This window comes from Pygocentrus nattereri, chromosome 3, assembly GCF_015220715.1.
Source record: "Pygocentrus nattereri isolate fPygNat1 chromosome 3, fPygNat1.pri, whole genome shotgun sequence".
NCBI lineage: Eukaryota > Metazoa > Chordata > Actinopteri > Characiformes > Serrasalmidae > Pygocentrus > Pygocentrus nattereri.
This window is the reverse complement of record NC_051213.1, coordinates 12,032,731-12,104,819: the sequence shown is the minus strand read 5'-3', so window position 1 is coordinate 12,104,819 and position 72,089 is coordinate 12,032,731. Positions and strand designations below refer to the sequence as shown.

Sequence of the window (72,089 nt, the reverse complement as noted above, 5' to 3'; positions counted from 1 at the left end):
GGTTTCTGGTGGTTCATTGTCTGCTCAGATCCTGATGGGAGAGGCCAGGTTTCAGGTGGGAGAAAGAGTCCAGATCACTCCCTTTTGTGTCGCCCTGCTCAGGGGCGCGGCAGCAAAGCCTGGCCCATTGACTCCTTCTTTCCCATGAGAGGCTGACAGTGTACCATTAACCCTAGTCGAGCACACCAGGTACGTCGTTACCTTTTTTTTTTTTTACCTGCCCCCACATAACCACAACCCAAATTTAGGCTTGAATACACACTCTACAAATAGCCCAGTCCTCACCCCGACCTCTACACCAGTGCTGGCTCCATCCCTGTACGGCACATTTATTTTGGAAACAGTACTAAGCATATCAGTGCCCACCATCTTTACGAATACTGATGTACCAACACAGAGGGGAGGGTTTCTCAGTCGACTGTCAAACTGACCTCTTGCTGTGGAGCATCTGCTATCCACAGGTTTCTCATAAGGACATGACTTGAAGCACATCATCCATTCAAACTGGTCTGAGTAGGATGTTGTTTCAGCTAAGCTGCGAGTGTGACTTGGGTGTGGCGTTCAGATAATAGTCATTCCCTGCCTATCACTCAACCACTGGCTTCATACTTGCGAGGTTAGACTGACACAATTTTAAGCAAGAGACACTGAACTGGAAATCCCAGTATCTGTTCAGTAGAGAACAAGAAGATTCTGCCTGCTTTGCAATTTCAACATTGCTACTTGGAACAAAAGTTTCTTTCCTTTTTTTTTTTTTTTTATTTTCTGTTTCCAGGGTGAAACAGAGTTTTAAAATGTGACCAGAAGCCTGTGACATGATGTTTCATCAGGAAATCTCATGTCCTACCTCTGGACAATGACACAGCACATTTGACTGTTCCTTGCCCCCTTGTACCATTGAGCAAGGCCTTTACTGAAACAGAAAAAAGTGCAACTAGAGTTTCAAAGCATCAAGTTTCTCAGACCTCTCCCCATTACTGTTCTTCAGTATCTTCTCTGAGCCTCCACTTCCATTCCAGGCTACCATACCCCCCTTCAACAACGGCAACGGTGCTGGGGATGCTCTGAGGTAAAAGCCATTAGTTTGCCTGAGAAGCTGCAAGAAGGTGTGTGGCTAACTTCTTTACAAGCCAAAGGAGCAGCCAGACTAGGGGCATGCGCTCCTGTCTCCATGGAGACAAGGTGTGTCCCATGTTTGCAGAACAAACAATGGTACCTTTTCAGCCCAGCATGAGGGGGAAGCAGGACGTTGTGTATGTGGGTGTGCATGGTGCACGTATGGCACAGTTTGGTTAAAAAGGCAACAAAAAATGGCTGCAACAAGACAACAGGGTCACCACAAGAGATCAACCCAAAGCCCATCCTTATAATTGCACGTTTTGCAGCCACAAACAGCCTAAAAATACATTTCAGCTAAGTTTGGAACATCTACTTCTAGATCTGTTCAAGGCGCTGTCAACATGTCACATCAGCTGAACAGCATCCCTGGATAACATCCCCTCCCAGCATGCAGCACGGTTCTCAGGTAGGGTGTCATTAGGGCAGCTCAAGCTCATCCTCCTGGGCTATATTTGTTGTCTGGTCTGAGTGACGGCACGGCAGCCGAAAGCTGACTGTCACAGGCGGCCTGCTGCCTCGCTTTCGATTAGCGGCCCGCCGCGCGAACTCCAGATTAGCACTGTTTACACAAAGGCACTCAGCAGCTCCTCTGCCTGTCCTCAAAAGTGGCAGATGTGGAAAATACAGCGCACCACCCGGGATAAACTGCAGGCAAATACGCAGCCCTGCCGGGGCTGGAGCAGCAGGAGGGTTTGCATTAGGTATGCTTTAAAATCCCTTCTTTGAAAGTTAGCCTGGAACAAAAGGCTCAAAACGTATGAAGAACTGACCCAAATAAGTTACCTCTGTATTGTACAGCATAACCACTTAACTTTGATTGTGGTTACAGCAATCTGGCTGTAAAAAGATACAGACACAGTTTAACTGAGCTGCATTTGCATTTCTCTCTCCCTCACTCTGGCAGAAACTGGTTGGACGATGCTGTTGCCTGCCACTTTTTTTTCCCCCCTCCTGCAGCCTCCCCTCTGTCTCTATTCCCCTCTTCTTCCCTCCCTCTTTCACTCTCCCTCCCTCGCTCGGTTCCACTGAGCAACAAGTGCTGCCTGGGAGTACCACCCCCACCCCTCCCCCTCCCCCCTCCTCCTCCTCCTCTCCCCCCTCCCTCTCCCGTTCTAACCTCCAGAAGCTATCGCAAATCCTCAGCCTGCACACAACTGCCAGCTGACAAAACTGTTTAGTCAGCAAGAAAGCCAGGCAGGGAGGGAGAGCTATGGGCTCAAGAGAAGAGAGAGGGAGCGAGGGAGTGCTGTGAGAGAGAACGAGAGAGAGAGGAGGCAGCAAAAGAGGCCGTCTTTATTGCAGTCTCCATTTAGCCCCTCTCTCTCGCTCCCATCAGTCTCCACGTTGTGTTAACCCTTTCCTACCCTCTAGTTCAAGGAACAAAGCATAAGAGAGGGATAAAGGGGGCAAAAACATTGTGATGAAATATTAGATCAGAAAAATTGCCACATAAGCAGCAGCAGGATAAGCCACAAGCTGTTGTCCGAGTTAACCAACTCTTGGAGAACAGTACAGGGCCAGTCGCTTTAACGCCATTGTTCTTACACTTCCTCCATCACTTCCCTGTCCACCTCGGAGAAGAGGCAGTTTCACTTCCTGCCAGCCCCCCTCTCGTCTCCTCCTTGGTTGTATTTTTCTTATTCTCTTTCTCTCTCTCTCTCTAGTGTTTTTGTTCTCTCCCTCTCTCTCCTTCAGTGTGGCATTCTTTCATATCGGTGATAGCCGTCGAGTTAGACTTTGAACTCACAGTAAATACGTGCTTTATTTGCCGGCTGAAGCTGACGGGGGTGGGGGGTTGATAGAGACGGGACTCAGGAACAGGGTGCCGGAGGTGAGCCTGACTGACACGTAGGCTTTTGTGACCAGGTCGACAAAAACCAAGCTGATGCGCTCATCCCAATGGCTCATCAGTCTGGTGACGGCTCAGCAGCAAATGATTAGGTCGCTGCAGTAATGAAAGGTTTTCTACATAACAAAACAAGATGTTTCATGCATCAAATCACTGCAGAGTTTAATGAAAGTGGGTAACAATGAACAACAATCAAAGACTGCAGTGACCTCTCTGAAACAAGTTCTACTAAAGGGAATAAAGCATAAAGCAAGTACTTGTTTTACTTTCAGAAAAGGTCCTGTGGCACAAACATGTTCAAACAGGCTAGTCCATTCGTTTTCAACATGTTTTCACTGTCAGTAGCCTATATTACACACGACAAATTGACTACTGACTTTGAGACTAGCATTCCATGGAGGACATCAGTCAGATTCTTCAAGTTGAATCACATATTCAAACACATCTAGATGACATGACCAAGACGACTAACTAAGCTAAAAGGCAGCCCAAACTCTTTCTACAGCATCTTTTTTTCCTTTTTCAATTGCAGCTCACATTCACACCAGTGTATCTACATTCACACAAGTCAGTCCACTATTAACATTTTCTGAAGGCACACTATGCAAAAACAATGTAATCCAAAGCTTTTTTCTGGGTTTATAGTGAAAGGGGTTCACAAGTTCAGTAGCATTGCTTTCTGAGTGACTTCTACAAATTTATTAGAGTTTCAAAACAGAATGCAAGGACTAAACGGATAGAATTTACCTATTTTACAGATTCAAATAATATTAAAATGGAGACAATCCAAACCAGGACAAGACTCATTAAGTGTGTGCGACTGGACAACATTTTAGGAAACAAGAGTCCTAGGAAGCTATAGAACAAAAAGCAGAAGCAGTGAACCACATTCTCAAGATTGAGTAGTGAGTCTAATTCTAAGTTATTCTCCCAATCCATCCTAAGTTTTCACTGTAGAGACAAGTTGAGTCCCTGCCTCCGCTCCACACCCTCTGTGAGATGGAACATAATCTTATCTAAAAAAGGCAAGATAAATATAGCCTGAGAGCCAAAGGGCCTGCCCATCAATACCCTGGGGGAACACAGGACCCCCTGCATCAGAAGGGCAGAACCTATATGCCCTTTAATTGGGCTATTCTTTCACACAATCAGCATAAAAGGAAGCTATATTTGGGAAATCTACGTTTTAGTTGAGAATTTTCCACAGGTGGGCTAGTTTTAAGCTAACTTTCTTTTCATAATCCAATAAAACAATCAAACTGTCTGTCTTCACCAAAGACGAAAACTGAACTGATGCAAAAAGAGGGGAAAAAAAATCAAGATAAATTACAAGATTTAAAAAATTTCCATGCAAATCTAACACTCAATGTAAAGCAATACCCTGCAATTATTTGGCTGTCTCAGAAGAGAACGGTCAGGTAACCTTGTTGATTGGATTAGATTAGATTTTAATGAATTAAAGAGGGCTAATGGCAGTTCCCTGGGCACTTTTGAAGCCCCAAGGGAGAAATGTGTTCTTAATAAGCTTGTCTAAGCCCAAAGGAGACATTTCCTTAAGACATCACATGCTATAACTTAAATAGCGCCTCACTGGCCTAACTAATGATTGTTATGAATATTTCTAAAACTTTTTTTATTCTAATAAACAGCCTCCAAAAATAACTCAAACATGAATTTTGGCTTTATAACTTGATATCTTACACACTGGCTCATTTACACAGGTATGCATAAAGCAAGATGTCAAGGTTATAGCATAGCTGTCATAGTGAGATGTATTAAGACAAAGATCAGCCAAGCAGCTAAGCGTTGTAAAACCACAAAACCCGATTCTGGCCCTAAAACCGTTCAGATGCAAATTAAATTGACAGTCGTAGCTTAGCTGAACAGGCTCATGTCTCATCTGCTCATGCTTGGGGGATAGAATGCGCATTTTTTAAAGCACATGTGCGGATTTTAGTGCGCTGACTTCTAGTCACAGCCTCCATATTTTGATCTCCACAGAAACCCGCGATTTGTATATTGTGTCAACAGTCCTCACAATAGAGAGTGGGCCACATCCAGCCCAGGCCTGCATACTGAAACACAGCTAACAATAAAAATAGAGAAACAGCAGCTCTGAGGAGAAAGGAAAAGCACTTTATTTGCCTTTTGTGAAATGAAAAACAACTCAACTTTAAGAACAACAAAAGCTGCTGTCTAGTCTATTTTAATAGTATATCGGAGGTCACAGGGACAACAAACAACTGCAATCATACACTGCTGGCCATCAAGGCTAGAGCCAGGGTATGGGTTTCAGTTTTTACATGCCTCTTCTAATCACAGAACCTCTTCTACCATACAGAAACTGCACAACATCCTCTTACACCAGTCACTTCAGTTCAAGCTGCATGCCCTCACTTGATCATAGCTGTAGGGCCTCAATACGGACATGTGCATGGTGCTTCTCTTTGAAATGGCCTTTGACATCATCTTAGCAGAAAATGGCACCACTTTGCATAAGAATGTGTCTTTGCATTGCTCTAAGCATACAATCCATCAGTACCAGTTAGATATCCTATTAGAGTCTTTACTTTCCTTCGCAGGGCCTTCTAAATGTTAATCCCTTGTGTCTGTGTGACCAAAAGGCAGACTTTTTTAGTTTTAGCATCCTGCACTAAGAGTACATTACGAGAGAGAAAAAACGAGAGAGAGAGAGAGAGAGAGAGAGAGAGAGAATGGTGCTTGCTGTCGTTGCGCAAACTCACTGTGTGTGTGTGTGTGTGTGTGTGTGTGCACGGCTGCAGGCCCTGCTCGTCTACAGTGTTGAATTTCGTAATGGAATGCGAACTGCTCATCCGGATCTCTCCTCCCTGCCTCCTCCTCCTCCCAAATGGCTGAAGAGGAGGCCGGTTGACCGTAGAGAACATCCCTATTTAAACCTGGACTCACATATGTTTGTTCCCTTGTACTGTTACCAGAAAGTCAGACTCAGCCAACAACAAACTCCAGAAATTACTTCAAAGGGCTGATATAATGGAAAACTTCATTTCCAAACTGTAGAGTTTCAAACACTGCTCATCCTTAGGTCATGCATGGAAACTACGCAGCAAACACAACCCATTTAAATTCACCAACACACTTACATATAGCCACAGTCTACAGCCCTGCCCATCACATGGTTATAAGCAGCAATTCAGCCCAAACTGCTTTTTGAATGAGGCAGCTAATCAGAACAGAGGTTATTTACATATCAGTCTTAAAGGCGCAGTAACCAAATTAGAATGTTTAAATCTAAAGAAGTAAAAAGAGACTGGAAAACTGTCACATAAAAAACGGAATAACTGGTACATAAAACCACTCGAACATCATGAATCAACCTTAGGTGCGGGACAACGAGAAATACAAGTAAATTGTGGGCTACAGGCCCTTTAAACCTTTCGAGATGCTGCTGCTGCTCCAACCAGCTAACCTAAGGTGCTCACTTAGAGCTGGGCAGCATGACCGTTAGTTATACTGTTAGTGTGATAATTTATGTCGCAATACATGCTTTTCTGAACATATTGTGCGCGTTATATCATCAATACTCACAGAACCCTCACCAACTGCCTGTTTTATTATGAAGAGAGCAAGATCAGTCCAATTTAACTGGATTTCGTGTATCCTAATAACCTTTATCAATCATTAAATGAAAATCACTGATTATACACACATACACAAATACATATAGCTCGACTGGTTCCATTTTCTCTGTTCCGACTGATGAGATGTCTGAAAAAATCAGATATCGTGACATACTGCGTGTCGTGAAAACTTCTTGAAACATCACGATCGCCCTCTAACTACAAACAAACAAACAAACAAAACTTGAGAAACTGGCTGTGAGCACGAGCGCAGGAAACGGCAGCAGAAAAATGCCTAGCAACCATTACGGAAGCAGCTAGGCTGCCGTTCCCCCCCCCTCCCTCCTCAAAAGCTCCATCAGTGGAGTTAATCTGAGTAAAGTTAGAAGGAGTTTAGCGACAATATCTTCATAAATGTGGTCGACGGATAAATACATTACGTTTATCAGACGTTGCTAAGAGCTGCACGTTCTCGGCGAAGCGAGATATGGAGCGTTTTAGCCGAGCATCAACTTTAACTCTCGCCAACAGCCTCGTGTTTTTAACCGTCAAACGAGCCAAACTGGAGCCCAAACGGTCGCCACACGATGGGAAGCAAAAAATGCATCAAAAACAAGCGAGTCGTCTGTAAAAGTCGAATGAAGTACGTTTGCGACAAAAAGTGAAGCCTTTTAACTTATTACTTATAAGGTTTTAATCACCGACGAGATGAAAAAATAACGTAGCTAGCTAGTAAAACGACTCAACGTCCACAAAGCTGCTCCGACCAAAGTGCAGAGGCAGACGAGGCTAAAGCTGGCTTCCTATTCGCCAACTTCTTGTTCGAAATTTCCCGTTCCACCTTAAATGGTGCAGCAGTTCCATTCTGGAACCTGTGGCGTCAAAGTGTAACTGCTGCACCTTTTAAGGTAGAACGGAAAAATTCGAACAAGAAGCTGGCGAGTGAGAAGCTGTGCGAGAAAGAGATATGGATGCTCAGTGTAGCGCAGCCAGAGAGCTAGCAACGGCGAGCTAGCACGTTTTAAAGTTCTTCTGAAGCGGCTCTCCACGCCATTCAACCTCACACAGGGTCTAAAAGTCCATGAAGAGATGCGAAACAAAACGTCGCGAGTGCTCGGTGTGTAAAACTAGCGCTGCGCCAGAAAGTAAGTCGAGTGAGGGATGATGTGGAGAGAGGGAGAAGCACATTCCGCAGGTTTGAGCATCAGGTCCTCAGAGCGAAACTAGGAAACGAACGAGAGCCGCGGCGGGGAAAAGCACTCCTGATCATCTCGAGCAAGTTTTCTGTGCCCACAACTGTTAGAAAAGTTACCCATCGGCGTCTCAGAGCCACCCCGCGTATCCTGATATACGGCGGATGAAGGCGAGGACCTGTAAAGTGGCGTAAATTGGAGAGGAGTTAAAAAACAAACTTACGTTTCACTTTGTTGGGGTTGGGCTGCTTTCGCCTCGACATGGTGATGGGAGTGATGGGCCGAGGAGGAAAAAAGAAACCAGCAGAAACAGCTAAAGTTGTTCCGGAGAGGAATCAAAATGGCGTTTCCTGAAGATGTGCAAAGTTCGTCAACTTGGGTGTTTTCTCTCCTCCTCTCGAGTGAATTCCTCCAGAGGAGAGGAGGATGATGAGATGTGTCAAGGAGGAGAGCAAAGCCCTTATTTTATCAGTTTTCTTCCTCTTGGTCTGTTCCTCAAAGCGTTGCTCACTCACACACTCTTTCTTTCTCTCTCTCTCTCCCTCCCTCCTCTCCTCGCTCTTGCTCTCTCTATCTATCTCTCTCTCTCTCTCTCCTCTTTCTCTCTCCTCTAACTGTGATCAGTAAGTCTGCGGCGCATCACGTGTGTTGCCTGCGTCTCTCTCTCTCTCTCTCTCTCTCTCTCTCCTGCTAGTCTCCAAGGGGACGTGAGTTCCTGAGGCTGTGGCCAACCACGGCAAGCATCTCAACCCCGCTGCACGGAAAGGAAGCACAAGTTTCTTTAAGGCTTCCTTGCTGCAAGTCCGACTCGGTGCTCATCGCAGTTGTTAGCCATAGTTTTCGGGCTTTCCTGGTCGAATCAGGACCACAGGGAAACGCTTGGGGAAAAGTAGGAAGCTCGCTCCAAGTGGAAAAAAAGTAGCGAGCATCAGGCGGCTGTTGCCAAACTCGTCGGTGGCAGCGAAACGCGCTGATGAGTTTCGCGCGAGACGGTGGAAACCGCAGAAACCAAAAACTTTTCACGACTTGTGTGACTTTCTGACGCTGTTGCTGGGTGCAACTGGCTCTCAAATTTCCGTGAGCCCAGTGATACTGCAGACCCCTCCCCAGCTGCTCATCAACCAGGCTGAGGCTGCCGGAGCCTGCCTCCCTCCCCCATCCTCCCACCCTCCCCTCCTCCCCCACCGCACTGGCCACTCTGGCTACCTGAGCCTGCAGGACCATCAGCAGGGCCATTAGCCTGCCAGACTGGCTCATGGGCTCCACAAGTTGCCATTTTGTCGATGGAGCCTGCTTGCATGAAAATGTGAAGCCAGTACTTCAGACTGCTTTCTGCTAGAAATGGCAGCGTTAGAGCTCCACAGGGAGACAAAACAGTAACGCACTTTTTTTGTGTTCTAATCTGTGTTTACACAATCTGTTCATCACTGATTGAATTAACTGAGTTGGATTTGTGAAGTGGGCGACTGGATTGTTTTGTGGGCTACAGAGAGCTTATTGTATTTGTCTGTTATCCAAATGTTACTGTGTTTGCCTGCAGTTCATCACTGTCCTAACAAAAAAACAAGTACCTTTAAAATGACAGTTTTACAGGTGAAGGCAAGCATGTCATTTACTCGTAATTTAGTCTAAGCAGCTCTGGAGCATTTTTATTTCTCCATTATGAAAATTTCACAAGGTAGCTGTGCTCAAATGACGCGGAACAATAAACATACTTTTTTTGGACCCCTTTTATTTATTTACTGAGAAAAATATATTATTTTTAATGAATAGATTATTAGGTTTATTTCCCATTGTATAATAAGTCTTCTAGTCAAAACATACATGAATATAATTCAATTATATCACACATTTCCTTTCAGTCACAATGTATGAAGTCAACATAAACTGGCTTTGCTAGCATAGAATTCACTTGTTGATTCAGAGCAATTCCTTTGGTCTTCTTTGGAATTAAATTGTGTTTGGATGAAAACAAATTGAATTGAATGTACTTGTTTCTGTCTTGTCTGTTTCATGTAAAATAGTTACTTAAACACAGTTTATTTGTTTAATATAGTTTTTCATTTTTTCTTATTTTTCTAGTGATGTATAACTGTGCAGCGAAATTTACTGCTCTAACCTAACCTTACCAACTCGACTCATTTGTGTATCAGCCAGCTTCTAGCCATGTAACAGTTTCCAAACTTCTTCTGCAAGCGTACCCACAAGTTTCAGCAGACTGTGGAAATTCCTGTATGGTTACATTACATACAATAAGCCTGTGTGTTTATATGTTATGTAGCAGTTTTCACTTTCAGTGAAGTTCCACCACGTCTCACAAGCGTGGGCCTAACTTCATGGTCATCTGTTTTCTTGTGGATTTGTTACTTTGCACACTGGGCCATATCTTATGGCTCAAGACATAAGATATTAAATACACGACTGAAAAGAGATTCTATAAGCTACAAGCTTTGCTAAATAAGGTTTAGAAATTGATCCAAAGAGTCCAGTGATGTCATACTCAACATGCTTTTTCTTGGGGGAGGGAAGTCATTTATGTTTTTACTTTTAAATCTATTGTAAGCTTATGTGAATGTACATGTAGACTGCACATGCCGTCTTGCTATTTGCATTACTAAATAAATATCTGTAAAACAGGTATTTAACATTTTGGTAAACAACTTCACAATAACCTCACGGTATAATATATAACCAAACCATCAATACTGAGGTAGACAAGTAGTTGTAAATGCCCCTGGTAATTGTATGTTTCCAAAAAAAATCCCATAAAGTAAGAGAAGATGTGCTGAAACCCGACTGTCCGAACTGCAGGGAAACTTGAGAGTGATGTTATTTACTGACCGTTGCCAGGGCATCCAAATGCAAGCCTGTTGCTAAGGAACAACCCTGCACAGCAACAAAAGGTTTCCTTTATCCTCCATGAACGGGCCTGAAAGAGTACCTCACAGCAACTTTAGAGCATCAAGCACTAGACCAAGGCTGGAAGATGGCTGTGGACGGCGTGGAGCAACAGTTTATGTGGAATACTTACTATACATATTTATAACCGTCAGACTTAAACATAACTTTTAGCTGTTTAGGCCTCAAAGCTACAAACAAGAAGTTGAGGCATGAAATATACAGCTGCTGGATGGACAGGGTTATAGAGTAAAAGCCTAGTAATGGGACGGTATAAAAATGATCACGGTGTTCAATATTATTGTCAAAATATTCTAAAAATGTTTAAAAATGCAGTAACATATATTGAAATTATTTTACCATAGACATTACATTGATATATTTTTTATTGAACCTATTTCTTCATAACACTAAACAGTAAATATAATGTAAACAGGTTTGCAATTAATGTAAACTTATGTAAACAAGTTTGCACCAGCGCTACTACAGTTTACATGCAATTATGTCATGGTGCATGTTTTGCATGGCTATTTATTTCCACCAAGACTTTCCAATGATACTTTACAATGATAATTGTACACAGTTATCAGGATTGTTTATAATGATAAGTTTAAAATATAAAAATTATCATCATTTATGTACTAAAAACAGTCATAATTCATTTTTAAATGAACATATTCAACCACTCTTTATCTCTTAGGGTTAAACTGCTACTTTTCATTACTTGTTACTGTGCTTTTAAGACCCATAAATGTAAATGAGTTCTGTTCTGATTGGCTGTTCTATGATATGTTTAGTTAAAAAGCAATCCTGTCTGAAACACTCCTCATAACTTCAAAATGAATGGATGGGGTTAAACTGCTGTAGGTTTGATAGGCAGATATATGTAATGCTCCAGTTTTTGTGACATCACAAAAAAGACGGACGCTGTTTTTTTACAGCTTAGCTTCCACATGAGGACGAGTGAGCGGGTGTAAAGTTAGAACACTGAACTTTAACAATGTTTACATTATTTACAAACTCTGTACGTTTCAAAAATCAGAAAAAAATGGATAAAAAATAAGATTTCTTTGGTGTGTGCCCTTTAATATAGTCTGAACGCAGCAGCATGCAGTATGTTTTTTTAGTGCACGCCGTTTGAGCTCAGGCTCAGAAGGCCCAGCAAAGATAAGAGAAGAGGGAGTGGTGCGAAAAAACCGGTTTGCATTTGGGACTGGTGACTTGTTTGCCTTGCAGCCTTCAGGCTGTAGCTCAGCCGCGACTCAGCATGGAAGGTTTTGGTCCTTGGCTGCCGCATGCGATCAAATTAGCCACCGTTATCAGTGCAAATAATGCACAAACTCTGAACTCTTTGCATCTACCTAAGCTTGGCCCTTTCAGCATGTGGACCTTTCCTTCATACAGTGCATGAAAGGATTTTTCGCTTGGCTTGAGACAGCATTCCTGTGGCAATTCAAAGCAGAGCAGAAGACTGTGTTTTTTTTTACTGCAATTCAGACTACAGGGATGTTCTTTTATGCTCCACAAACATAAACAAGCTTCTGCTGACTTGCCAGCATAGTTAATGGATACATGCATATCTAAAGCTCAGGTAGTTCATGACTAAACCAAACTGCTCTCGTCTCCTGCATCTTTTAACTTGCCACACTTGCTTAGAATTTCCTGATTAAACAACTCCAGCCGTGTCCATCACTCTCAAGTATTTCAGATGGCCTTGTGTTACAGACAAGAGGCTGAGAAATTAAGTGTGATATGAGCTGCAAAACAGGTATACTTTCATACCTGTTTCAAACCTCGAACCGTTTTGAAAAATGTTATGAAGAGTATTAGTAATCGGGGAAATTCAATTTTTTTACAAAACAAAAGTAACTCCTTAGTGATCACTTTACATTCTTACAGTTATTTCCTGATCTTATTTCTATACTTCTAGTTCTATTTCTGTTTCCTTTTCTGTTTCTATGTTTTTGACACTACATTTTCTATTTGTATTTAAAAAAAAAGGTGGTTTGCTAAATACGTGTTGAAGTTTAAGTTTATTGAGACTTCCATGCCATTAGAACGGGAATTCCACTGATTTTTCAAAACATGTTGCATAGTTGTAAACAGTGTACAAGTAAGATGTAAACAAAGTCATTCAGAGTAGTTTAAGGTGAAGTGCTCCATTCTAGAGAAACTTACTCAGTTCAAAATGTGCACGGTGGTGGTGACAGAAACCAGAGCGCCCTCACAGAAAGTTATGATATAAACCAGTCATGAATTTGCTGCTTTATGTATGAAGTATTCTTTTACAATAGATTGGTGTTAAGGTTTTAAAACGTATTTCTTGGATTTGTCACTGTTTTACCTTTATTAACACTGCATATGTGTTCACTGCTCATTCTGGATAGAAAGTATTGCCAAATTGTTGTTGACATTGTAAGGACTGGTCCATCACCACTGGAAAAAAGTAGAATCAGCAAATTTCAACACAAACCGCTCGGACTGACTTGATTTACTTGCCAGCAAGTATGTCAAAATTCTGCAAGACTGGTGGAGTTCCCCTTTAAGGCAGCCTGGTAGCTAACCTTCTAAAGCTTTTGTAGTATAAAATGTTACATGTACAGTCGTAAATGTATCGTTTACAATATGGTTAAAAGGTTTATAGTACTGTACTACTGAGCTGTAATAGCACCTGTTTCTCAGGGAGTAGGTGATCTGTATTACACCATTATTGACAGACCTGATTGCTCATTTCAGCTGTTCCATAATTCCATAATATTACACTTTCTGCCTGCTTTTACCCTTAAACATTTTTTTGCATTTTTCACCCACTCAAGTTACTTTGTTACATCGTTTAAAAGATGATTCTGAAAGTTATTCACAGTGCTATGCTACTGAAGCATAGTAGTGTTACATCTACAGTTTCATGAATTGAAATATTGCCCCTTTAATGCTGTGAATACAGCTACTCTAAGGTGCACAGTTTCCATGGAAAAGCATTGTCGATAGAATGGGATGCTCTGGAGCAGATGCACATGAGCCTGAGGTCACCATGCTGAATGCCAGGTGTCAGCTAGAGGGGTTTAAAACTCCCAGCATTCAGCTGAGGAGCAACAGAACTGCATTCTCTGGAGTGACGAAGCTCCATCTAGTACCTCTTTTGATGGCAATAACATCACACTTATTAGACATATGGATTCCAGACATCAGGCACGATTTGATCAATCATCAAACATAATTCACAGTTCTTGTGTGATTTTGTGAATGCATGTTGTTGTCTGTCACCTAGAAAAGTGAAGTGCTGCAAAAAAGGCAACAGGAATCATCACCATGTTGTCACAAACACACACACAACCTTCGGCTGAAAATGACAGCCGCCACAATCATCACACTGGAAGAGCAAACCTCCACCTAATGGCTTTAGTGGAGCAGCACTGGGCTGTAATTTCAGGAAGATGCACTGAAAGAGTGATGCAGTTAGTACAGTATGTTATAACCATTATTATGGTGCTTCCATAAGGGTGGCTCAGCATGATTGAGCTGGTAAGGACGGGTCATGTGTAAATAACACAGTGAAGAATCAACAGATGAGAAATGTCTGAAACAGACTTAGAAAGTAAGCACATTGTGAATTTTCCCGCTGTGGGACTAATAAAGGATGATCTTATCTTATCTTATCTTAATCACTACACTTGTTTAAAGCTGCATGTTAATGTACTATAAGTAACATTAGTTATGTTGATCCATCACAGCAGGCCTGTGTCTGAATGGGTGGGAGAAAAGTGAACTGAAGAGACGGAGACAGGACACAGAAAGGAATATTTTAGGGTTTAAGGGCGCCATCTTTTGGTAAAAAATAATATTGCTATGGCTAAAGATATCAGCAATAACTGCACTGTTTAAAACTCAAAAAGCAGGAGTGCCCAGACTTTTTGTCTTGAGGTGCCAAACATACAGTTTGTGTTGGGCTGAGGGACAATAATACGTCTAATAATAGTAATAGACAAATAAAGAAGCTTAGTAGTTCAACTTCCAAAGTCAACTTCCTTTTTGGGAAGCCCTGCTCTTAAGTTTGTGGTTGATTTTCTACACTCAAGCCTTCATGTGTTATTATTGTGAAAATAGCCTTTATTATAGACTTTGGTAGAAGTCATTGTATAATATTCTGTATACTACTGGAAAAGTTCAAACACGCTCTGGTCATATTATATGTTTTGTCAATTTTCGAAGTAAAAATGTACACATTCTCAACACGCTTCTGCACATTATAATGACATTGTATTGCACAATTACTGTTTATTTGCTATATATAACATGTTGGAAAAAAAAGTACACACGTGTAAAAAGTAATGGCACATTTTAATTCTAGGTTTTTTTTGTTTAGTATGTAAAACTCAACAAATAAATAGAAGTTGTGCAGTAAAATGAGCAGAAATTGTCCTATATAAGTGTTTTCTCTGTAAAGGGTATGTTAACTTATTCTCACTTAGAAAATCTACAGTACATGTAATATGACCGGTCGGATGATCAAACGTTTGATTATGACTGTGTGTTCCTAATTCGAGAAGCGTCATTTAGACAATAATTTCAGAGTTGTGAATCACATCACACTGAAAGCACACATACTGATACATTCACAGCAACATCCTAAACAGCAGGAGTTTCACAAATAGCATCCTTTACACACCCAATACAGATCAATTCCTTTACTGGCATTATTCTGTGTGGTTTTAAAGCATTCTCTATTTTTCTCTAGATATTCTGATCAGTGAAACTCAAGAGTGGCATTCACACAAGCAATTTGGAAGCCATCTTGGTTTATTCCGTATACCATCAAATTGTAAATACCCTATGGGGGAGAGAGAGAGAGAGAGAGAGAGAGAGAGAGGTGGGGGTTAGACTCTGATAAATATGAATTACAGAGATTCTGTGCCATTGATAACAGATCAAACAGACCTTCAGGGGGATCTTCAGTGTAGACAGAGACGTCACCACCCTGATCATTTCTGAGAAAGACACATTGATCAGGGCCAGAACAGAGCTCATTTACTGCTGTAGCATCACACACGGCGCTTTTACCTCCAGTCAGAAATTTACACACACTTATAACACATGTTTAATAATCTTGAAGACTTCTATATATGTATGTACTCAGGCTTACATGCTTACAAACTTGTTACCTAAACAAACATAAGCACTGCTGACCAGATCTAGCTAGATTCTAGAGAAGTTCTAAAAAAAAGAAATACATTTTAAATCACTGCACAAATCCATGTGTTACAATATTTCTTCTTCATCATCTTCTTCTTCTTCTTCTTCTTCTTGATTGTCTTGATCTTCATTGTTTTCATCATCTTTTCCTTCTTACTTTTAGTCTTTATCTTCTGTTTATTTACTTCTTCCTCTTCTCTATCTATCTATCTATCTATCTATCTATCTATCTATCTATCTATCTATCTATCTATCTATCTTTTTCTTATCTGCTTTTTTTATTGTCTTCATCTTCATTGTCTTCATCATCTTTTTCTTCTTATTTTTATTCTTCTTCCTATCTTCTGTTTATTCATCATCATCTGTTTCTTCATGATGACCTTTTCCTTCATCACTTTCTTCTTCTTTATCTTCATCTTCTTCATCATCGTTTTCTTCTTCTTCTTCTTCAGCATTTTCTTTTTCTTGATTGCCTTCATCTTCATCCTTTTTTTCTTCTATTTTACTCTTCTTATCTTCGGTTTATTCATCATCTTCTTTTTCTGCATGTTTTTCTCCTTCATCACCATCTTCTTCATCTATCTATCTATCTAGTCATCTATCTGTTTTTGTATTATATGTTCATTCAGCGCCTGTGATGGTTTCTTTAAAAGCATGATAGCACGTTCATCACTGACTGTGATGAGGTCTATCACTGCGACCTGGCTGAGGAAGGATCATTTAGAGCAGTCCTTCATACAATGCTAATGTTTTTGAGGAATGAGGCTGTGTGCTGCAAAAGGTTTCTTGGTTTTCAGAAGGGCGAGAAGGCCTCTAATGCACTTCTTCCTCATTCTTACCTCCTTTCTTGCTGCCGCAGAAGGTGAAGCGAGGAAAGTTGGGCAGGCAGAGCGACTCGTCATAATGGAAGATGAAGTCTCCAAGAAACGTTAAATCAACGGCGATGTAAAACTCATCAATGGATTTCCCTAGAGGTCACACAGAGTTAATTTACATATCCATGCCTTCATGTGCTGTCATTACAAAACAGTCTTTATTTTGATCAACTGGTGTAAAATGACATCATTAACAATTTGAATGAAAAGTAGAAAGCTGGAAACGTCTACACAAATTTATGAATTAAAACATTTCTTAGTATTTGGTATGTCCCCCTTTTGCTGTAATGACAGCATAGGCTCAATCTGTACCCCACAAGTTTGTGTCGAAGCCTCTGATACATAAAGCATATTTACTTGAGAATTGTGTCAGCTTTAATTTTAAAAAATTAAAATTAAATAAATAAATAAAATCTGAGCTTTTTGTGCAAAGGTCTTAACATGATCAATGTCACAAATCTGCTTACAGTTGAAAAGTAACTTGGAAATAGTGCAGAATCTTCAATAACTCTTATTCCTTGTCAAGACTTTTCCTTGTGTAACATTTTTTCAAAATTCAAAAATTCTTGTTGATTATTTCCAACTTTATTTGGAAAATCACAGACATTTAATGTGGTTTCAGACTTTTGCATCCCACTGTAGGCAGATGCTGTCACTGATGCTGTGTGAAGGAATGAAAAACAGAGCACTTACTCAGAGGGAGAGTCAGTTTAATTGTAATTGCCTTTGTCCATATCTGAGAACAAGAGCTCAGGAGGGTGAAGCCTATATCCTGTAGAGGATCTGGAAGGACAACATCAGAATATTGGTGTAGTTGTACATGTACCTGAAGGCCAGCACCGGAAACTGGATTAAAGCCATCAAAGACATTATGTATGTATATATACACACAACCCCAATTCCAGTGAAGTTGGGACATTGTGTAAAACATAAATAATAACAGAATACCAGGATTTGTAAATCCATTATTCACTTTATTCAACCTATATTCAATTCAATACACTACAAAGACAAGATATTTAATGTTCAAATGGATAAACTTCATTGTTTTTTGCAAATATTCACTCATTTTGAATTTGTTGCCTGCAACTCATTCCATGTAGAATACATGTAGTGTATTCAATTGAATATAGGTTGAAAAGGATTTGCAAATCATTGTATTCTGTTTTTATTTATGTTTTACACAACGTCCAAACTTCATTGGAATTGGGTTTGTATGTATATATACATACATGCTTACTGGACTGCCGACACTGTAGGTGGTGCCAAGATATTGCTGTTAAGCTATACCAGGTGGTTGCCAAAGTGTTACTAGGCCATCGCTATGGTATCTCAGGTGGTTCCTAAGCCATTGCTAGGCAGTTGCTATGGTATCCCAGGTGGTTGTTGATACATGTGTATGTATAAATGAGTGTCCTAGCATGTGAGTTTGTATGTAATGTATATGAGTGTCAGTGACCTTTGTGACATCATTTGTGACCATGAGATTTGAATTTTCATAACATTCTGCTGTTCATTTTCTCTGTAAAATAGTATTAAAATGAATACTTTACTAAAACTGTACAACTGTACATGTGATCAGTCCAGAAAGCACAAGTGAGCTATTTTAGTAGAGGCTCTACAATCCTCTACAATCCAAAGTTTCATAATTCTAGCTTGAAAACTTCAGCTCAAGAAAATGGTACAAAAACATTATATAATAAAATTTCAAAAGTTGGCTATATCAAGTCAATTTAACAATTACATTTTTTAAAAGTGGTGATTATTTTAGGATAGTGTTGATATACATACTATAATAACTCATAACATTCTGATCATTCTGTAGTTCGGGGTGAAAACCTGTTGTTCCTATTTGTAGTTGTATCAGTAACTGAGTGGTATTAGGCAAAGTTTCTAAACTTTTTATGTAAAAGTAAAAATATATATATATACATGAAAAAAGATTATATAAAATAGCACCAAATAAATAATCAAAGGAAAAAAAATCAGAAAAAGATGAACTTGTTTTTTGATAGTCGGCTGTTTTTTGCCAAAAAAAAACTAATAAAAAAATGGATGAGGAAATTGGGCCTTTGTATGTAATGGACAAGAAGCATAGTGGTTAATGATACCATATTATATTAGCTATTAAGTTGAATAATTTTGGTAGTACACACTACCATTAAAATGTTTGCATGTAATATGATGCTGTTATTTTATCCTGTAATAACTCATACAGTTTAGATTGAAATGCTTTAAGCTAGACACCAGAAGGTGCCTTAAGATGCTTAATTCAATATTTCAAGTTACTAAACAATCATTAATATACCATAATTATTCATTTGTAGTAACATCTTGATATGTTACCTGCCTGAGCTTTGATCACCAGTACATTGCATTTACACAGGAAGAATTCGGAATGTTAATTAATGTTAGTTCATTCCAAATGTTGTCATTTAAGGAAACATCTACAGCTACAATGTACAACATCTACAATTTTGGACACATTTCTTCATCTTAACAGTTTCCTACAAATCAGTAGAAATCTATTGTTAAGCTATATTATATTTATATCTATAGTCAAGATATAGAGCCGTATCATCGTCAAACCAGTAAATACATTTATGTGCAACCTTTCTGTCATTTTTATTTAAATTAAATCTCAAAATTTTGAAAGGTGGTGTATAAAGTATAATAGCCTAATATCCTCTGATATAATCCTAATATCCTCAGCAGCTGCTTATAAATAGTTGATGATTGGTACAATGATCAACTCTTTCTGGAAGGGAACAGCACAGCTTCAATAAGTACCATGAATTATAAAAGGGATTTGGAATATTTAGCCGTGGCATCGCTGCACTTACTTTTACTCAGTTCAAGATGAAATGCAAATATAGCAACTTTGAATAACTCCTCTTGAAGATGAAAGTTTAGTTCAAGAAACTGTTATACCCCTGCCCCCCCAACCCCCAACCCCCCAACACATGCCCACAAACAAACATTAAACATTTACTCATTGAATCTCACCACAGCTCCTGTATTTGATGCTGATCTTATTTGAGTTGCACACAGTGTGGACAGGCCAGTGGCCATCCTGAGTGTCCGCCACATGTAGAATCACCATGCCCAGGATTACAGCAGCACCATGTACCTTCATTTTAACAAACTGGCTCCTTTACACTCTTTGTAGAGCAGTTCCAACCCAGATTCTTCCAGACTTCTCTTTAATTGGAACAGAAAATGGTAGAAGCTGAACAAGGATGCAAAACTTCCCATTTTGGTTCAGCTTATATGATCATGTAAAGCATGAGACTGTTTCACTTCCTCCTGTACACTAAAAACACTATTCTGACTGGTCACAATGACCCCTTATTGTTGTCCATCAGGTCGAAGACTAATCATGGACTTTTCGTGGTGCTTCCGGAACAATTCCATTTTAAATGGAAATGTAGAAGCACTAAACCCTCTCTAAATTCAACAGAATTGACTGTTGTGCCCTCTTTAGCTCTCAGATATTCTTGTGCAGCCCAGAATTTGGTGAATAACTTTGAATGTTTCCCTAAATGGAGACATGATGAATACATATCACCTTAACCAGTACCTAAACCTAAACTGTAACATCAGAGTGAAACTAACCAAATCAGACTTTGTTCTGGTGTTCTGATGTTCTTGAAAGCCTTGAATAGTAGCTCAAATGAGTTTGATTAAAGGGGAATTCCAGTGTATTTTCAGTGGTTGAGACGTAAGCAAAGGTATTCAGAAGGTTTGATGAGAACTAGCGCTTTATGTCGAAACTTCCCAGCTTGGATTTCCCTACAGTGATGTTGATAGGAACCAGAGGGTTCAATGCGTACAATGCAAACATAGCTATTTTATTTATCTAAAAAGACCAAAAACTGAATCTGATAAAATAAGGTTTCTTTGGGGACTATTTTACTTTACAACATCCTACATATACCTCTCCACTATGAATGCATTTAAAAATATCTTATAGTCCAAAACATTCTCAAAACTATTGTAAAACAAAGTCTCAGACATCTGGCAATGTAATTGTGACTATTATATGTAATAACTTTCAGTGGAGAAGCTTTTAGAGGCATTAAATGTCTGGTCAGACGTCTAGCTCCTATAACCACCACTGTGAACAATTCCATCAACACATCAAAATACTCTAAAACCATTCTGAGTGACAGTGGAAGCCCCTCAGAATGATTGTTTGCATCTTAACCATTCATTTATGCAGACATTTAGGGGAAAAATAGTGGAATTCAACTATATAGGTCTGGTTCTCAGAATGACTTATTTATAATGAAAAGAAATTGGTGGAATTCTCCTATAATGTTGTGACAAAAATCAAAATAGAACAGATGTCAAATTGTATGAATGAAGAATAACTAGATATTGTGGTACATAGCAAAGGAGAAACAACACCACGTGTCTGTTTCTGATGCACAATTGTTACTTGACTATTATGTGCAGCCTTTTATACTCACTTCCCCACGGCGACTCATAGTGGGCGAGTGGAAGACTGCAACAGACTTCTGAATTCTTTCTCCTGAAAGAGAAAAAGGAGAACGTGCATGTTAAATCATAAGAAGTTCTGGAAAGAAATGAAACTTTAAACAGAATAAAACTGAAGTCCTGATATTTGGACCCAGTGATGCCTGTGACGACCTGTTTTCTGGAACCATGTATAAAAAATTGGGTGTGATAATGCACAGTGGTTTTTAAATGGACACACAGATAATGCCTGCTTTTTCCAAGTGATGCTCTTATCAAAAATCAAAATAAAATCATGCTTTATTTCATCCTTAATTAATTTATTTAATTAATTTAATTACTTAATTAATTTAAGGCCTTTAATTATGGTGTTAGCCAGGCTTCTTGTGGTTACAGTTGGTCCAGAATGCTGCAGTTTGTCTTTTAACAGGAATATGCAAGCAAGAGCACATTTCCTCAATACTGGCCTGCTTTCACTGACTTTCTATACATTTTAGGACTAATTGATCACCTACAAACTTTAAATGGGGTAGTACCAACCTATCTCTCTGACCTTTAACAATCACATGTCACATCAAGGTCACTGAAGTCCACTGACCAGCTCCTTCTGCTTGTCTGGTTGAAGCACAGGGGAGATCATGCCTTTGCAGTTTGATCAACTTTGATCAACCGCTGTTGTTTTTAAATATGTTTTATTAATAAATTTTACTTTAACTCATATGGCTACTTACCCCATTTTACACTTTTCATCAGTGAAGCATTAGCCTACATTAGGTCAACTTGGTTGAGACTTGTTTGCAAACTACACTGTCTTCTTTTATTTATTTAAGTTTCATACAGAGGTTCCATTCATTTTTTAATTAATTAATTTATTCGTTTTTTAATTCATTCATTCATTCATGCATTCATTTTTTTTGCATTAGGGCCTATAATATCCAAGTTACCCTACTGAATAGAACTAATTGTACCATGTCCTTTGAATCCTGTATTTGTAATGCTTTAAAAATGCATTTATAAGTCATTATATGGCACACATACATAAGCTTGTGGACACCTGCTCTTCCTGCGTGTCCTCCAAAATCACACATATTAATAACGCGTTCTGCTGCACTAACAGCCTCTACTCTTCTGGGAAGGCTTTACTGTAAATATTAGGACATTACTATGAGGATTTGACTGCATTCAGCCACAAGAGCATCAGTGAGATCAGGTCCTGATCTTGGATCAGTAATTCTGGATTACAAACGCCACTCCAGCTCATCCTTAAGGTATTCAGATTAGGATAGATTATTGTAGAACTGAGATATAAATCAAACTTAGTGGGGGAAAGCACTGGTCTCATGAAAGTTGCTAAATGTCTCGAATTAGTAACCATTGGGGGTTGAGATCATGTAGAAGGCCCTCTGGTGACCAAAACAGGAAACTACATAACACTTCACAAAAACCACTGAGTGCAGCTGGGGGAAAACTGGGTAAGCCTCCTGGAATGGAGTAGACTTTGCTCTGAACACTCATTCCTTATGAAGGGCTATTTAATCCTAGAATCACATAAACTGTATCAGTGAAACGTTACTTACCAAAACCTATACTGTGCTATTTGTTCCCACTGTCTCTTTATTGTATTTTCTAATTTATCTTTTAAATAACTAAATGATCCACTTAATGGCTGCTGCTGCTGCTGACTAAATTAGTTTGTTCTGGTAGCATCACGAAAACTGGCTGTTTTTGCAGCTTAGTTTCCCTAGATGGATTGTACGGGCTCAGGTAGGGAGCCCTGCTGGTGACATCCTGTGTAAATAAAAATTATGCGTGGCCATGGCTTATTAATGTGTGGGAACGAGATCCTAATGCGTGGCCATGACTTAGTAAGGCGTGGGAATGAGATGACTAGGTCATGGCCACGACTTAATTATCTCGTTAATAAGGCATGGCTGCAAATGAATTCTACCCACCCAGAGAGCATGAGGACACCCTCTGATGTAGCCGGGGATCCCCAGGGATCAAACTTGTGATCTCCTGATGACAGGGCCAATGCAACACTTAGACAGTTGATCCACTTAGGAGCTTAATTAAATAATAATAAAAGATAAACAAAAAAAACCCTAATTTAAAAAATGCTGTGTCTTTTTCTCACGTCATGCAGAGTAGGAAGTAAGACTGCATCCCTGTCCTTTATGGCCATATGGACACATCTCATGTGTCCTAAAATAAATGTATCCTAAAGTCTAAAAATCAGTGTGTAACATTAAGACCCACATTTTCAGCAAATAAAGTAAACTTTTTTATTTCATAAAATAGTGTGACTTTATGTTTGTACAATTGTTCAGTGCTGCAAAATGCAAGATGGAATGTTCAGCCATTTATTTTAATAAAATAACATATTTAAGGGATACGGTCACTCAGAGCTAAATGTTTTTAGTCCAAGTCCAAGTCAGTTAAAAGCTTGAAATGTTGAACATTGACTTTGGACCAGTTCTGTAGAATGATCCATATAATACACACTTTTCATGGTCATAACTATATCTTGTAACTTTGTAGGAGAAGGAAAGACACTCTTAACTTTGATGTACATTAATGGAAAGATTCTACTGAAGGTAACTTTAGACCACTATTATTGGCCTATTTGTCATGAAGTGTTTTCACAATGTACAAGACAACTGGGGTTTTCAAGTGCTCTTAAAATTAGACAAGAGTTTAATACGACATCTGTAATGTTCTAGCAAATTGAGGTTTTAGCAGTGCTCATCAAAAAGAAGGTCAACAACTTCTCAAAAATGACAAAAAATGTCACAGTGACCTGCCCTCGCAGTTATTTTGAGCTGACCGCTTTACTTCTTTTCCTCAGAATTTCGATTCTGCATGAGTCGTGCATTTTCTAAAGTGGGAAGGGTTTAATTCAGACACTATATAACAGGGTGAATGGGTCCGCTTGGGTACCGCTGCCTGCAGCATCTCTAACACAGCATCCTACTGTTCAACAAATAGGGTGAGTTACCTTTACTGTAATTCTCAGCGTCAAGAGTCTTAAAGTTACAAGTTTTATAGTTTTATGTTCAATCTTCATTTATAACTGCTAAATAGATTGATCTCTCTTAATCTTAATCTTGCAGGATAAAAAGTTTCTTTTTATTATGAAATACTTCTTAAGATTGATGGAGAATGTGTTTTATATGGTTGCATATAGAACCTTTGTGAAAATGGCACTATATAGCACCAAAAAGGGTTCTTTTATCATGATGATATCAAGCTTGTAACAGTAGAAGAACCTTTTTTGGTGCTACACAGAAAGCATTTTCAAAAAGGTTCTATATAGAACCATATATAACACATTATCCACCAATCTGAAGAACCATTTCCCAATACAAAGAATCATTTGATCATGCAAAAGGGTTCTTTGAGTGTTCATGGTTCTATAGAAAACCATTGTCTTTACTAAAGAACCCTTGAAGAACCATCTTTTTTAAAGAGTGTACCTAGACTACATGGCACTACTGTTACTGTTTACCTCTGTTGAAATTGAACACATTCATGCAGTGCATTTCCAATGGAGTGCAGTAAGGAGTCAGGAACCAAACCTGTGTTCGTCTAACTGTTATTCATGAATACATATTGAATATGTTTTGGTGTATTTCTGTTCATTTGGGATCGATTTGTGAACATTTGATCTTAAACTGCGATTGCATGATTAATGCATTTGTATTTGAAGGCCCGGTCTTACCTGAGTCTCTAAATGCGCCTCCATCTAATCGCTAAGAAGCATTTTGTTCAGTGCCAAGTTCACTTTTCCAAAAACTCTTCACAGTCCTCTCTGTAGAAACAGGCATTTCATGTTTTCACAGCACAACATTTCACGTTGTTCTCAAAATGCTCCAGAGCTGCAAAAAGACTAAAGAACTATTTCAGAAATACATTCAGTGCATCAAAACATCAACACTAGTGCTCTTACAAAGAGAATCCTCTATGAATCACTGCAGGGTCACCTCAGAAACACTGCCACCTGTTGGCATTAATGTAGATTCACTATTTTATGTAAATCCATTAGGCAGTAAAGAGATGCAAATAAAGAGGCTGATGACACTTCATAACAGTGTAAAATGTGAAGAAGTTCTAAAGGAGGACATAAGTTGATTTGAAGTGGTTGGTGGCTTAAATGTATGTAAAATTTTGATTTTATTGATATAAACTCAAATTTTGCTTTGCACTATTTCCTTTAAAGCATTCATTTGAATAAAGCCAGTTAAACTGTTTGTTACCTTATGAAATATTCTATTAGGTTGAGCTGACAAATTACATCTGAAAACATTTCAATACTTCACATCATCTAGCAAAGATGTAAATCTATGTAAATACTTACTCCATTTAACCACATCACACCTCATGTCCTCTACTGCTTGTACACATGTGAATAAGTACTTGCTAATTATGTTGTGAGCCCATAAGGGTCTGTCCATTGGAAACAAAACATTTCTAGTTCCCTTTTTATAGATGCTCAGCGCCTCATTAGGACTAAGGCTTGAATATGAATCAGTCATGATTGGTCTGTTTACATACATTCAGTGAGCAGTTTGTCTCTGTAACCATTATCATTGTAGGGCTTTGATTGTTGGGGAATACAGTATTTATGACTAATACAAGTTGATTTTCATGTAAGTTTATGGATTGTAACAGTTTTGTAACAATGTACACAAACATTTGGAAGTTGAGCTACAGAAATACACAGTTTTGTTCAAGTCTGAGACTGAATGAGACCTGAATGAAAGAGTTTTGTGGTCATTGAATGCATTCTGTATTCGAGCCTGGAAAAAAAAATAATTGTTCATGGTTTGGTCCAAACAGAGTGTGGTCACATTCACTAAGTGACAAGTTTGGACACAAAAAGTTTAAAAAGTGTTTAGCATAGTCTGATTTAAAAAATTTTTGAAACGTCTTCAATTTGTTGGACAAATCTCATTGTTAAGCTGTTTCTTTACACACTATTTGTGAATAATAATTATTATTTTGCAAAGTAAAAAAGTAAATATTATCTCTCAGGTTTCCTCTTCATAACAGTTAAACATGTAAATTTATCACCTCGTTAGGATTGAAACAGTTCAACTGCAGATTTGGTGGTTCTAGATTAGTAGCTAAGAATCTGAAGAACAATAATACATCACTAAAACATATCATTCAGCAAAGATACGGGAAAGTGATGTGATGCATGTAGTGACAACTTAATAGGCCAATTTTTATGTGAAAATTTTCTTTTAATAATAAAAGTGGCCACCAATCATGTTGTTATGCGGTGAAATTATGTCAGGCTTACAGTCAAGCAAAATTTTGATATTCAACACCTGAATGTGCATCAAGCAGAAGATGGGTGAAAAAATATTATGTTGTATTGTATAGACATAATTACTTCAATTACACAGTGATTAACCACTCTAACCAAACATAAGCCATGACTATTTTTACATTATCTCAAAGACTTTTTTAGAACTTGCTGTTAAACACTGCTGAAATCTGAGTTTGCTACAGCCCCCTAAGCACCCCAACTTTCCATGTCCCTGTCAATCAGAGCCTTCTAATGAGACCCCACTGATAAAGCTTTCTGAATAACTCACAAGTTCTTTTTCCATCTACCCAATGTGCCTCTGTTCTCCTCAGGGTGAAGTGAAGTCTCCGTGTGTACAGACATCATGCCTCATTATGATCCATGTAATCGAGGGCAAGGCCGGAGAAATATCCTTGTGCCCTGCTCCAACATAAATGACATCGACGTGGCCGTGGTTGAATTTTTAAAACCCGTGCCTAGAGGTCCAGGACCCACTGATGGTAAGCTGTGTCTTATGAGTGACTTCAACTAGCAAATATTTACAACTGATGAGCTTGAACAACTGTAGGGGCAGATATTGATACAAATGCTCTAAATACACAGACAGTACTATAGGATATACTCTACTGCAGCAGTCTGTCAGTGTATGCACACGAGCACACATATGCTCATCATGTCCATTTGATCTGGTCAAAAATGAATTTGCTCCTTTGTCCAAAATGAACAGACAACAAGATAAAATTTTAACTGTAAACTTTCATTTGGATTTGCAGTGAAATATGTACAGGGTTTTTGGCAGGCTTGAGGCTGAAGCTTTAGTATAGACTCCCAAAGGTAGTACATTTTAACATGTAAAACCTTTTCTGAAATAAGTTAAAGTAAAATATTAAACTGTTTAATCATAAAGTCATGACATTTGTCTTTATTATGAAACAGTATCTTATAATAATAACTTACAATTTCATAATCTGATAACAATAACTTACATAATATTCTATCTCATAAGAAGGAGATAATGTAAAGACTACCACTTGTACATAAAATAACACATTTGAATACTGCATTATAATACATACTGTATCACACTTATGATGTAATATCTCATCATTGAGAAAGTGTGAAAATAAAGAAAAAATGGGAGAATATGTTTTTGCACCTTTTTACTTGTTTTTAATTATTTTAATTTTTTAGTTCTAGCTTATTCAAAAAATATATAAATAAAGCAGAAAATATTATCATTGATGTTGATTTGTAAACATGGCTCATGGAAATGCTATGTTCAATGATTGTGTCTCAAAACATTTAATATTTTGAATTCAATTATATTAATATTTGGGTCAGACAAACACTGAAAATGTGATATTAGATAAAAATAATGCATTCATTAAATATACATTTTTGACATAAACCTGATGAGTTTGAGGTTCTACCCTTTGTAAGTATTGTGCAGAACCACTCTTACAGAGAGAGAATGTACCCCAATGATTAGTTACAGTGAGTCTTTCTTTTCACCACAAGCCACCAGAGGCCGATTCTGTACTTCCACTGTCAGCACAGCTCAGAGCCGCTGTCCGTAAGGGTTCATTCTCACAAAGTTTAATGATGAAAGTCTTTCTCAGCGTGATTTGAATTCTGAATCTTGCACCACATCCTGATGAAGTAAGAAAAAAAGTTTACTTTTATAGCCATCCAAAGACTAAAAGCTGCATTTGCCTCTGGCATAAGCTTGACCATATAACGAGACACTTTGGAGCTCCTTTGGGTAACGACAGAACCTTTATGCTGATGCACAGCTTCTTTTTCTAAACAGAGGCTATTTTGCCTCCTATCTGGACTCTAGACTTGCAGCGTCTGTGTTTGTGGACCACAGGAGAATTTGACTGCAGCAACAGCAACTTGTAAGAGCAGTCCAGGAGACCCAGAAGTTTCACGTTTTTCCTGTTAAAACTCACTGAATTCCATTTTCAACAGGCCTAATAATTACTCAGAGAGTTCAGTCAGGCATGTTAGAACAGGGAAAATGGAACTGTGGAGTTGCTGGTGCTGGAGCTGATATAGAGAAGAGCTTCAGGTGCTTTCGGGTCAGTAGAAACGTTAGACATAGTAAATGACCTTTGCAATTAGAACAGTAAAGACAGTGAAGCCCATTCTTCCAACAAGAACAGAGTCGTTGGTGCTGTATTGGCCACTTTTAAATGAATCACTTTTGAATGGCTGAGTGTTGTATATACTGTATCTGAGCACAATTGTTTCACTCTACCAGCCAGTTGGTGTCATCATTCTACACACAAAAGCTGTTAAATATTGTTCACATCAGTCTTTCGAGTTACAGGACAGGTAGCTATTAGATCCAGCTGTTAGATACATTTCATTTATAAAATGGATAGTTCTGGTCCTAAAATCTAAACTCTGCGATCAAAGCCCACTCCCGTAATATCTGAGCCGCAGACCAGTGGCATTCAGCATCATATGCATTGCGTTTTAGGCTAATCAACATTTCAGTTGTTTTATGTGTGTTTCCAATACATTTGTGATACATTTGCATTGGGCTAACATTATATTTTAAGCTTTAGGCTAAAACAAACTTTGGTTTGAATGCATATAAAGATTCACAGGGTAAATATTACAAATTACAAATTACAGCGTATGTAGCTTGGATAAGCTAATACGGGGCTTTATATGTATACACTAAGCTACATAAACATGCGCAAGAGTAAAACTTTACCTCAAGCAGGATTAAACTGAGCATAACATTAAGCTTTTAGGCTAAAACAAACTTTGTTTTTTGAACGTAACCCCGCTGAAAAACACAGTGTTTCTTTTGGTTTCAGATGGTTTTGCAATGCGTTTTGGCTTATGGTTTAACTGGTTACCACTGGTTGATTACCAATGGTATATTAATAATAATTAGCAATGATATTCCTATTAGCAATGATATTCCTTCCTGAAGGCTTGTGTTCCACAGGCCTGAAACAGCTGGAGTGAAACGGCGGGTGTAAAATGTACCGTTCTGCAGCTCTGCAGTCAGACCCTTCTCTTCAAAGCTGTTGTAAAATCCAAGATATAGCACTCCTCAGATCACCTCACAACAACTGAACTGTGTGTTACTGCACCATAGCATGAAAAAAAATCCTTTGTGCCATTTTTGTTTAAACTTAAGGGGCTGGCGACTTGTGTTCTTAACTAGAACCAGGCTGATCAGCTAGCTAATAGGCTAAAAGATAGCCAACAGCCTACACAACTCCATCATTAATATCACAGCCTTGAAACAGTATGATTAACTGTAAAATGGCAATATAAGTAAGAAAAATATCAATTGAATGGATTACACATCTGAAATGTTGTGTTTCAGTCAGAAATAGCATCAAATCCTGGCTGAATCCCAAAAGGCTCTGTACTGCCTAAATACTGTGCTAGTTATGAAAGTTTAGAAATTATAGACTCTACAGCCAAACAGTGCATCATTTATAGAGTTTGGATGTCGCCCAAATGTTTATTTCTTAGCTATATTTTGCACTGTTGTAGTGCAGGGTCCAGTACTTAAATTCCTACATAGTGCACTATGTAGGGAGCAGGGAGCCATTTGAGACTCAGCTGCAGCATAAGAAGTGGGCACTGCTGAATTGGTGCTAAATAAGACTTATGGTGGTAATTTGGTGACCAACAAGTACTTATAAATACATTTTTTTGTATTAAACTGTAATGTGTTTTCATACGTTCATTATTACATGACAAAAAGTTTTTAAAAATTCATGAAAAATGAAATGACCGCAATATAGCTACAGTTATGGGCAAACAAACATTCTTCTCCTCTTTCAAGGGTACATGGTTGCTTGGCAGTGATACTTTAAAGGAATTACATTTCTTGGCTGAATACTTCTTTAGGTTGATTATTATTATTAATAAATTATTTATGTTAAAAAAATGGTATTTTATCATATTTTTTGATAGCCGCTGTTTTATAAAAGCAATAAGCCACTTATTGCGATTTTAGGGAACAGAGTTTTAGGCACTATGCTTCAGTAAGGCACGGCTTCTAATGGCTTATTGCATTAAAATAGAACTATTGTCTTTTTACTCAATAACCCTTGATGAGCCAGGGAGGTGGCAAGGTGTTTAAGGCTGGGGTGCAGAAATTTTGAGCAGTGCATACCGTGCATACATGCAGTACACATATATAAGCAGTAAGATGTGACTTAATGCAAATTGATTTTTTTTTTTTTAGATTTTTGTTGATAGTTTATATTAAACAGAGCGTGTTATGAATTACCACAATATGGCAAAAGATGACAAAATACTGACATTACTAATCCATCATTCCCCTTGGTGCACACCCTGATTTCTCTACTCTTTCTCCTTCTGGACAAACTTTATGCAAATCAGATTGTTGGCTTGTGTTGCGGTCTACTATTGTGTGGCAGTCATAGTTACATGGTGACACATATTCTGAACAGGAGCTGTAATAGCTGATAGAACACAAATGTATTCAAAGCTTGAGACATCACGTGGGTTATTTTTAAGTTTAAAAAACTATATTAAAATATATTGTTAATGTTCACAGTGCATGGCTACTTCAGATTTTTAAATAATTAGACACATAAGAACATTTGCACTAGCACACTGAACCTGGACGTCTGAGATGTGGAATAAATTTTATGGACTGATGAAAATTTGTAATTGGGATTATTTGGATTGTGAGAAAATGTCACCAACATCTTAGACTGAACTTTGTGGAAAAATGTTCCTGTACATTTCTTTAAAAAACTGAAAGCAAGTCTATAAAAAGAATGGAAGCTGTAATAACAGAAAAGGAGGGGTGCTGAATAAAATTATATTGTAATTAATTGGTGAGGCTTCCCTGTTATTTTGTGTTAAAGACATATTTTCTGCTCTGTTCCTAATGCTGAAAAATGAACAGCTTTTTCTTAATGGTAGTTTTGTAAATTAAGTAAATGAAGTCTGGTCTTTGTCTTTGGCATAGTACTGTACATCATCAGTTATACCGATTATACTATTGTGAAAGTAATTGTCTAACAATTACAATTGAATATTTGTTCGGAAACCGTAGGAATAAATAATAATAATTGTCTTTATTTCTATTTTTTCAGTAATCAGTGTGAAAAATGTCAAAATGTATGAGGACAGGAACAAGGTAGCCCACCACACGGACAAGTACAAAAACAGCAGCTTGATCGTGCGTCGGGGACAGGAGTTCATCATGGGCATCGAATTCAGTCGTCCATTTAGTCCTCAAAAAGACAGTGTCAACATTGAGTTCATGATTGGTAAGCCATTCATTTCTACTCTCTATTAAGAAATCTGAGTCAGTTTTAAATGTTTGATTTCAGTAGGTTTTATAGCGTGAACTGTACTATAAATAGACCACCATTCTGAGAGATTTGAACCAAAACTGATGGTAAGCCAAAGGTAGACACTGTGTTTCCTCTTCCAGATGTGCAGGTATAGAACTCATATCTATGCAGAGGTGAGGGGTTGGTGTGAGTTGGTGCTTTAGTGCTTTAGCATTGACAGGATTGGCAGAAGGGGAAGTACGACAGAGCTGATGTTGATGATTGAGTGTTATACTGAAGGACACTGTTGTCTCTGAGAAGTGTGTGGGCACAGTCATGTTCTCACTGGTAGATTTTCCTCTGCCTGTTCACTCTCCCATGTCACGCAGCAAATGCCCCCAATTAGTATGATCAAGCACTCATATGTGAATCATCCAGTGGACAATTAAAAAGACATCAGATCATTAGCTGTGGTAATTACGAGACAATCTCTGGGTACCAGAAGATGGAGGAGGGGCAGACACACAAGCTGGCAAGCTGTGCAGGAAGTTTAAAAGACAAGACGGAGCCACTTGACTTTCCTGTGTTCCTGCGGAGAATACGCTAAAGAGGTCCAAACACAGCAGTAAGAAGGAGGAAACAAGGGCTGTTACGTGGAATGCCTGAGTAGAAATCAGAGGCTTAAGGAAGCAACAGGGTTTTGATCTTCAAGTGCAGTGCAGGCTGCATCCTGTTTGATTCAGTGTTGTCCTCCTCAGTGACGACTTCTGCTGTGTACTTCCAAAGAAAGATTTATGGAGGTAATAAATAATTAACGGTTTCAGATACCATTGACTGGACATGAAAGGTACAAAAGAAGAGATTGGGCGACATATAGTGACAAACTGAAAGAAAGACAAGAACACAAAGAGCTGAGCATCTAGTTTAGAGGCTGTTCAAATCTCAGCAATGCTACAGTCTTCAATGATTCAATAGAGCTCATCCAGCCCCGCTGCTTTCTGGTTGAAAGATTGCTTAGTGTGTGTGTGTCTCAGAACAATCCCATCTAATGAAATACTATTGACTCAATTAAATTAACATTAACTCCACTATCTATGGAGCCATGGTGAATGAGCGGTGAATGAAGGTGTATTAGGTTATTAAGAGGTCTGACAATCTAAAGGTCACTTACAAACTACACCTTAAACAAAAGACTGACGTGTCATGTTTTAATGACATCAGCATTTGGAATTGTAGTGTTTAAATGTCTGGATGCTAGTGGTAGTATTTAGTCAGTTGAGAACTTATTCCAAGACAATTCTCTGATCACTCTTAAAAATGAAGGTGACAAATGGGCTTCCTTCGAGCGATGTCCTGGACGAACCACTTTTCTAAAGAATCTTTCAGTCCACGGTTCTTTAAAGAATCATGTTTGTAACTGTGATGTGTGTGAAGAACCTTTATACAACAGTTAGTACCGGCCATGCAAGCTGATTGGTTGAGAAGCACTCTATCCATGCTGTTATTTTGCCATAACATCACAGGTTTTTCACAAACACTGTATCAATCCGCTGAGACACTGTTGCTAAGCAATGACTTTGACAGCTGTAGGAGCTGTAGGAGACATTTGAACGTTTTTACTTCGTACTTTGTGCACAAACAGAAAATGGATGCTTTTAAGATCACATTTGACCCACAGAAAATTTGGTCAGACTCTGAAGAAGAGACTACACTAAATTCTGAAACTGTCGTTCCCACTGAGCAGCTTTTCAGTCAGCAGCTGTGACAGAAGAACACCTAAACTAAATACCCTTTGGAAAAAAAATAAATTGCTTTATATACTGGCTGGAACAGAACAAGGAGAACGACCTGCTGGCTGTGCAGCGATTAACGGGGTTCATCCTGGAGCAACAAGCTGCTTGCTAAGGATCTTTTGCTTGACTCATTGGAGTTGATTTAGTTGTCTTAATTCACTAATTAGAACAAAATTTGTGCTGAATACAGTTCCTGTGATTTACAGTACAGGGTGTTTCAGATCTGTCTTTGTTGCATGTCTTGTTTGTCAACAGGCAGTAACCCCAGTAGTGTCCAAGGAACCTTGATCACTGTGAGCCTTAATGGGGATTCCAAGATGAGCAACTGGAAAAGCCGTGTGTTGGATTCCAGCTGGACTGAGACCACAGTGGCTATTACTCCAGCCTCAGACTGCATCATTGGCCTGTTCAGCACCTTCGTAACAGTTGTAACCCCAACAATGAAACAACGCACCAAAAGAAACCCCAAAACAGACTTCTACATCCTCTTCAACCCCTGGGCCTCCTGTAAGCACTTTGCGATATACAGTGACATTCAACTTAATTCTCTTCTATTCATTTTAAATGGTAAATCTCATGTGTGTTTATGCTGCTACACAGCCGATGAGGTTTACATGGACAATGAGAATGAGCGGGCAGAGTATGTGCTGAATGACACAGGGATCATCTTCAATGGAGTGGTCGATAACGTAAGCAGTCGACCGTGGAACTATGGACAGGTAAGAAGTCACACTGAAGTCACATTTTCAGACTCCACTGCTCGAAAGCCAGAGCACTACAGGGTTTACACACTGGACTCAGTTTATCAGTCAATTATCAGTCACTCTATACATTCAAAGGTTTGTAAACATCTGATTTTCCAGAATTGTTCCTGAAAACAAGACAAGGCTATAAATTAGGAGTATGTTCTCCTTTGCTGCAGTGACAGCCTTTACTCTCCAGGGAAGGCTTTACACTAGAGGTTAGAACATTGCTGTGAGTATTTTATTGGATTCAGCCATAAGAGCATTAGTGAGATCAGGTACTGATATTAGATGATTCTGTCTAGATCACAAATGTCACTCCAACCCATCCCAAAGATACTGGATGGAGTTTCATCATTACAGAGGATGCATTTCCACTGCTCCACAGGCCAGGGCTGGGGGAGCTTTATATCCCTCTAACCAATTGCTGGGATTAGGCATAGTAACTTTAGAGTTAAGCAGCAACTCCAGAGTGTCCTAATGCTTTCCTATGAAGATTATATAAGCTGTGTGCTAGAGGTTAGTGAGTCTGTAGCATCTTTCTGAACACTTCAAGAACCTTCACATAACACAAAGGTTCTAGCAAAATTTAAAGGTTTTTTCTAGAACTTTCACATCATGTGTAGGATCTGTAAAAAGGGTTTGGATTTAGATCTGGCTTATTGCTTGGCATTCACTTCACTCTACAGGTTAGTTGTGTTTGTGCTTTAAACCAGAATTCCACCAGTTTGTCCAAATGTCAGGGTGGTTTGATGTTAACCATGTTACCATGGTTTATTGTACAGAAACTTACCAATGCTGGTTTCTTTACAGTAGTGATGAAAGAAAACAGGGGTCACGATGTTTACAAAAGACTTAAAGCAATTTTATTTACTATACAAAAAAAAAACACCATGAAACTGACTCCTGTCTTTTATATGAAATGATGATGATAAACAGCGATAATTCTGACAAAAAAAAAAGAAAAATAATTTTCTTTTGTAATGTTTTTCTTTACAAATGCCTACATGTACCTCCTTGCCATGGATAACTATTAAAATAAAATTTAGGTCAAAAACCTTATCGCAACACTGTCCTAAAACAGTGTCTCAATCATCAGACCGTGTATTCACAACCATTTAATGTAATAACTTTCTACGAGGGAGCTTTCAGAGACATTACAAACTTTGGATGTCTGGTTCTGATCTCCATCACTAGAATTGTGAACAATTATGAGTTGGTACATTTCTCTAAAACTCTACATTTCACATCAAGCCCCTCTGAATGACATTGTTTAGAGTCCAAATTGAAAAAAACAAGTGAAATTCCCCTTTAACTGTCAGCTGTTTTGAAGGAATATAATTCTAAATCACATTATAGGCCACTCACATATCAAGAATTTTCTTTTTCCAAGACGTATGCTGTCAGGAGTGGGCTTTATATACAGTCAGAAGCAAAAGTTTGAGCACTCAGATAACATGTTTTATTCATTTGCTAAGTGAAAATAAGTTCCTTTAGAGTAAAATTCAAATGTGGAATTTTTCAGCAAATTTTAGAGCACTATTATTTATTTTATTATTTATTTTTCTCTTCATTGGCATTTTTATACTTATTTAAAATGTTTAAAAAAACATCAAATATAAAATATGCCATAATTTTGTACAGGCCACATTTTATGCTTTATTTTTCCCCAGTGCATTAAAATCAACAACAAAAAGTACTTGTACATTATAATGTGCAGAGCTCTGTAGCGCAGTGGTCACCACCACTCCTATAGATCTACTTTCTTAAAGACTTTAGCTCCTACCTTAAGCAGGCCCATCTACAGCAGCTACATTTTGCCTTCAGAAGTCTTAAATTAGCTAAAGGAGGTGTGTTAGATCTGGATCTGAGGTGAAATCTGCAAGAAGGTAGGTCTCCAGGAGGAGGGTTGGTAGCTACTTCTAACTTATTTTCACTTAGAAAAGCAATTATTGTATTTTTGTCCCTTTTCTGGCCCTCAAGTTATTTAGCTTAAAGTATTAACTGTATTTGTAATCTGTAAATGAATAAATCCATGTTTAAACACATATTTCTTTAACTTACTTGATTTTCCTCCAGTTTAAGCCTGGAGTTCTGGATGCTTGCCTTTTCGTTTTGGATTTTGGGAAAGTGCCCCTCCAGTTCAGAGGAAGTGCTGCAAAACTGATTCGGCAGGGCTCAGCAATGGTACTGTGTGTATTCTGGTTCATACAAGACAATACAAACATACAGTTTTGTTGAACATATAAGGCAATAATGACAGTTTATAATATACTCTGACAGTTATAAAAGGCTAACACACTGAACAACAAAACAGTGCTTGCTGTTTTCCACTGCATGTCTTGTATTCTCAGATTAACTCCCAGGATGACGATGGTGTTCTGGTGGGTAACTGGAGTGAAAACTTCTCTAATGGTACTGCGCCCTCAGCCTGGACAGGCAGTGCAGAGATCCTGCTCAGTTATGCCTCTAAAGGTGGTGTGCCTGTAAAGTTTGGTCAGTGCTGGGTTTACGCTGGGACGTTCAACACCTGTGAGTATGGCACAGAGACAAGATCATATTTTAGGTATTATAGTCAATAATGGTCTCTAACGTATCAGTATTCAACTTGTCATAACTGAGTGCTGTTCTATACAGCACTGAAACTGAATCATATCTAGAGCCGTTCTGTTATGGAGATGAACCAATAACTGTCACTCATATTAAGATGGTTCTGTAGAGATTATCTATCCCTGTTAAAATAGATGATCACCAGCTCTCCTCCTGGAGATCTATGTTTCTGCAGAGTTAAGGTCCATCACACATGTCCTTACCTAACACTAATGTATCTGATCCAGCCAATAAAGAACTTCTGAAGAAGTTAATTAGCTGGAGAAGATGTGGCAGATTGTGGGTGGAACCAGACTCTTCGAGAGGGTAGATCTCCAGGACCAGCATTGGTGATCACCGCTTTATAATAGCAGGGCCCTATATACAGCAAAGTTATCATTACCTAATCATTTGTAAATTGTAGTTAATAATTTACATATTCCCATGTATTTATATACAGTACTAGTACTGTGCAAACGTTTTAGGCATCTAAGCAAATTTACCTCAGCAATGAGTTTATCATGATATTAGAATAAAGTGATATTCATAATTCAAATAAACATAAAAACAATAAAAAGTAACAAGAATTTCTTGGGTCCATATTTTCCTTCACACCTTCACAGCCACCACAGAGACTTGGTAATATCATCAATTACAACATGTACAACATTTGTTGTTTTTATGTGTATTTGAATAAACATTTTGCAGAGTACTGTATATATATATATATATATATATATATATATATATATATACAGTACTATATATTATATATATATAGTATATATACATATATATATATATATATATATATAAAACCTCATGTCTCTATTTTTATCATTTTTCAGTTTTTGATTTGAAACTGTTGCCCTTTACATTGTGTTTAAATTTAAAGAAGAATGGAGTACAAGAAATGGCCCAAAATGACTTGGAAAATTGTTTGACTTGGAAAAATATGTTTTTTGCCTTTTCCTGTAAAGTTCCCATTTTGAAGATGAAGTTTTGTTCCGACAGCAGTGATATATTGAGTAAATGCAGGATGTGTTAATTTATTTTCACTTAGAAAAACCAACAAAACATTTGACCAATAGTGGCCAAACATTTTCGTACACCTGCATGCTGCATGCACATATCAAATACAAACAGCCAAAGTATTACAGTGTATTTTCCTTCTACTGCAGTCCTCCGTTGTCTTGGGCTGCCTGCGAGGGTCATCACCAACTACTGCTCTGCTCATGACAACATGGGTAACCTGAAGACTGAAATTGTGCTGGATGAGGACGGGAGAATGGACACAGAGCACACAACAGACTCTATCTGGTGAGATAAATTGATGAGTGGCCAATACCTCCAACAGCTTAACGCAGTCACACAATAACTTATAGCTACTCAGGTTTGCTTTGAGAAGTTGCTGCAAATTTGAGGAACCCATTTATTACATGAACCACTTTCAAAGCATTCAATACTCTCAAAATACTCAGTGCTGAATGATCTCCTATGGTGCTTGGTTACATCCAGTTTATCTCTGCATAGTGCTATCAAGAACAGTTGGGTTTATTATGTAACATGAAGTCACCAAAACATACCTGAACTTGGCCACTGTATTTATATTGTTTTTTAGATTTTTAGATAAAACTTTACTGAAAATTGGCATGTCATAAGTTGCACAATACTTACATTAGTCTTTCACTGATATAACATTAACATTAACCTATACAAATATCCTTAAAGGCTTATTCAAATAAGTGTCAGATAATATTTTCTGAGGCAAAGTCACACCAAAATTGACAAAAGCAGCCTTTGTTGGAAGTGGCCTTTATAAATGTTTATGTAGGTTTATGTTAGTTGGCATTAAAGGCGTTCATTGGTATCCTGTAGTTTTATGAAGCACACAGTAAAGTGATACCATATATTATAACATTATTCAACCTGTTTATAGACATTGCCTCTTGTTTTGAGTAACTTTATCCAGCTTATCTATGCAGATATTTTAGCTCATTTGTAGCATCTTAAAAGAAGTAAAAATAAACGGATGATAATTTCACTAGATTAAATTGTTTGGAACAAATAAACATCTGGAAATACGTTGTGTAATCATACAACATTTTACACTAACAACATATTGAAAAAACTGACTACAATTGAAATAATTTCGCTTGCCAAGATATACTTTTTACAGTGAAGCCGATGTGGCACAAAATCTACAAACATTTAGCTACTCCATTGTAGCTTCATCTAGTTAAATAAATGAATACAAATATAGACTTTGAGGACAAATTAAACTCATGTCAATATGTACCATTTCCGAGTGTTTGTCTTTGCAGGAACTTTCACTGCTGGAATGAAGTGTTTTTGAAGAGGTCTGATATACCTCCAATTTATTCAGGCTGGCAAGTGGTGGATTCTACTCCTCAGGAGACCAGTGATGGTATAAGTTCACATGTTGTCAGTCACTCTAAGCCATGTATGTAAAGAAACACATTTCAACTGGAGCAAAACTAAGTAAAGCACTGTATTAAGACGTAACATATTTGGCTAAATGTTTTAAAATTTTGAAAAGCAGCAAACAAATTGAATTTACTGGATTTAAATGTGTATATGATTTCTACATAATTAATTATTGTCCATAAAGTTGTGTTAGTGTAATATCAATGTGCATATTTTATTTCATGGTTATGTCCTATAACATCAAGATAGAATTCTTGGTTGACTGTTCATATTTGCTGCAGGTTATTACCGCTGTGGTCCTACGTCTGTCAGAGCCATTAAAGATGGAATGCTGGGCTATCAGTTTGATGCACCCTTCGTGTTTGCTGAGGTGAACTAAAAATTAGCTGTCTTTGCAGCTTCTATACACTCTGCAGCTCATATAACTCAAATCATTGTTGTTCTTACACACAAGTCTACGTAGGCTATGTTACCTCAACCTGAAATTCATTTGTAAAAGGGAGAAAATTCAAATATTTCAGAGCTATTTATTTGAGGTTAATTGGAACAGAATTGCTGCCTTACAGGGAGATGGGCTAGGGTTCAATTCCCCTGACGGGTGACCAGGGTCCTTTCTGTGTGGAGGTTGCATGTTCTCCCTGTGTCTGCTTGAGTTTCTTCCCACAGTCCAAAGACATGCAGTAAGGCCCTTTGGACACGCTAAATTGCCCCTAAGTGTGAATGTATATGTCTGCCTGTCTGCCGTGTGATGGACTTGTGATCCAATGACCACTGGGATAGACTCCAACACCAAATGTATATGTTTTTAAATGCATCTCTAAGACACAATGTATCCATGCTGAAGAGCTGTTTAGTGTGATAAAACACTAATCCTGCTAACACTAAACACTAATCCATGTTCTTAAAACCAGGTAAATAGTGATGTGGTCTTCCATAAACGAGACAAGTACGGAAACACAAGAATTGTCTCTACAAATACCACCTACGTGGGACAGCTCATTGTGACCAAAAGCGTCGGTTCCAGTACGGCTGATGACATAACAGAAAATTACAAATATCCTGAGGGTAAGTAAATGACCTCCCGTGAATAAAAAATAAATAAATTTAGCTCCACCTACAGCAGAGCTTGTGAAAAACCATGCAAAGTTTGCTGGATATTAATTGTTTTTCAAGAGCACCCTCTGCTGGACAGAATTAAAATGTTCTTTATGTATTGATATTTTCTGCCCAGTTTAACAATCATTTTAAACTTTTTTTTTATTTTTACATAAATAGAGCAAAGACAATTAAAGTTTTTTCTGCCTCAGTGCGGAATAGTAAAGGCCTAACTTCATCAATATTATGATGATAAAATGCAACCATAGTAACATTATTTACATCAGTGATGTAACAGGTGTCCAAGTCTACATTTACACCTAGGTTTTGTACTACAGATTTGACATATTACAGAAAAGGGTTTAATTTCTCACTAGATTTAGCACCAGCCATCAATATCTCAATTTTGACCGAAAAATGTACAACTCATTAGCCTGTCCATAGTGTTGTGACATTCAGAAGGAATGCAAATATATAATTGACTACAAATTTATTTCATGTTCCCTAATTACATTATTTAGAGGTAGCATATGCAATGAGAAAAGCAACAATCCTAAAATGGAACCTTGTGGAACTCCAAAGAAAACACAAAACTTGAAATGAACAATTTCCTAACACAACAAGAAATGTTCTGTTAGTCAAATATAACTGAAACCTTCCTGTAGCTGTGTCTGAGAGGCCTATTCAGTTTTCCAGTGAATGGATCAGGAACTTGTGAATTATTTGAAATAATAATGAGTGTGAATCAGCACTAAGCCTTAGGCTATTCATATTTCCAACTATGACTTATGTCGTCTCTGCACTGAGGTGAAAGCAAAAACCTTAAAAAAAAAATCATGCCTTCATTGGCTGTTAGCAACTGGATGATAATGGCAAGATACTTTTTTGACATGTGAATATATGATGTATATTAGGTTGATTAGAAATGTCCTTTTTCATTTTTCTTAAAAATTGGACTTGGATAGGCTGTGTCCAGCTCAGATTAACCTGTTAATTAAGTGGTGATTTGGGAAATCACTAATCAGTGCTGGACTCCGGTTCTTCAGGACTAAAATTTATCACCCCTTGCTGTACCCCATCAACAAAAATCCTACTTGTAATTTTTTTTTTTTAACTGACTTCTACAAAATCCTGCCTTACAAATGATGTGTGCTATTAGAAAAGACTCTTTCAACAGATCAATGAAAGTTTAAAAGGAAAGAGATCAGTTTTCTGACAGCTATTTCACTAGAGTTTATTATTCAACGTTGGTTTTGGGAAAGGTGCCAGCTCCCACAGCACCAACCATTTTCTTAGGGTGTACATTTTAACTCTAATCAAACATGAATTCAAGCAGTTTAGCTTATTTGGCTTCCTTTGAGAGCCATTTGCCACTTTCAGCAGCCCAAAAAGCAACATCTCAACACTTGTCCCTCTGCCTCTTTTTCCAGTGAGCACTGCATGAGAAATTATATCATAGTGATTAACTTTGTGGCAAGGCAGCACTATCAGATGCCACAGGCTGCTCTGAAAGCAGATAGCTTCTTCATGGAAAGCTAATTTTGGAGTTGGATCTATTCACCCCTTTATTTGTAAGCAGATCTGAGCGAACCCAACAAATCAATCATTCAGTCATTTTTTCTGCTACTTGTTTTTCATGTCTTATGCCCCAGTTTGTATGAATTAGCCAGCAGAGTCATTTTTCATTTATTTTAAATGTGTTGCTCTAAACCATTTACATAAATCAGCAATATTGTGTCTGAGATGTGGATAACCCACTCCAATTAATTTCTTTGTGGTGACTTAAATTGTTCTGAGATTGTGATAGTTAGAAGTCAGCTGGGCTTAGGAGAGCTAAATAGTAATAATAAAAAAGAAACAGAAGAAACTGTATTTGTCAGTTAACATTTGTCACGAAGAATTGGAGAGTATGAAGCCGGAGAGGTAGCTCAGCTTTTATGCTTTTCTCATTTCTCACAATACCCTTCACCCCTCTGAACTGCAGGCAGTCCTGAAGATCAGCTCACCATGAAACATGCAGAATCTCGAGGCATGGACAGATACCAACCCTCACTGCTGGCCATTGACGTCCAGCTGCAAGTCTCAGCCAACCAAATCAACCAGGGCAGAGACATTGGCGTGACCGTATACCTCACCAGCTTGAGCACAGCGCATCGGTCTGTCAAAGTCAGCCTGACCTGCAAAGCGGACTATTACACTGGGGCCACAAGGTCCATCTTCAAGACCTTCACCAAAACCATGAATCTGCCGCCTTCTCAGGGTGAGTCAGATATAGAGATGTTACAGTACCAGATTTCTGATGGTCCATACCATATATACCAGTGAATTTATACGGTTCTCCAGGCCTACAATTTCTGAATAATTTTTGATTTACAGTTTTGGAAACTTACTTCCCACCTTATTTATGCAAGGGAATTAAAGAATATCTCATCTGCTCAGAAATATCTCCCAAAAAATATTTCCAGAAGGTGTCTGACTTTTGCACTGTACTGTATGTCATTCTTGATGATGACCTATGTGTCTATGTTTGTCCAGCCAAGCAGGAGACCTTCATGGTGGCTGGTGTGGAGTACGAGGCCTTGGACGGAGGCAATTCTTTTTTGTCCTTTGTTGCATGTGGATTAATTGAGAACACGAACATGTCCCTCACGGCAATGTCCACGCTTCGTCTGAACACCCCGCCACTTTCCATTGAGGTATTTGTCTCTTCATTTACACAGTGCATTCCTTACTTACACCCTGGTGATTTTATGGTTTACCTTTGCAACCGTTAACGCTAAATGACAAGTAGTTAACAAGTGGCCAAGTTCTTTTGTCTTAATGTGAGGTTTTTATTTTAATCCTAAGCTATATTTTTTATATTTTGGACTATAAGGTTTTCATTTGGTATAATACTAAACCATGATAAACTCATGTCCGGTGACAGGAGCCCACTTCCCTGCATGGCTTTACATCATCATTTTCCAAAGAAAATGATCTCCAAAATAATAACTTTACAAGAGGAGGCAAAAACATCCATAACATTTAATACAAGTCAATGCACAAAGAGTTTTTCACACATTGCTGCCATGTTCAAATGATGCAGAAAACCAGTCAATAAAACTATGACACATTTTTGTTTTTTTGTTTGTTAGATGGCAACAATATGTTCTCTGCTGTAATAAAACTGATTCAGTTCAACAAATGTGGAGTTTGAAATGATAATTCTGCCAAAAATCAAATGTAGACAATTTCACCCCTAAGTCAAATGTTATCTAACAATCTGTGTCTTTGCTTCTTTTAACTAATGCTAATGTAGCTAACAGGTAATGGATGCTTATGGGCAGCAGTTAACACTGTGAGAACCTATGTCTAAATCATTATATTTACAGCATTTAGCAGACGCTCTTATCCAGAGTGAACTTCATTACAATTGTTTCAAACTATATTGAGTCATTATCAAACAAATAATGGTTCTAATATGGGTTTTGACACTGTAAGACATGATGTTCTCTAAAAAAAACAATATGAACAAAAGTATGTCACAGCTAAAAACAGTAGTATAGATAGATAGATAGATAGATAGATAGATAGATAGATAGATAGATAGATAGATAGATAGATAGATAGATAGATAGAATGAACAAATGAATGAACTTCAAAGGATACTGCATTAGCCAACTCTAAGCATGAATTTTATCTGTACTTGTGTTCATTTTTAAGATATTAGTCTGTTATATCTGAGAAAAAATGAATAGGTTGAGCACTGCAATGTTTTAGCAGCATCATGTCCTCAGCTTGGACAATTTTAACCCATATGCACTTTCTCTCTGTAATAATATACATTTAGATAAGTGGAACCTCTGAGGTCGGAACAGACATTTTTGTGACAGTGTCATTCTCCAACACCATTGGCTATGATCTGAACAACGTGACCCTACGGATGGAAGGATCAGGCCTCCTTCCTCTGAAAACTAAAGAATACAGGTAATACACTGATGGATGGAAAGCACAATTTGGCTACTCTGATGAGCCTGTTAGGACCAGATACAGGGGTATGAATTTAGCCTAATGAGTAGAGGGGATCAATGTTGGGAGTAGCCTACATAGAGCAATTCAAATGTAAAGTGTAAAACACATTTATCATATTAATTTCTCTGAATTTGCACCAGTGACCACATATAACAAAGCATTTGTTTGAATGTGCTTTATCATGAATGTGAATGCTAGAAGAGTCTCTGCAGGCCCCTAAAAAACCTGAATGTTCTCTTTGTCGGTTTGCAGTAACTAAGCAGATTTGTACTGCCAGTGTAATATCACATCAAAATATTTGTGGTTATCCTTGGGAATAAAACCAAAGCCCACACATTTCACCCTTTTGTTGTGATGTCAACGCTCATTAACACTCAAATCATTCAAGTGTTGATGGCACCTTTAGGTCAGAAAAGTTTTATATTAACAACAGCTTGGGAAAGAAAAGTCTCGTATTGCTCTTTACACCAAAGTAAATACTTTGACATTGATATACTTAAAGGACAGTTTCACACATAACCTTTGCAGGTATTTTTTTTAATGAGTTAAAAAGTAACAGTAAAAATAACTTAGAAATAACTTACAATAACTTAGAAACTTTTATGTACAACTTTAGTATTTTATGCTGCAATTAGGCAATGAAACATGACAATATCTTGACTCATTGTGTCCCAGCAATCATGTTGGCATTTGGCAAAATTCTTTAAAGGCAGTTTGTTCCATTTGAGTGAATGACACATGCACAATATTAAAAATGACACCCCTCCCGCCTTTGTGAATATCAGTGTCATCATTACGTATGTGTGTTTACAGAGGTGCTAAACTGATTCAGTGAGACTTCATCCATTTTTGATATTCCAGATTTACTACTTATTTCATTCATGCTGCTGCATTCTGTAGTTTACATCTACAAATAGTCTTTACTAATAATAGTTATGGTTAATAATACTTGAGTTAGAATAACTTGATGTTTACTTTATCTTGTAGTCAGATCGCTTCAGGTTCTTCAGTGAAGTGGATCGAGTCGTTCACCCCTCAGTACCCTGGGAAAAAGAAGCTGGTGGCCTGCCTGGACTGCGCTGCTATCAGAAATGTGTGTGGCCAGCTGGACATTGATATAAATCCTAAAAATGCAGGAATTAACTAAGCAGTCAGTGTAGGAGAGAGACAGAGATCGAGAGAGCAAGAGAGAGAGAGAGAGAGAGAGAGAGAGAGAGAGAGATCTTTACCAAATGATTTTCCATCTTTTTGCTTTGCTTCTAAAAAATGTAAAAAGCAATAAAAGCAAGAATCTGTGATTTGCTAGTTCTCTTGAACCTTTATTTAACTAACAAAAGTGCAACACACAGAGGCATGTCTACAACTGTGTTACATCACCTGCTTTTTTAATTAGACTTTTTAATGGGTCGGGAACTGAAGATACTAACTGTTGCAGCTTTGTGAGTGGACTTTTGTCCATTGTTGCTTAATACAAGACTTCAGCTGCTCAACAGTCATTTCCACCGTCTTTCAGGCGTCTGAGATGATCTTATGCCCAGAGAACTCGGCAGTTTTTCTACAAAGGATTGATGTGTGGCTTTGTCAATATTTACAAAATACAATCATCTTGATCAGCTAATACATTACAAGTCTTTTTTTTGTACTTTTGTCAGTTAAATAAAGATTCAAAAGAATTAGCAAATCACAGATACTTGTTTTTTTTATTGCATTTTACAAAATGTCCTTTTCTGGAAAATGTGGTTTGTATTTTAAAACCTACATTTCTGTATTCTGTTTCAATCAAAATCAATCAATGTCATATTTTTTTTTCCAAAAATTGCCATGTGACATTTGCAAGGTGCCTTAGCATTTTGCATAATTTGCTTGATAATTTTTGATATGATATAACATTGTGTTTACTAATATATTTCCTTGAGTACTAAAGTGTATTCAGTACTCTTCCATCTATAATTGATTTTCTTTACAGTAATGCTGTTGTGCTGATTTTTCTATTAACAATACTAACAATAAATATCATTCATGAAGCATATTTGGACTACTGTCATTAATGTGAACATACAATCACATGCCACATATCAGCTGATAACCCAACATAGGTTCTAATGTGCTGTTTCTATGTAACCTTGTCCAGAACATTCAAAATAACTACAAAGACTTTTAAAAATATGTATTATAAATAGATATAATTACCCCCCTTAAAAGACTAGCAGGTCCAAACCTTTAATAAAAACCCATATAATTTAGGAAATAGTGCCATCACCTCCATTCTTACTCCATATATGACTCCAATACCATATAGACAGTGCTTCTCTAGAAATTCTCATCTTCTGTTTGAGACTTTAGGCTTTATAGTTTTTTAATAGCTTGTTCATTATTCCTCCTTTGTCCACAGAACTACTGAATATAAGCTTTAGGATGTTATAAATCTGGGGTTTTAATGAGTTACAGATTAAGTATACCTACAGCTCATAACCACCACCCCACCATCCTCCTCATGGGCTGGAGGTTAGGGAACCAGTCCTGTGACCAGAAGGCCGCTGATTCGATCCCCTTGGCTGACAGTCCATCATTGCTCCCAGTGAAGGAAGACAGTCATGCTGAAATCAGAACATTTCCCCAAACTTCTCTCTAAATTATAAGTAGCCCTTCATTTGCCCTTGACTTTAGATGAATGGCATGCTGATGACCACCAACCTCGATGGTCCGATCCAGACTCGGCCGGCTTGCTGCGGTCTTGTTTTCTTTTTAGGGTTAAATTAATATTTAATAGAAAAAAATAACAGATTTGAACTGTGAGGATTTTCATCTCCCTTCTGCTGTTCATCATTGTGGACATTGTCTGTTCATCAGCTCTGTTTTTCTTCCACATCCGTTTTTCATTCTTAGCTTTTCTCTCACTGAATGTTTCTCTCGCCCAGTCTCTCTCTTTCAGTCTGTCTTCCCATCTATCTACCTATCTATCTATTTCACTGTCTCTCACTGTATTGCTCTGCCTTTCTCGCTGTCCCTACCTTTCTCTCTAGCTCACTCTCTCACTCTGCCTTTCTCTCTTTCTCTTTCTATCTCATTTTATCTTTCTTTCTTGCTCTGTCTCTCTCTGTCTCTCTCTCTCTCTCTCTCTCTCTCTCTCTCTAGTGGTGTCACTTTGTCATTCTCCTTTTCTCCCTATCTGTCTCACTCTGTCTCTCACTCTCTCACTCTGCCTTTCTTTCTCTTTCTGTCTCATTCTATCTCTCTTCCTCTGCCTCTCTCTCTTTTTCCCTCTGTCTCACTCTGCTGCTCTCTCCCCCTCTAAAGGTAATTCCAGGCCACACTCCCTCATCTGCTCATCTGTTTGCCTGCAGGCGCGGCGGCAGAGGGAAAACTCCTCCACTGACGCAATAGGTGCCTTTTTTTCATTTGGTCCAATTCCTCCATATTAATGAGACGTTGCTGGATTTAGACAGCTCGAGTCTAGTCTGCTGCGTCTACCACTGCTGGAATCCCCCTCCCTCCCTCTCTCCCTCCCACTATCTCGCTCTATCTATCTCTATCTGTCTCTCTCTTTCTCTCTTTATGTCTCTCTCTCTCTCTCCTGCACCCACCTGAATGAGTCATCCGTGGAAACCTGCTCATGCCGTTTAGTAATTGGTGGGTTAGAGCTATTAGAACGGGGTTCCCTTACACAACAGCTCAGATTTGCCCCATGTGTTCTGAGCTTCATCGACACAAAGTCTAGTTCTTTTTAGCAGATTCCCAGGTTTTTGTGAGCAGACAGCCATTATAAGACATTTTTCACTCTCGTGACTCTCCTGTTTGCAGGAATTTGGAAGGAAATATTTGTCATTGAAATTCATTTGTGTGCTACATAGGCTGGTGGAATCATTATAGCACATCCTGGCCACAAGAGGGCAAGAGCAATAAGCACATGCATTGTGAGGCTACAACCTCTGTAATAAAAGCATCATCACGATTTTTCTCACCCTTAAATACGTCCCTGTAATATCCTGCATCATCCATCCCATTGTAGCCCAACATATCTTTACAGTATGATGAAAGTCTGACATTTCACCCTGAAACTACATCACTCTCTCATGCAGAAGCCTAAGGAATTTATGAAAAAGCAGCCAGACGACCTGTCCTAGTTGTGACAAGTAGCAGAGGCTAATACACATTCAGTACTCTAGAAGCTGACATAATTTTAAGGTCCTGCGGTTCAATAAAGTACCTGGACTAATTAACAGCTGAGGAGGTGAACTATTAAAAGTCATTAAATCAACCAGTGACCAAGGCTGCAAGAAGACAGAGCCTGAGCTGAGTCGTTAGAGCTGGAGGGATATTAGCATAGGGCTCCGGAGCTCAGCACAGTTTCTGTTTTAAATGAAAGAAGCGTCCAGGGAGCCAATTACTCAGCAGAGGGGCGCCAGGCTGTAGAAGAACAGGCGGGATTCTCCTTCAGCTCCAGTAACCTGGCAAACACTGTACATTCATCCACCAAAGTAGAAGAAGAACCATATTGACTAGAATGTTGTCATGATAGCAGTTACCCAATGTGGTATGATGCCAGTGATGTAATTACTTGAGTGTGTGTGTGTGTGTGTGTGTGTGTGTGTGTGTGTGGAGGGGGTGGGTGTTTAATGGGCAATTGATATAGATATTGACACAATTGTACATCTAAGGCTGACACTAGGATCAAATTTCTTGGCACACCTTACCAATTAGCTTCCATCAACACTAAACTCTCAGAAATAAAGTATGAAACTGTCACTGGGACAGTACCCATCTTGTCACTGGGGTGGTCTCCTCAAGGGTACATCTCAGTACCTTTAGTCAAGCCACATAATTGTATCATAACCCATTGAAATGATATTTTCTAAGTTGTGTTCTGTGACTCCACACATCCCGTCTCATCTCTGGGCTTTTTTTTTGGTACAAATATGTACTTTTCACCTGGAAAAACTTATTTAAGGTACACAATCAGACCTTCAAACCACTGTTGGGGGTACATTTCCATTGTTTATACCTTGATGAATGAAAAATGAACCTGCGCAGCACCTTTATTTCTAACTTTTTATCCATTTCTTATTAATAATGCATCATGATATATTTGTTATTTATAAGTATAAAAGATTTAAATGATTCCCATTGAATGACATATCAAAATATATGTTGTACAGGAAAGAATTCTAGGAAACCTTACATGACCTTATTTGCCCAGTGGTATTTCAGGCAGCTAAATATAACATTTCATTTTTGTGATCCAAACTAGTAAACTAATGTAAACATTTAGACTGGCATTAGATACTAAAAGATCCTAATTACACACCTACATGACACTGTCCCCATTCATAATAACCACCTGCTAACCACCTGCTTTCTTGTTTGGTTTCCAACTCTTCCAGAAAGATCTAATAAAACTACAACCAGCTACACAATCTCTGTAGTGCTGTGTGATGATTTTATAATAATTCTAATAGTTTTAATCTATATATCTACACTGTCCAAAAAAAACATGTATCTTCTTTTTGACTATTTTTATTTTTCTACATCATATCAACACACCAGCTGTCCTTTAAATTGCGTGAAAATTCCATGGTGAACAGACCAATAGATAAACTTGTGACGGGGAGCAAGGAGGTGGACGCCCGTGCTGAGATAAGCAAGATTTATTACGGGCAAATCCAGAGTCACGGTCAAAGTGGTCCAGGGTCATAAAGCCAATACGGATTGAACGATAAACAGACATTACATAAACCAGAATGAACAACACTGCAGATAACAACCAATACAAAGATCAGCACAGATAAGGGGCAAACACAGGGCTTATAAAACAGGCATAAGGAGGGACAGGTGAAAACAATCAGGGGCAGAGTCAACAAACAAGGGGGCTGAACCAAAACAAACACATGGAAGACCAAAACAAAATGCACATGGAGTGGGAGGAGCCAATCGTGACAAAACTCCAGAATCACTTGAAATAAAATCTCTTTACATTGACTTACATCAAAAAGGTAAGCATGCTTTTGTCTTCTCTTGTAAAGTTACTAATTTAAGAGATACCTGTGTTTCTTTGGATATCAAAGATATATGTGTATAATATACCTGTAGTGTTTTCTTATACTGCCCAGTATTCTATAAGTAATATCATGTAGTAAACCACAGTAATCATTCAAATTTACTGTAAGAGTTTTGTAGGAATCATGCAGAAATTCTTGTAATATTACAATGTGTATCTGAAATTAAATTTACATTTACAGCATTTAGCAGACGCTCTTATCCAGAGCGACTTACAAGAAGTGCTGTTGGAAACAAAGTCTCTCTAAAACAGAAACTTCACAGGAGAAAGTAAAAACATTCTTTACTTATTGTGGAAATGAATGCGAAACAATCTTTTTCAAGTGATTTTAGACTAGTTTTCATTGGTACCTTCATCATAAAATTGCGAGGTAACTGAAGTTTTTGATGTGATGTAGTAGAGAAGAGAGGAGAAGAGAGGAGAGGAGAGGATAGGAGAAGACAAGAGAAGAGAGGAGAGGAGAGGAGAGAGCAGAGGAGAGAAGAGGAGGAGAGGAAGAGAGGAGAGGTAGAGAAGAGAAGACAAGAGGAGGAGAGGAAGAGATCAGCACAGATAAGGGGCAAACACAGGGCTTGTAAAACAGGCATAAGGAGGGACAGGTGAAAACAATTAGGGGCAGAGTCAACAAACAAGGGGGCTGAACCAAAACAAACACATGGAAGACCAAAACAAAAAGCACATGGAGTGGGAGGAGCCAATCATGACAAAACTCCAGAATCACTTGAAATAAAATCTCTTTACATTGACTTACATCAAAAAGGTAAGCATGTTTTTGTCTTCTCCTGTAAAGTTACTAATTTAAGAGAGGAGAGGAAGAGAGGAGAGGAGAAGAGAAGAGAAGAGAGGAGAAGAGAGGAGAAGAGAGGAGAAGAGAAGAGAAGAGAAGAGAAGAGAAGAGAAGAGAAGAGAAGAGAAGAGAAGAGAGGAGAAGATAAGAGGAGAGAAGAGAAGAGAAGAGGAGAGGAGAGAGGAGAGGAGAGCAGAGGAGAGGAGGAGAGGAAGAGAGGAGAGGAGAAGAGAAGAGGAGAGAAGAGAAGAGAGGAAAAGAGAAGAGAAGAGAAGAGGAGGAGAGGAAGAGAGGAGTGGAAGATAGGAGAAGAGAAGAGAGGAGAGGCGAGGAGAGAGCAGAGGAGAGAAGAGGAGGAGAGGAAGAGAGGAGAGGAAGAGAAGAGAAGACAAGAGGAGGAGAGGAAGAGAGGAGAGGAAGAGAGGAGAGGAGAGGAGAGGAGAAGAGAAGAGAAAAGAGAAGAGAGGAGAAGAGAAGAGAAGAGAAGAGGAGAGGAGAGGAGAGGAGAGGAGAGGAGGAGAGGAAGAGAGGAGAGGAAGAGAAGAGAAGAGAAGAGAAGAGAAGAGGAGGAGAGGAAGAGAGGAGAGGAGAAGAGAAGAGAAGAGGAGAGAAGAGAAGAGAGGAAAAGAGAAGAGAAGAGAAGAGGAGGAGAGGAAGAGAGGAGTGGAAGAGAAGAGAAGAGAAGAGAAGAGAAGAGAAGAGAAGAGAAGAGAAGAGAAGAGAAGAGAGGAAAAGAGAAGAGGAGGAGAGGAAGAGAGGAGTGGAAGAGAGGAGAAGAGAAGAGAAGAGAAGAGAAGAGAAGAGAAGAGAAGAGAAGAGAAGAGAAGATGTAAACAAATGAATCCATGCAAGTAAGAACACTAATATGAGCCAATCTGTCCACCATTACTCATTACAGCTGAAGTCATTCTGCATACTGGTACAGGTAAGGAATGTGGTGATGGTCAATATGTAGCTAATAAAACAAGCTGTTAAACACTCTTTTCACAGCTTACAGCAATGGAGACATTTCAGCAGGTAATGCAGAACTGAATGATCAGCATAGGGGACCTCTCTAAACATGAGATTTATTAAAAGATTTCCAGTCTTTTAATAATTTAATGCAGAGCCTGAACATTTCAGACAGAATCAAACTGATGATGCTGAGGTGCTGATGTGTTAGAATGCTACTCATTAGCTACTTAGGACATGGCTACACAGATAGGGCCAGTTGAGGGTGCAAGTGAGCACAAATCTCATTATTTCTGGTAATCCAACCAATTAAGACGTTAGCTAGCTGACATTATCTTATAACCCAATAGATTACAGAAACACAGATAGTCAGCGTTATGATGAATATGATGATAAATCATTCCATTTGAGGTCTGATGTCTGAGATCGTTCCAACTCTTCCTGAATGAGGGTTCTTGACAGTATGTGAGTGCACAGAGCGCGGGCGTGTGTTTTGAGAAATGATCTGAGAGCTCGACCCAGTGGCTGTCTGAATTGTACTCTGGTAACCATGAATAAATGTAAGTCCATATAGATGTAGGTTAACCTAGTTTTGTCTGCAGGAATTGTCTGAATTTTACTGTTCTTAAAGGAGCAGTGTAACATAATCAGTAGTGTAGGGATCATCTAAATTTGACACGTTTTCTTTAAAATAAAGACAAACCTCTGTGGAAAGACTGCCTGTCATTTTACACTTTATAAAGCGACAGATATGATATGGGCACACTCTTCAAATTAAAGGGGCCAGAAAGGGTTCTTCACATTACACTGTAGGGGGACCACTTTTGGTTCCCTGAAGAACCACTCAGTGGATGCTTCATTGGAAAACCATATATGCAACTGTACAGAGCCCTGCTGGTGACATCCCATATAAATAAGAATAATGCATGGCCACGCTTTAGTAACACGTGGGAATTAGGTCCTAATGCGTGGCCATGACTTAGTAAGGCGTGGGAATTAAATAATTAAGTCGTGGCCATGACTTACTAAGTCGTGGGGACGAATTATTATTATTTATACAGGATGTCACCAGCAGGGCACCATATAAATGAGATGTGTGAGTGTCAAGAAGGTCAAATAATAAATGATGAAAACGTGGCAACAATGTAAACGATGTGTTTTCTCTTCTGCAGAGCCAAACAGATCCAGCAACAACTTTTCAACAAGAGAGAGATCATAATAAAGTCTCTTATGCTCTTCTGCTTACAAACTGTGGGCTAGAAGTTTAGAATCTGCACTTCAGCATGTTTTCTCTGCTTGTTTTAACGCACTACAAGCGAGAAATGTCCCAACACAGCGTAAGAGGAGGCCGCGGTCTGTGCGTTGGGAGCCGTTTGCTGCGCAGGGACTGTGTGAATTGTACAGTCAGTGTTGAGGGACTGTCTGAATTTTACGTTATGAATGTGCACGGAGCTCGGCGCGCGTGCAGGCTGTTCACATCGCTGCAGTTCGGCGTTAATCCCCGCTTGTCCGGCCTGTCTGTGTCAGGGGGGCTCTCGCACCTTTCCGGCCCGTGGCCACGCGCGACGGCAGTGCAGTGAGCTTGAAATGGGCTAGGAACTGTGTGTGTGTGTGTGTGTGTGTGAGGCGGTGGGGGGGGTGTTGGGAGGGGGAGGGGGAGGGGGAGCGGGGGGTCAGCCCAGTCTGGCACAGAAGGGAAAAAAATGGAGACGTGGGGAGTCCGACACGGAGTTTTTTACGTCAACCGCGCGATGTGGGCGTGAAGGGGAGAGAGAGAGAGAGAGAGAGAGAGAGAGAGAGAGAGTGAGAGAGAGACCAGGCATTACCGCCCTCGCGTAAAACGGGGTGCACCATTTCACTCCTCTGCGCTTCACCGTGCGCGGAAAAAGAGGCAACAAGATAAAGAGATACAATAAAAAATTATAGAGAGAGAGTCAGAGAGAGGAAGAGAGAGCGAGAGAGAGAGGAAGAGAGAGGGGGAGAGAGAGAGAAAGTGGTTGAATTTGGAGGATCTGTAAATAAACGGCAATGTGCAGCAGCAGCAGCAGCGCAGCTGAGTTATTGTTCTCTCCAGCGAGTATCTAAAGGCTGGCAGGCGCTCGCCAATGGTTTTACCTCACATAGGATGGGATTAACTTTGTCCGGAAGATACATCTCACTGTTTCTCGCTGTTCAGATAGGTGAGTGCACGCGCACTGCTTTTATTCCCAAATACAGTGTCTCTCTGTGCGCGCGCGTGTGTGTGTGTGTGTTGCACTGGTTTTCCTTTTGATGCAAATGAAATGTTCGTTGCTTTTAGTGTTTTTCGTTCGCGCTCGTTCTTTATAAACCGCGCTCGTCCTTCGCGCGTCTCCTCGGCGCTCTGAGCGGCCGCTACTTCAGAGTCTGTGACTGAATGTTGCAGTTTAATGCGACAGTGTAGTGCACAGTGAGTCTCAGCGCGCACCGGGTCGCCTTTTTCTCCATCCGTCCACCAAATTACAGCCATGAAAAAACAAGCTTCTCTCCTGATCGCGCACATTTTCGCGGTTTTGGAGTTTCCTTCTATTGTCCCTTTTGGTGGTGTTTCTCTTGCGCTGGTCCGCTTCGTAGAAGTGTGTGGGTGTGTGTGTGTATATATATATATATATATATATATATATATATATATATATGTGTGTGTGTGTGTGTGTGTGTGTGTGTGTGTGTAAAGGGGGAGCCTGCTCTCAGAAACACCACTACAGGAATTATCCAGAAAATAAATAAATAAATAAATAAATAAATAAATAAATAATCGTGCTAGAATATAATGTAAAAATAATAATATTAACAGTTTAGTAACTATAATAACATTAACAGTTTAATTAAAACCAAGAGAAGTCAATTAAAAGTAGCCCAATAATAATAATAATAATAATAATAATAATAATAATAATAATAAAATGAACGACTTTTCGAAACCAAATATTGAAAGTTGAAACTAAATATTTGAAAATGCTCTCAAAACGAAAACGTGCTCTTGTACTGTAATCTTACATCATCAGCAGCCTTATTCTCCCAATTTACACCCCGCACATTCAAAGACTACGAATGCAATAATAGTGTCATAGCAACGTTATACCCCATTATAACGAGGCTGCATTCCATCGAATTATTAACAAAAGCACTCTTTGATCTATTCCTAATGCTTTAGAATAATGTGGCCTAAATTGTTGGGTGTGAAACGAGGAGTCGAACGTGGTTGAAGTGCCCGAATACCCCCCCCCCCCCTCCCCCCCAGCATCCCCTCCCATCTCCTCTCCATGTGAGCGCGCGGTGCTGAGGGCTGGCTGACCAGCAGGACAGTCTATTTCAGCTCCTACTAAATATAGAGCTACACTCAATGAAAGCAACGGTAGAGCTAAAAACACGACATTCCACAGAAACGCGGAGCTGGTGATGGGTGTGGCATTCATAGCGATGGAGAAAGACGAAAAAGGCAAATCTGAGAAAGTGACGGGGAGAATATGGGTTTGGTTAAAAATACAGCGAGAAGAAGAGCAACGTTCGCCTAAAGAAATGCTCGGTCCTCTCTGGACTCGAACTGTAGAGCAGAGTCGTGTTTGTGCTCTTCTTGAGCAAATCCGCCATGTTTAAGGCTGTAATGGAAGGAAAGGAGCTGCTGCTTTGAGGATGGAGGACAATGTGGGCTCTCTCTGCGCGCCCTTCATCCTCCAGCACGGTCCGGTCTGATGCTCAGCTGGGGTTTCTGTCCGATTCGCCAGCGTCTTATTCAAATCTGCCGTTCCACCAAACGATCTTGGGCGGCAGAGTGCATTATTTAAGGTGGAACGGCACATTCGCGGCGAATCAGCCTCTTCTAACCTGCTCTGTGCGCCCAGGAGAGGACGAACAAACCTGAGAAAGACCAGCCAAGCATAATTAGAGCTCCACGCCGGGTTATGTAAGCATAGAAGTCTGCAACGCTGCGGCAACATTCACATATACATACATGCATAGATGTACATTTGCGTGTGTGTGTATGTATATACATATATATATATATATATATATATATATATATATATGTACCCTGACACGGTCAAAACCAATTCCAACTTAATTTGGCCTTTTGTTTACAGTATTAAAGCTTACATTATTATTATTATTATTATTATTATTATTATTAAATTTATTCCAGTGAAATGTAATCTTTACGTGCTCGCTCTTGCTGAGTTTTCTCGGCTGCTCTGATAGTCACGGCGCTCATTGAGAAAATAAGAGCTGCAGTTCAAACCTCACACCTCACAACCATCCACAAAAAAGGAGAGATAAAAAAACGGGAAAAAGACGTTAATAAATTAATAATAACGCGTTAATAACACGCTAATATAATAGGCTATGCGCAGTATACAAATTAAGAGGTGCAAACACATATAATTGAACACTAAGGAGCTAAAGAGCATACATACACAAATAAAGAGGAAATTCTAACGGGTACGTAAATAAATGTGCACAGGTACGAACTGAAGTGTTGGGATCTCTGAGGGTGGTCTGCTCGTGTCCAAAATAGCCTGATACATTACAAATGTCCCTCTTTGGGGAAACTTCTCTAGGCGCTCTGCAGAAAGCCCCCCCCCTCCTCTTCCTCTTCCTCTTTCTCCTCCTCCTCCTCCTCCTCCTTTTCCTCCTGTGCAGCCAAGTGCATTACTTCATCTGTTTGCCTCCTCCTCCCAGGCAGAAATGATCTCAGCGCTCAGAGCCGTGCCTCTCTGTTTGAATGGAGATGAGACTGGAGTGACCCATAAACAGCGTTTAAAGATGCCCCGTACCTGCACGCGCGGGAGCGTTTACTTTAGCCTTAAGCAGCCGGTGAATGGACGCAGAATGAAAGTGTGAATGGAGGGCAAGTGACTTTGCATTTGGAAACGAAAATGAATTGAATTACAGTGATGAATATATTTGAAACATGGTTGAGTCAAATGTGTCAATCTAATGCACGCATGAACACAGTTGCTGCGTTACACACGGTGTCTTCCAGTCCTTGCTGTGTTACTGTAACGCGTGTGGGCTCATTTAGATCATGTGCATTCAAAGCACGGTCATATGCTCAATGTGTTTCTAGGCTAACGAAGCAAACACAAGCACAAGGGCACGTTAAATAAATGATCAGTCCAGAAAAGAGACGTGCCCCCTTTTACCACCTGCATGTGTTTAACGTGAACCAGGCGCTGATTTCTGTGCTCTTGGTGTTGCAGCCTATTTGCTGCAGGCGGTTGGAGCGGCGGGGAAATGTGACACCGTGTTTAAGGGCTTCTCCAACTGCCTACTTCAGCTGGGAGACAACATGGCCCAATACCCACAGGAGCTGGACGAGAAGAAAAACCTCGAGACCATCTGCATGTAAGTGAACCTTTTAGGGTGTCGTATTATCACGCGTGTATATCTCAAGGTACAGACGTTGTTGTGCATGCTTTATTAATATCACCAGGACACTTACAGGGTCTGTAGTGCTGCATTGGTGATTATCCACATGAAGCACACAGCCTAAATGAGAGAGAGAGAGAGAGAGAGAGAGAGAGAGAGAGAGAGAGAGTCTCGCGCTCGCGCGCGTGAGGAGCCAGATGGTATGAGGGGCCCCTTGTTTAACTCGACATCTCCATCATGAAAATGAGGCTCCGCTGCGTTAAAGCGTCATTCATCATCTCATCACTTCATCTTCATCACTTCATTCGCACCAATTAGGTGCTATGAGGGAGACTCTCAGGTGAAAGGTGAAGAAGAACGATTGGATTAGAGGGAAAGCCAGAGCAGGACTGTCCACACACACACACACACACACACACACACACAGAGAGAGAGAGAGAGAGAGAGAGAGAGAGAGAGAGAGAGAGAGAGAGAGAGAGAGAGAGAGAGAGAGAGAGCGTCCCTGGGGGCTGCAGTGTATTACCATCTCGGCTTCCCCTCCATCCGCTGGTTTACCTGCGGGCAAGAGAGAAAGAAGAAATGCCATTAAAACAGACCGAGTCTCTGCTGAGATGGTCACCGGTCCCGTTACGTGTGGGTGTCTTTACCTCCATTACTCCGCTCTTCCTCAGCCGGATCCATGACTATAAACTGTCTGGATCTAATCAGGGATGCTCTTTTGCACGTTCTCTGTCTGTGTGGACCGCTCTGTGTGGTCACTGAGGAGCTGCACGTGTTTCTGTTTCGCTTCGTGAGACGGAAAAAAGGAAGAAAAGAAAGTGTTCATCTCGTCATCTCCGTCATCATCATCATCATCACCATTATCATCATCCTCCCTATAGATCACGAGCTTAGTCCTATGGAAGCAATAGAAACGCAGCTCGTGCCATGCGTCTCCTGGTTCGTTGTGTTTCTCCTCTTCTCAGAAAATAAGTGTGTGAGAATGATTAGGACCTGTATCCCGGATGTGCGGTGTCCCAGGAACAAGTAGTAGACAAATAGTACAAGCCTAACTGTGGAAGAACGTTTCTGTGTGACAGGAGACGACTTCCAACTTTGTCTTTAACTTTTCAGTGATTGTGATGAATGGAAAGGAAAGTGGGTGCATAAAAACACGCTGATTTAGAATTCATTAAAGCTTATTAAAGCTCCAGAACTAGGATTATACACACACACACACACACACACACACACACACACACACACAAACACACATATATATATATATATATATATATATATATGCATTTTACAGTGGACATATTTTGCTGTGGGGGTGGATTTTTCATTTTAAAAAAAGATTTTGGGGAAAGAGTTTCGGGTTTTTATTTTTGTATAGATGTTTTATGGATGGGGATTTTTACAGGTGAAGGGTTTAAAAGAGGATTTTTGCAGTGAGTCGTTATTATTATTTTTACCGTGCGGATATTTGTTGCGTTTATGGTGATTTTTGTTCGACAGTGGATCGTTTTTCACAGTTGATAGGGTGTTGTTTATTGTTGACTGTTGACTGGAATTCTTACGGTTTACAGAGATTCTTATCTTATGGGAATTTTAGAGTGGGTTGGAATTGTACAGTGCACCTCGGTTTTTACATTGGGTGGAATCCTTCTTTTTTTTTTACAGTTGAAGGGGATTCCTGTGGTTTGTAGGGATTGTGGACTGGGACATTTATAGCACGGGATATTCATAAGGATTATAAGAATTTTTACAGTGGACGAGGAATCTTACAGTTCATGTTTTTATTACAGTTGGTTGTGATTTTTATAAGAAACTCTCTTTTGTAACCGACAGTTTTACAATAAAGATAAAAGAAAGTGTTTTTTTAAGTGGGTTGGAATTTTTAAGGGTTACAGTTCATTTTACAGCTGATGTGGATTTTTTTTTTCAGTTTATGGGGATTTTTTAACAGTCACTGGAGATTTTTATGGTGTATTGCGATTTTCATGGAGGATTTGGCCTTTTACAATGGAAATTAGGATACTAATTTTTATAGTTTCTTTCAGTTTTGTTTAAAAGTAAATGGTATATTCATTCACAGGCGATTGGGGATTTTAGAGTATATCGGGATTTCTTTACAGTAAAACGGAGCTGTTTTATATATATTTAATATATATTTTATATATAGGGTGGTGTTTTTATAGTGGGACATTTATAGTAGATGGCAGATTTTTTTCAAGGTGACAATGTTTACGGTTTATGTGGATTTATTTACATTAGACAGGGAATCACATTCCTGTTTTTTTTATGTTTATGATTTTCATTTTGCATTCCAGTCGATTGTGATTGAGACTTTCACGGGAAATGTGTGTGGAAGTGAGAGCAGGCGCTGCTGAGTGTGTAACCCGTGTGTAAATGTGATGTGCAGGTACTGGGATGATTTCCACTCGTGTGCCACCACCGCGCTGGCGGACTGCCAGGACGGCGCCACCGAGCTGTGGGAGAAGCTGAAGAAGGAGTCCAGGAGCCTGCAGTTCCGGGGCAGCCTTTTTGAACTGTGTGCAGGAGGGAACGGAGCCCCCAGAGCAGGACCCCCGCTCAGCCTGAGCCTGCTGCTGCCCGCACTGTCCGCCCTGCTCACGAGCCTCTGCGCACTCTAGACACGGCCAGCAGCAGCAGCAGCAGGAGGAGGAGGAGGAGGAGGAGGAGGAGGAGCAGGAGGAGCAGGAGGAGGAGGACGACTTCAGAGTGCTAGCACCACAAGAAAAAGAGTAAAAATAAAAAATAATAATGACGATCAAAAAGAAAAAGAAAACAGAGAAACCATCTTCGCCCAAATGGATTTATATACTTCATCCGGAGAGGAAGACGACCTGTGTGGGTTTTTTTTTTTCCTTTTGCTAGAGACAATGGTGACGTCGTCTTCAGGGGGAACTCCTCCAACATATCTGCCTGACCTGGGGTCAAAAAAACTAAAAAAATCGGTCATTTTTTGACGGTCCCGCGCTTACAGTATCGGTGGACTTCCATAGGCCTGTAGTGTTAAAGGCCGCAGTGAAGTAATCATCACTGCAGGCCTCTCCATCTAACGATCATGCCTAGAAATAATAAGAAACAAGAGAAATCCTGATATCCTGACACTGCACACATCAGTCAAAGTCATTTCAACCAGTAATCGGAGGCTCAGCCCATGTTCTCTTCTCTCTATTCCTTTATTTGATTTACCTTTTATTTTTATTGGATTTCTTGGTTTTAGTTGCCAAATTTAGCGAAGCTAAGCATGTTGGTACCACGAAAGCTGGTTTGGATCTGTGAGCAGACATAAAACAGCTAGAATTACACTAACAACGCTAATAATAACAACCTCAGGAATGAACCCAGGCATTCAGTCGATGGTGGAAAGTTCCAATAAGGTAGAAAAAACACGTTAAACGTGAAATGTAGCGAGAAAAGGAAGCTGGAAGAAGATGGAGAAGGCTGGTGAATGATTTTGACTGTTGACATTCTGCCATTTCTTTATTTGTCCGTTAGTTTCCAGGACTTCGTGTAGGCTAGCAGACCGCGTTCCCTCAGAGCGACACGTTTCCGTAGCACGATCCCATTCAGGCCGCGGCCGCGCGGGTGTGGACGGAGGGAAATCTGCTCGAGTTTTGCTGAGATGTGGCCACGACTCACTGCCTTCAGATCATGTGGATTCTGTTCGTTCGTTCGTTCGTTTGTTCGTTCGTTTCTGGGGATGTTGCATATAAATACCTAAATATTCCAAATACAACTACATACGAGTAAATAAGAGACGTTATGTGAAAAAGAAACATTATAAAGATTTTGAGAATAAAAAGAGAGAGAGACAGAGATACTTTAACCGAAACAGTTTTAAAAACAGATTGATATACAGGTATATAAAAGATTGCTAAAAAAGATAAAAGAGTATTAAATAAAATCAGTTAATGTTTGAAAAAAATAACCCGTGTGGTTTTCATTTGCACAGATTCTGTGATGGTTTTCAGTCCGTTAGTTTTTCTTGTTTAAAGCCCAGTGATACAGGACGCAGCATTGCTGGTCTGTTGCAGGAGAAATGCATCTGGAAAAAGGGAAAACATCAATATGCATCAGGCCAAATGGTGTGTGTGTGTGGGTGTGTGTGTGTGTGGGTGTGTGTGTGAGTGTGTGCTGGCCTGGTACTCGCAGCCCCCCTCCACCGTTCCCCATGCACGCTGTGTGGAGCAAGGAGGTATTGTTTCATTATTAATAAAGCAGCAGAGTCCTTTCATGTAGATTTGGAGATCTGGTCAAACAGTCGGACTGTGTTACAGTGTGGAGGTTTACAGGCGCCCACAGAGACACACAATACGATCATCTAGAGAATTAAATACGAACGCACAGAAAACGAAAAGAAAAAAAAAAGAAAAAAAAAACTAATAATATATATATATATATATATATATATATATATATATATATATATATATATATATAATCCTCATGTCAGCGCAGTATCATTGTAGGTATTGTCGAATCCCTGTTTTGGTTAATTAGTGCTTCATTAGATTAAATCAGGTGTGCTGATGATAGAATATAACATACATATTGGATGGTTGGAGTAATCAATAATAATAACACGCTGAAAGCTGAGATAAATGGTTTTATATATTATATATAATATTATATATATATATATATATATATATATATATATATATATATATATATATATATATATATATTTCACTGTGGGCTATGTCGTGTATTCATTCATGTTGGGGATTTGTATGACGTAACGGTGGCTGTGGACCGGTGGAAGAGCCAAACGCCAGTTATAGGAATCAAAGCCCGCGTCTAGATTTGAATGTGGAGTAAGAGAAGCTTGTCCTGACGGCTGTGTGAAACTCCTCGCACCCTGCAGCTCCTCTGGACCGATACTGGTGCTCAGCTATAAGCTGCCATTTTGAAATGATAAATAAAATATGAGCGCGCGCGCCTTTCACTGTTCAATTATTTACACTGTAGTATCTCTATGAATCTGCGCTATAGAAACTACACCTGAAGAACAGACTCTACTGCGTTCATTTCGGAAACGCTGAAATAAAGAGATGTTTAACAGAAATAACTATACAGGTGTGCTTTAGTTATAATGAGCAGCGAAAGCTTTAAATATATACCAAATAATATATCAAAGTCAGTAAATATGAGCAAACAAGGGCAGATTCTGAGAAATAAAAACGGAACCAAAGCAGTTTAGAAGCAGGCTGAAAAACAACGATACACAGCTTTCATAAAGCACATAAAGCAGGACTAAATAAAACCAGTTAAAATTGGGCAGCAGCCGACAGCGTTTGACAGTTGTAGATGTTCCTGGGGTGGCTGGAATGAGCGATGAATGACGTAATCAGGTGAAAATGCAGCCTACGTGAAGGTGTGATGGTGTTACAGAGCTACAGTTGCTCCAGATGGGTCACCAGCACCATCTTAGTGGTGATATTGTTTTTGACTTACGATAGAAATCACAAGCGATCCTCACATTTGTTTATTTATAAGTTATTGATGTATGAGCCAATGGGGAGTTATGAAAAATCTGGCTCAGTTCCACAAAGAGAATGACGCAATGATAATGATATAGATAGAACTGACATGTGGTGTAAATAGTAAGTTAATGAGATTTGAGGCTAAAAAAACACGCCAAACTGTTTTGGATGACGTCAATACGTCAACCAAAGCCGTTCGCTTTCCTGCGTCACGGCTCTAACGTCATCCAGCACGCCACTCTCATAGCCTTTCCTTTCCTTTTCCTCTCGCACGCATTCACGTCACGAAGACCAAATGGAGCGTTCACCACCAGCCAGCCTTTGCTTTTTTTTTCTAGTGAGCAAGAACAGATTCTGCTGTCATGTTCCAGCCTTGTTAAAAGAGCTGCAGCTAACGCTTTAGGAAATTAATGCGGCGTGTCCAGTTTTTTTTTAATTCATACACGACCTGAAATATTCATGAAGCTATCATATTAATCAGCGTCGATATCTGTGCTGCTGTGGGTCACAGTTCATATGAATATTGGCCACAGCATTGTCCTTTTGACAAGCCACTAGCATCAATGGGAAGTGCTGGTTGAGAGTGCATGCTAGAGTAGCTGTTCTCTGGAAAACTGGGTTACAGCCTTCCACAGAGGAGACTGGCTCCATTATCAGTGCAGCACAACAGCCTGCAATGCCATTTTCCAATTGGGCTTGGCACACTTTGTCAACGTGCCCATGGCGGTGCCAGCTACACATGGTGGCCACTTTGCTACTTGCTTAGCTGCGCCTCTTCTTGCTGCGTCGTTTGCACAATAGCAGGGTATTATAGTCGCACAACATTGTGGGGTGTGAGGGGCTTCCCTCAGCAACAGGGTCAGCTGGCATGGCATGGTCTGCGCTGAAGATCAAATGAGGTTATCATTGTTTTAGGCAGGCATCTGCACAGATAGTCCCCAGCGTGGGATTAATCCCTGCCCCTTTTGCCTTCCCACTGTACAAGTGACCTATGATAACTGTATTTTATACAACCTCCATTTTTGTTCAAGATCCTTTTCAGGAAGGCAAGGCTTAGCCTTGCCCCAGGAATAGAGCTCATGGATTGACTTGTGTTCATGAGCTTCATTCTACTTGAGTGCCCCCTCAGGTGCAGTGCTGACCGCCTAAGGGCATGTCCTCTCAGTAGGTCTGACCTAAACTTTTCTCAAACCAAAAACAGGGATATATACAAACAATGTGGAGCAGTGACCTCCTGGTTTAAGAGAGGTGTGACCATGACTAGTTGTACCTACAAGTATTGCAGTCTGGGTTATAGATAACACTTTTGTGTGGCATATTTCCATATTTCTATATTTCCAGATTGAGGGTTTGATGCCCAGTCTGGGCAAAATGACTCCTGTATCAGTGTGTAACTGTGATTTTAGGCTGTCTATAAGAGTATTTGGGAAACATCCCTCACTAGTCAAAGTCTCTTGGCTGATAACCAACCAGTATTATTTGGCAGTCAATCAACCAGTAAGTCTAAAAAGAAGAACGTGACCCCTGAAAGTATAAAATTGGAGAGTTCTGGTTTTGATATCTGATTGGCTGAGTCACATTCTAAGCCTTTATAATATGCTTTCTATACATATTAATGCACCGAGATAAAACATGTTCCATGTAGTGTCCATAGAAGTTAATACTGATAGATGGGGTCAGGAATTGGCTTGTATACACAGTAAACAGCCCAAAAATGTATCAAGCTAACATTATGTAAGAACATGGTTTGGTTTAAACCGAAAGTTTAGCAACTAAAAGATGTTCATAATTATGTGACCAACAAACTTAAAGCTGATGTGATGAATGTAATATGGAATGACGGCTACTGAAAGATCAATATTCCAATGTCATAATGTCCTAAAGTTCTGGATTTACTAGCATACCAGCCCAAGTTAAATCAAACACAAATGCCTATGGAACCAACTGCCTATAGCATCCCTATATCACTCAAAAATATCCCAGTACTTGAATGATAAACCTGCATATTAAAAATAAGAAAAGATGTTTATTGAAAAATAAATCAATTTAAATTAACATTTTTAATCATGACTTCCCACAACACTAAATTTGCTTTACTGTGATACATGATTAGACCTTCTCTTTGGGGGGGGGAGTATGACATGCTGTAAATTGCATCAAATTGCATTTTGTTCACACATTCATTCAAGCTACCATTTTTCCCCTTTAAGGTCCTGTCCCACATAATATATCTGAGCATTGGCTGGTTTCAGGAGAGCCTTGATGTTGATGTAGATCATTGCATTTGTTCAGCACTACTGAGGGTGACTACATTGCTAGCCTTCCTCCAAGCAGATTTATGACCAGGCTGCAGAGTTTTACCCTCTGCTTTCTCTCTCGCTTACTTAAAAACTGCTGAACTGGTCACAAATAGAACCTCCACTTTAAAAGCACTCATTAAAAAGTCAGAGAGAAGCTGCTGGGAAGGTCACTGTAGTGTAACATATGAACCACACATATTTTTTATGCACTTCTGCATTGGACACTATTTTACAAGAACTGTAGTTATTCAGTTTCATACATCCCTCCACCAGGATCATTGCACATGGCATGTACTGATAATTAAATATAGAGTTAATACAATAAACCTTATCTGCAGCTTAGTCTAGACAGCTTTCGACCTATTGGTTCTCTTGTTCCTGAGAATGCAAGAGAAATGCCTCCGGCAGGAACAAGGCCAACTTTATAAAGTTAACTTGCAATGATATTTGGAGCTCTCTCAGCAGAGAAGTCATAACTATGATTAATCAGCTGTCATTACAGGGCTTTGCAGGAGAAAGACACACTATACTCGTCCTCTGCAGAAGGCTCTCTACTCATTGCCAGAGGCCTGGTGAGTTTGCTAATTACTTTATTAAATACTGCCTACAGCAAATAAATGAACAAATCAATCAAATTATCATCACTGGAACGTCTTTTAATAGCATGTATGTCATGGTCACACTTCATATGGAGTAGTGGTGATTAACACTCAAGTAGTGTTCTATAGGGATGCTGTGAATGTCTGATACTGCCACATGTGCTGAACAAACACATCAGTCTATTGGACATACAACGACCGATTAATCCAATAGTACATAGTGCTGGCATTTAATATGCATGTTAAGTCAGATAAGTAAGATAGAATATATTATCAGGAGGAGTTTCTGAGCACCAAGAGGAACCAAGAAGATACGTTTGAACTCAAAAGGGGTAAGTACAAGAGTTGAATCTCTTGTAAGAGTCCATTGTGGTCACAACCAAAATGCTGGACTAAAGGTGTAACAACAAGGAAATGCATAACAGATCAAATCCATTCATCACAATAATTGATTGGGCTTGGTGAAAATGGATTGGCTGAAGCTCACACCCATATAATAGAGCCATATAATGCATCGCATAGCGCCCAACCTTATCAAATAGATCATGTAGGGGTATAAACTGAATTATAGCCCATTTCTGCCTTAGGGACCACCAGAGCACATTGTTCTCTTATCCGGCTCCTGATGAAGACCTGCTCTTCAGGGGGTAATCAAAAATGTATGACATTTACCACCATGATCCTCTCAATCACAAACAGAAAACAAGCTAGCCATTAAATAGAAAACATATCATTAGTTTGATGAGCTTTAAAGAGCATGATACATAAAATCCATAATTAATCATTTCATGAGATACTTTGTGGATCAGTTTGGAAGAATCTTTGGCCCAAATGGAATTAGTATCTGACCAGTCATATTAAATTGTGATTTCATTACATGGAAATATATGTCTTTTTATTAAAAAATAGATAATGGTAGTATCTACAAACCCCAGTTCACAAATAATGACAATATCTGAAATGCAAATAAAAAGAGGAAGCAGTCTTTTGTAAATCCACTTTGATCTGTATATAAACAAAAAAAAAACAGCTCAAAGACAAGATACTTAATGTTCTACCTAATCAGCTTCATTGCTTTTTTTGGAAATAGATGCTAATTCTGAAATTAATGCACATTCCAAAGAAGTTGAGATAGAGGCAATTTAAGGCAATTATAAAATGTTAAAATAACACGGTGAAGTTGATGCAATCGTGCTTGGGTATAAAAGCAACACCCATCAAAGCCCTAGTTTGCATAGGTTGAGGCTCAGGGATCAGAAAATACAAAATAAACAGTTTAACCACAACATCACTCTATGAGCAATTGCAAAGATTTAGGGTATTTCAACCTCTTTGGCAGATGATGTCATCAACGGTTTCAGGGAACCTGCATAAAGGGCAAGGCTGAGAACCACAAATGAATGTCTGTGACCTTTGATCCCAGAGGCACCACCACATTAAAAACTGGTATGTTTCTTTGATGAATATCAGCATTTGAGCTCAACAGCACTTCATCAAACCATTGTTAAGAAACATGGTTAATTGTTTCATCCACAAATGCACAGCAGATATCATGTAAGCGCCGTTGACTTCTCTGCACTCTAGGTCATCCGAAATGGATTAATGCAAGATGGAAAAATTAAATGTGGTCTGACCATCAATTTGGCCATCGCATAATGACCTCAATCCTCAAAACTGGTTTCAACAAGTTTTTACCTTTATCTTTACTTCTACTTTACCTTTCAAGGTCAACTTGCCCCTCTCTTCACTGGGTCACTAAGTACACACAGGCCTCTTTGTGAACCAAGGGGTTTTCCCGTGTCTAGAAACTTCTATGCAGACAGACTAAGGCCTACACTTTGTGAGAGAATTAATATTCTCTGTTAGCCATTACTACCTATTTGGTTATTGATTACAATATCTAATCTATTTGAATACTGATTAAGGGAATATTTATTCAAAATGTCTGTCATCAACTTTTGAACAATTATGTGCAGGTCTCCAAATAAAAAATTGTTTCTGTAGACACATTAACACTTTTCTCCCAAATGAAATCTGGCATGCCCAAGTAATTCACAGGATCTTAAACCAGTCTTGGCTTTTGGTAGCACTGACAGTCCAGGTTGCTATAATTCATGAAAATCTGTGAGTTTGATTGATGGGTACCAGGTGCAAAAAAGTTTTTGATTTACAAGAAGAAAGTGATTTTATCAGGGCAAATTCCACGACACTGGTGCAACTGTGTGGACATAGAGCACGTGTCAGGCTCCAGGCCTCGTGGGCCAAAACACTGCAGACTTCAGTACACTGCCTCATTAAACACATCTGATTAAGCTTATCAGCTAGATAGCAAGGCCTTCATGAACTGAACTCAGAGTGTTAGATGAGGATGCATGTTAGTCTCCTGGAAGGTCCCCAGTTGGATATGCCTGACACAGAGGCTAGTCTTAGTTCAACCACTATACTATAACAAAATCTTTAGTTTTGGAATGAGCTGACGACGGCTGGTTTGGGACCCTTTAGCACAGACAACTGAAACTTTGTATGAAATCAGATATTCACTTTATGATTCTTCCTGAACACAGCTCAGTTTCTTAGGCACACCTGCTTTAGTGGCCATATTTTCACCTAGACACACATTGCGGTTATAAAATTGTTGCACATAGCACAGCCAGTCTGCCAAGCAAAATTATGCAGCCAACAGTGCTCCTGTGCACTCAGGAATAACTACAACAGTGGTCTCCAGCCATGGTCCTGGAGAGCTTCCTGCAGATTTTAATTTCAATCTGTATCCAGTAAGCTGCCCTACCCCTAGTTTAACTCAAATGTGTCTGATCCAGCCAATCAGGGACTTGGGAGGAGGTTGATTAGCTGGAACAGGTGTGGCAAATTGTGGTGGAAACTAGGCTCTGCAGGACAGTAGCTTTCCAGGATCACCATCAGATAAACAGTACTTAAAGCTTTCATCTTTGAGAGAGAGGAGAACATGAAGCTCCACTCTTGAAAATCCACAGGTGTTTCTGTCCATCCTTCGACTGCGAGTCTGAAAGGATGTGTAACTATCAAGGAGCCCTCACTGTGAAAAGAAAATAAATAAAGAAAAAAGGTTTGCGGATCAAACCATGAAGCTGCTGTGTTCTCAATGGATTGACCACCCCAGAGTCCAGACCTCAACATCACTGAAATGCTTGGGATATTTTCAGACTGTTAGAAGCAGAAAACACAATGAACTTCTAAGACTGAACTGAGGTGTGAAAAAATGATCCTTGAATGAAAAAAGGATATTAAGTGAATGAAGTACTGCACATTTGCACATTTGGTAAAATCTATTCCCATTTATTTGCATATTCTCCTCTGTTTTATGCTGATCTTAATCACAAAGCAGATACGCAGTGACATGCTGGGGGGGCTGATGAGTAATAATCACCTTGTCACAGAAACATTGTACAGCTCTGCATGAATATATCACTAACTCAAAATTAATTGCAAAATCATTTGACACATTAGCTCACTTTCTCTCTTTTACACCTGTGGAAACAAATCATCACTTGGCCAGAGAAAGCTCTGCACACTTTGAGCATTTTCACCTAGGCTTGATGGATCTATCAGGCTGAGATAGATAGCTGCAAACGAAGCAAAACAAAGAATCTGGTGACACAATATCTTGAGCCCACTTAAAGTATGCTAACAAAGTAGCATCTTTTAAAATGTGATTCACCAAATGGATGATTTAACAAATTGTGGCATCAACATCTTCCGGAACACTCTGGGAAACCACATCAAAGAGCTGAACTCACAATGGGTACAGTTAATATCCGATGCACTATTTACTTCTACTTAAAACACTAGAAAAGACAGAATAAGCTCTATGTGGTTGGCATGGAAACAAATGAAGCACAGCTACAGTGATGATGGAGTAGGTCATTTTAGGACCTCTGTGTTGAAGTGGTGTGAACTGAAAGAACACACTTTTAAAAAGAAAGGTTCCTGAAAGGTTCTTGTATTGATCTATCAAAGTATAAAGTCAAAGTCAGCTTCATTGTCAGTCCTTCCCATCACATATGTGTTGAGAGAGGAACAAAATGCAGAAACTCCAAGACATGGGGCTACATTTCAACAAAGAACAGCAGCAGACAACAGTGTAGATGGACAATACACACGATACATACAGATACAAAACACTGTACAATGAATTCTTCTCTAAATATACAAAAACTACGACTGCAACCACTGAGCACAGGACAGTAGGGAAAACAGACCAGCTGTTGGTCTAGCAAGTGTGGGTGTACTGTTCGTTAATGCACTTATAATTTACAGTTTTAATGTAGTATGGATCTAGGAAAATAATGACATTGCTACAGAACAGGAGTGGGTTTAGAAGGGCTGGGTTTCCTGATTCAACACATCAGTTAATTGCTGGTTAACTGCAGACATCAGTTCCCTATCCTGGTACAGAACCTTTACTTTAGACATTCTTTAAATTAAAACCACCCTTCACACATCTAATCAACAAAAACAGCTGTTTTTAAAGAAATATTCAATAAAACCCAAGTTTGTAGTTTCACTTTAAAGAACATTTTAGACATCTTAATTGGTGTGTATTATTCTCAGGTGTTTTGCTAGTATAAACTGTTAGAAATAAAGGTTCTGTGCAGGTGCATTTTTGTTCGTCAAGGTTCAATATATGTAAATGTGCCTTCAAAGCGACAAGATCTAATCTAGATAATAATTTAAGATCTAATTGTGTACCTTAAATACGTTTTTTTCCCAGGTGAAAAGTACATATTTCTACCTTTTCAGGTAGAACAATAAAATGAAAAGCCTGGAGGCGAGACGTAGATTATAGAAAATATTTCAATGGATTATGGTCCCTGACTAAAGGTAGATTTACCTTGAGGGTACCACCCCAGTGACAAGAGGGGTACTGCCCCAGTGACAGTTTCAACCTTTTTTTCTCAGAGTGTAGTAGTGAGGAATAAAACTGTTGAATATAAAGAAAGCAGTTTCATGTCTCTCTGAGCCTCTGCTGAAAAGAAATGTCACACACTATATTCTATACTAATGACAGAACTCACAGAGGAACCAAGACTAAGATACTGGGCACACATGCAGGATCCCTCTGAGGAACTGAATCACAAATGGGCACAACCACAGACATTTCAGTGATATTTATGCACCTCGCCGGAAAGGCGGCCAAGAAACTTTTCAGCATGAACAGCTTTATCATGTCCAAACCTCTGTTCAAAACAACCAGTAAATACAAAATAGCTGCAATAAAGCAGTAGTTTGTCTACATTCAATCACAGGCATGCACCCAGAAATGCTCAGACCCCTCCCAACAACAAAAAAAGCACTATTACTTGGTTCAGAAGCTATTAGCAGTAAGTTGTGCAAATATTTGTTAAATGACAAATGAACTGCTACTACTGGTCACAAGAGTGTCATTAAGATATCTGGCATCTTTGCAGAACAACTGGAAAAGGATCCATTTAGTGAAGACTACATAATACACAGTTCATTATGTATTAAAATATGATATAACCATAAAAGTAGCAAGTCAACCCTTTAAATGGCCAAGGCCCACCGGATTTTTGAGGTTAATCACTGTCTTTCTATTTTCCTTCCTGCATTTCTGAAGTCTTTTAAGCAGCCATCAACTCTGGTTAATGAAGGAGGAAGACTCACCTTTGGTGAGAAATGTGTGTACATGATTTATTGATAGATTGATTGAATATATATTGATTCAGAGGGTAATATGTCCAGTCCATAAAGTTTCACCTTTTTTTCCACTGATGAACATCTTGTTTAAGGTCACTGTCTTGGTGCACTGATTTTACGCAGTGCTGTTGATTTTTCTGTCCTCAGTTTGTTTTTCCTAAGAAACCATTGCAGACTGATTAATATGTTCTTACAAGTGCTGGGGTGCAAGAGCGGTGTTTTCTTTATGGAGATCACAATTACTTTGCTGTTCCTAGTTTACTGGTTATAAATCAGATTCATATTTTTCTACCAACATCCAAATTGCTTGTTTTGGGCCACTTGTTTGCTT

At 39.2% G+C, this 72,089-nt stretch overlaps 4 protein-coding genes across 6 annotated transcripts in view; 2 read left to right on the top strand and 2 right to left on the bottom strand.

Annotated features, from left to right (window-relative positions):
• rreb1a (ras responsive element binding protein 1a) overlaps positions 1–8,307 on the bottom strand; it is a 63,056-nt gene extending 54,749 nt beyond the window's left edge. For both annotated transcript variants that reach the window (XM_017704578.2, XM_017704569.2), the window contains exon 1: positions 7,984–8,307. Coding sequence is in view for 1 of the 2 variants with exons in the window: in XM_017704569.2 (XP_017560058.2) it covers positions 7,984–8,023 (40 nt within the window). In the remaining variant the exon portion in view is untranslated. The remainder of the gene's footprint in view (positions 1–7,983) is intronic.
• Positions 8,308–15,030: 6,723 nt separating this feature from the next.
• ly86 (lymphocyte antigen 86) lies at positions 15,031–19,902 on the bottom strand. Its single transcript, XM_017704630.2, has 5 exons — positions 19,730–19,902; positions 17,417–17,506; positions 16,688–16,816; positions 15,594–15,643; positions 15,031–15,486 (listed from the first exon to the last, which is right to left on the bottom strand). The coding sequence occupies exons 1-5, from the start codon at positions 19,857–19,859 to the stop codon at positions 15,403–15,405; spliced, it is 483 nt and encodes a 160-aa protein (XP_017560119.1). The 5' UTR covers positions 19,860–19,902; the 3' UTR covers positions 15,031–15,402.
• Positions 19,903–26,877: 6,975 nt separating this feature from the next.
• LOC108430940 (coagulation factor XIII A chain) lies at positions 26,878–45,630 on the top strand. Its single transcript, XM_037536916.1, has 14 exons — positions 26,878–27,013; positions 31,622–31,798; positions 33,853–34,104; positions 34,198–34,316; positions 36,420–36,527; positions 36,695–36,872; positions 38,111–38,249; positions 39,254–39,357; positions 39,659–39,747; positions 40,289–40,442; positions 42,457–42,732; positions 43,008–43,168; positions 44,302–44,438; positions 45,471–45,630. Exons 1-14 carry the CDS (start codon positions 26,878–26,880, stop codon positions 45,628–45,630), a joined length of 2,190 nt encoding a protein of 729 aa, XP_037392813.1.
• An 8,449-nt stretch (positions 45,631–54,079) lies between these two features.
• nrn1a (neuritin 1a) lies at positions 54,080–61,610 on the top strand. 2 transcript variants are annotated; one of them, XM_017703939.2, is made up of 3 exons: positions 54,080–54,456; positions 57,493–57,637; positions 60,069–61,608. In XM_017703939.2, the coding sequence occupies exons 1-3, from the start codon at positions 54,402–54,404 to the stop codon at positions 60,298–60,300; spliced, it is 432 nt and encodes a 143-aa protein (XP_017559428.1). In that variant the 5' UTR covers positions 54,080–54,401; the 3' UTR covers positions 60,301–61,608. The 2 variants fall into 2 exon arrangements, with proteins under 2 accessions (XP_017559428.1, XP_037392423.1); XM_037536526.1 differs by lacking the exon at positions 54,080–54,456 and adding an exon at positions 56,498–57,140 and having other exon boundaries at positions 60,069–61,610.
• The last annotated feature ends 10,479 nt before the right edge of the window (positions 61,611–72,089 follow it).

What these genes read in the sequence shown, in the direction of transcription:
- nrn1a (XM_017703939.2), top strand. Translation starts at nt 54,402, where the DNA reads ATGGGATTAACTTTGTCCGGAAGATACATCTCACTGTTTCTCGCTGTT. An exon ending in GTTTCTCGCTGTTCAGATAG is followed by an intron (nt 54,457 to 57,492) that starts GTGAGTGCACGC and finishes TTGGTGTTGCAG; the next exon opens with CCTATTTGCTGCAGGCGGTT. An exon ending in AACCTCGAGACCATCTGCAT is followed by an intron (nt 57,638 to 60,068) that starts GTAAGTGAACCT and finishes TGTGATGTGCAG; the next exon opens with GTACTGGGATGATTTCCACT.
- ly86 (XM_017704630.2), bottom strand. Translation starts at nt 19,859, where the DNA reads ATGAAGGTACATGGTGCTGCTGTAATCCTGGGCATGGTGATTCTACAT. An exon ending in CATCAAATACAGGAGCTGTG is followed by an intron (nt 17,507 to 19,729) that starts GTGAGATTCAAT and finishes TTGTCCTTCCAG; the next exon opens with ATCCTCTACAGGATATAGGC. An exon ending in TAAACTGACTCTCCCTCTGA is followed by an intron (nt 16,817 to 17,416) that starts GTAAGTGCTCTG and finishes TGTGACCTCTAG; the next exon opens with GGAAATCCATTGATGAGTTT.
- LOC108430940 (XM_037536916.1), top strand. Translation starts at nt 26,878, where the DNA reads ATGCCTCATTATGATCCATGTAATCGAGGGCAAGGCCGGAGAAATATC. An exon ending in CGCTGGGACGTTCAACACCT is followed by an intron (nt 36,873 to 38,110) that starts GTGAGTATGGCA and finishes CTTCTACTGCAG; the next exon opens with TCCTCCGTTGTCTTGGGCTG. An exon ending in AAATTACAAATATCCTGAGG is followed by an intron (nt 40,443 to 42,456) that starts GTAAGTAAATGA and finishes TCTGAACTGCAG; the next exon opens with GCAGTCCTGAAGATCAGCTC.